Here is a 72,089-nt window from a genome sequence, read left to right on the forward strand (position 1 = left end):
TCACTATTGTTAACTCTGTCTTTACATTTCAAAAATATATATGTGCTGACTAACTGATATTCCCTACCTTAATTTCAATCCAATGCACACAGTGAATAAAAAAAGCAATGGTGCAATCTGTAATGAAATATAAAGCAAAATATGCGCAAATAAATTAACATTTTTCTTCCTTCTAAATTTGTTGGCTCTCAATTTAATCTTTTTAAATGCTTTCAATTCATAGAGAATAAAATTAGATGTATAAAAGAGCTGTAGATCATGGATTAATCTTGAGAAAAAAGTATGGATAATGAAATATGTTCATATTTTGGTATGACTTTATCCCAAATGTTATAATATTTTAAAAACTGTGATGAGAAAATACAGGACTTGGTAGTGACAGTAGCAAGGCGTTTCAAAAGTAATTAGTTGATTAGAAAATAATGCATATTTATTTAAAATTTTAAAAAATGATGCCCCAAAGCTACACAACTGGGTACATACATATATACTAATTCAGAAGTCAAACAACAAAAATCAGCGTTATATTCACAAAATTTTCACAGGACTAGTTTCGATGGTTTTACCGAACCATCATCTTCAGCTGCAAGACCGCAAATGAACAAGATAGGAAATAATGATTAGATAAGATAAGAAAGCCTGGACAAGAATAAGCAAGTGGCGCCATCTGTTGGCGAAACCAGAACTAAAACATAATTTCTCTAAAAGCCGAAGGCAAATTTGGATTGGAATTAGAATCGTTAACTAGAACAGAAAGATTTTTATGAATGTGAAATGCCTCTAGAAAATCCAGTTCTCCAATGGAAGATGTTTTTTGAATAATTTTGGCAGCAGAAAAATTGAAAGTGTGATTTTCGGACCAACAATGTTGAGCAACAGAAGACTTCTGTGTTTCCTTTTTTCTAACATATGCCTCATGTTCTTTGACGCGAAATTTTAAGGCTCTCTTAGTTTGACCAATGTAAATTAAACCACACTGGCAAGGAATCCTATAAATACCCCAGGAATTCATATCCGGAATGGGGTCCTTGAGTATAGAAGTTGGAATTTTATTGATGGGAGAATAAACAACCCGAAAGTTAAATTTCTGCAAAATATGTGCAACTTTATAGCTAATTGATGGAAAGAAGGGAATGACAACAGAATTTTTATAATCTCCTAAAATAAGAGTGTGGCTTTTAGTGTGTTGAGATGACAATTTTTTAACTGCTTGATTAATAATGTTGGGTGAAAAGCCCCTGTCAATAGCTATTGCTTTTAAATAATTTAGTTCTTCATCAAGGGCTAGTTTGGAGGAGCAAACTTGAAGAGCACGGAAAACATAGGAATAAAATGAAGCTAACTTTTGTTTAGTCGGATGACATGATTTAAAGTGTGGTGGAAGGCAAACCGATGAAGGTTTACGGTAAACTGTAGTACTGAAGTTGGATGTGTTACGTGTCACCAGAATATCGAGAAACGGAAGAGAATTGCAAGTCTCAAGTTCAAAAGTGAACTGAATAGCAGGATCAATAGAATTCATTCTTGAAAGAACTTTATTTAAATCATCTTTATTACCTTCAAACAGGGTAAAAGTATCGTCTACGTAGCGGAACCATGCCGGGAAGTTTAAAGTTTCAAACAATTTTGATTCATAATAATGCATGTAGATATCAGCCAGGATGGGACTGAGGGGGCTTCCCATGGCTAATCCCTCAGTTTGCTTGTAATATTTATTTTGGAAAACAAAATGTGTTTGTTTCAAACAGAGTTGAGTGAGAGAAATTAGCTCATCAATTTCGATGCAAGAGAAATGAAATTCGCGAAGTCTGGTTTCTAGACATCTTAATGCACCCTCCACTGGGACATTGGTGAATAATGATTTTACATCAAAAGAAACCATGAGTAAATTACTAGGAGAAATGTTTTTAACATTTTTTACAAACTCTATTGAACTTTTTATGGTGTAAATGTTATTGTCTAATAGAGTGGAAAATCTAGAAACTAAATATTTAGCTAATGGATACGAGGCAGTACCTAAATTTGATACAATAGGGCGGAAAGGAATACCACTTTTATGAATTTTGGGAAGAGCATATAATCTGGCACAATTCGCAACAGATGGGATAAGCGAATGTTTTAAGTTGCTTGAAATGATTTGCGAAGATTTGATCGCAGTTTTTATTTTGGATAAGTCCGAAGGTGAAGGATCTTTAGGGATCGGATTATATGGTCCTTCGTTTAAGAGTTTAGTGACACCATCGATGTAAGTGTTCTTATCCATGACGACTATCTGGCCACCTTTGTCGGCCTTTGAAATGATAATATCCGGGTTAGAATGAATTTCGCGCATTGTAGCTCTTTCTCTCGCAGTTAGATTTGGTTTCAACTTCAGTACTACAGTTTACCGTAAACCTTCATCGGTTTGCCTTCCACCACACTTTAAATCATGTCATCCGACTAAACAAAAGTTAGCTTCATTTTATTCCTATGTTTTCCGTGCTCTTCAAGTTTGCTCCTCCAAACTAGCCCTTGATGAAGAACTAAATTATTTAAAAGCAATAGCTATTGACAGGGGCTTTTCACCCAACATTATTAATCAAGCAGTTAAAAAATTGTCATCTCAACACACTAAAAGCCACACTCTTATTTTAGGAGATTATAAAAATTCTGTTGTCATTCCCTTCTTTCCATCAATTAGCTATAAAGTTGCACATATTTTGCAGAAATTTAACTTTCGGGTTGTTTATTCTCCCATCAATAAAATTCCAACTTCTATACTCAAGGACCCCATTCCGGATATGAATTCCTGGGGTATTTATAGGATTCCTTGCCAGTGTGGTTTAATTTACATTGGTCAAACTAAGAGAGCCTTAAAATTTCGCGTCAAAGAACATGAGGCATATGTTAGAAAAAAGGAAACACAGAAGTCTTCTGTTGCTCAACATTGTTGGTCCGAAAATCACACTTTCAATTTTTCTGCTGCCAAAATTATTCAAAAAACATCTTCCATTGGAGAACTGGATTTTCTAGAGGCATTTCACATTCATAAAAATCTTTCTGTTCTAGTTAACGATCCTAATTCCAATCCAAATTTGCCTTCGGCTTTTAGAGAAATTATGTTTTAGTTCTGGTTTCGCCAACAGATGGCGCCACTTGCTTATTCTTGTCCAGGCTTTCTTATCTTATCTAATCATTATTTCCTATCTTGTTCATTTGCGGTTTTGCAGCTGAAGATGATGGTTCGGTAAAACCATCGAAACTAGTCCTGTGAAAATTTTGTGAATATAACGCTGATTTTTGTTGTTTGACTTCTGAATTAGTATTTATTCGGCGTGTTATTGTGTCTTAATTAACATACATATATGTATCACTGCAAAAGCAAATTAAGAAAAAAAGTGTTGCCTTAAATAGACAACAATAAAATGTTTAGAAAGAAAAACTTAGAACATATTTTATACTGCAATATTCCCAGTTATTGGTTCTTGCTTTGAAATTCACTTCTATAAATAAATATTAAGAATAACATAATAAACAATATAACACATGCAATACACATTTCACAAACAGAAATTTTCCAAGCTTTAGAACTAACATATCAATTCATAATTTCAAACGTTCTTCAGCCATTGTTAATTCATGTACAATGAGATATAAATCTAGTTGAAAGGTTTCAAGATTTTAGTTATTTGAAGTCCAAATTTTATTTTCATTAAACTTGAACTATTTAAACTTTTATTTATCCTATTTTAATTTTTTAAAAATGCTTTCATTAAAAGCGAATATAAATAATGCACCAAAAATGGCACAAATTAATTTACAATGTGACATAATTTTTTTCTGCAAGATTTGAAGATACAGATTTTATTAACTTTTATTCACAGTTGTCAAAAAAATAAATAAGCTTTTACAAATTTTTGCACTAAGAATAATCTCTTTGTTTAGGAATATATATTACATATAAATGTTTCTTTTTCCACAAATTAATAAGAAATTAATAAGAAAGGGTACAAACTCCTCCATATCAAAACACTATCAAATGTTAAAAAAGTTGATGGTTATTTAAAAAAAATTATGCGTCAAAGAAAAATTTAATAAGATAATATGCTGTTATCAGTTATCCTCAAGTTTCATCCCATTTGGTAAATTTTCTCTAAAAACTTGAAAAGTTTTCCTTATTTGCTTATTTTTAGTTTAAACTAAATTATTCAATGACTAATTAAATACATTAGAATCATTTGAAAGAAATACAAGTGTAAGAATTTAATGTTTACCTTACACAATGTAACCAATAAAAATATCTTATTTTATTTTAACTTTAATTTTAGATTTCAGAGAGAAAATAAATATAAATTTGAATATTTTTCTTTTTGCGATATTATTATAACTAATATATATTTTAATAAGAATTTAGTAAATGAAATTTAAAATTTATTTAAGATATTTTACTTTTGCTTATAAAATTCTTCATTTTGTTTAAAAGAAAAATATTTTGGTCTATCAGTTCTTTCAGATTGTGCATTTGGCCGGGAAATGAGCTTGAGACCACTGGCCTATGTTATCCAAGTATGTAACTTTACATGATGCACATTTTTTTTTATATGTTTAGATCAGTATCTTTTTGATATTCCACTAGCAATTTATTCATCTCCGCTTTAATCACTATGTAAGATTTGTTCATAAATGCCCAACAAATATTAAATTTTAAATTCTTACCTTTTGCAGTGCTAAATAGTATTTCTGTAGCATCTAGTATAATATCTATGTATTATTAAACACTTTACAATGGAATACCTTTTGGTTCTCAGTTCTAAAAAGAATCATAGCTACTTGATTTGCCTGAAAGTTTTTATTTTCTTTGTCATTTTTATGCATTTGATGCAAATTCTGGAATTATGTCCTAATTTTTAGAATCAGTTAATGTTTGCTAATTATCAAATCTCAGGAATTTATTTTTTGTATGAGTAAGACCACACAGACTATGGAATGTTATATCAATAGTAGCTTGGCAATGTTGCAGTAGTGCACTTGTATAAGAGTTATATATAGTATCATGTTGTAAGAGTCTGCAATTAATATTAGTCAACATTATTTAATCAGTATCAAAATACATTTGAATGCATCCATATAAAGCTGTTTTTTTCTTCACATGTTTTCCAAGTCAAATTTAAACGTAATCTTGATCTATTATCTCTATCTATTATTCTAGGAATATTTTGTACAAATGTCGCACTCCTGCAGACAAGTACTCAGAAATTTAAATGATTTTCTTTAATACTTCCCATTGTTATGGGCTGTTACTATGTGAGTTAAATAATTTTTGTAAAATTATCCAAAAGATTTAGTAATCCCTTCTGAGCAGCATTCAGTTACATGTATTGTAAACAAGTTTAACCTGTGGACTGCAGACGCGAAGAATAATGATTCTGGATTTTTGTAAATCTGTGATCGCACTCTTTTATATATTTCACTCGTATGATAAGCAATATCAAAATTTTGCCCTCTTTTCATTTGAACTGAAATTTAAACAAGAGAAAGCATATTCTATTTCGAGCTGGTAGATTGACTAATGAAAGCGTAACAAGCAACTTGAATGAGCTAATTCATTTAGGTGGAGTTCTGTGCATTGCTTAGCTTCATTCAGATCATTGGGTTTTGAGAGCAAACAAGTTTACTAATGTGTTTGTTGCGAGCATATATAAAGATAATAAAATAATCCTTCGAGGACAAATAGGCAAAGCTGTATACAAAACGGATAAGGGAAAGTCTAATTTTTTATTTTTTGAGGGTATATAAGTAATTATTCCTCACATATTTTCTTTCTTTAGTACAAGGGATAGATTACAACTATCCTTCCCACTAAAGATTTCCAACTAAGCTATGACAATCAAGACAGCTAGTAGATTATAGCAACAGAAGCACCACAGCAGCAGAATCCTGTTTTGCCTTGAACTTTTGGTGTTTTCACTGCATGACTGTAGTATAACCTATTCCAAAACGATCAGAAATAATCTTTAGACCTGAATATTTTGTGCTTCTGACTCGTTAAATATAACAAACAAGCAGTTTGATTTGAAAGACCCTGAAGAGCTTTTTATAATATAAAAAACATTACATTTAAATGAAAGTAAATATTAACCATTTACTGATAATTAAATAAAAGCAATAATTATCAGTATCTTAAGATAAAATTATTAACAATTATTCTATTTAATTTTTAAAGAGATAATTACTTACTGAATAAATGCAATAGGCTACATATGTAACAAATACTGCACTCTGGGTACTTATTGAAGAAAAAAAGTTCATATTCAAATAAAATATAATAAAAACGTAAATAAATCAGATTCAAACAAAACTATCTGAATATTTCATCAAATTCTGACCCTTGTGCATATTTGTAGAGAAACTAATAAAAATTTAGCAATATGCAAGGGTAAAAATCCTTACAAGAAATGTAGAATACATCAAAAATTTAAATATTTAAATAACAATGACAAATAAATGAATAAATATATTTGCACAAAGATATTTTCAGTAAAATTTGAAAACTAAATTTTCACTCAGATACATCTTTTAATCTCACTTTTTTTATGACTTACTCAATCTCACTTTCTTTTATCACTTACTTAATCACCTTTTTTCCATCACTTACTTAATCTCACTTATTTTATCACACACATAATTTCACTTTTCTAAATCACTCATTATTTTTTTATCACATACTTAATCTCACTTTTATAACTAAGCTGAGCTGTAGAAAAATTAATTCTATGTCTCTTGACATGTGGTTTATTAAGTATATGTGATTACGATAATTTGAAATTATAATGACATAAAATCCATTCTTCATCAGTTTCTGGTGGTAACTTCTCATTTCGACTGCGTTCAAAATAATCAACATTTTTGGATCCATCAACTAAGATCACAGTATGACATCTAAAAGAAAAATAAATAATTTTAAAAGGACATTTTTTATAAAAGTGAATCACGAAGCAACAGACTTCAAAATATACTTACCTACTACCATAATTTGATTCAGGAATGTTGACAAATATAGCACTAAGTTTGTCCAGAAACATAGATGTTTTACTTTTCCCTTGCTTTTTCATATTTTCATCAAGGCTGTAGCTAATAAATATAAGACCCATTAGATAAATACTGCATATTACAGTACATGGATAGTAATTAAATGTAAATATAAAAAACTATTATACAATAATGAATAAGATAAATTTAACATCTTGCAACTATGTAATAAAGGCCCAGCTACATCAATCTTCTAAATATAAACATAAATACAAAAGCACTTTGAAAAAGGTACATTAAACAATATTATAAAAATTGGGCAAAATTCAATTCATGTTGTTCATTTCATTCATGTTGATTTTACAGAAAATCTCCATCAGTTTCAAGGCAGAAATAGCGGAGACACTTTTCAAGGAGCAAAAATATATTTTCCTGTCTCCGCCAAAATCGACAGCTCTTCTATAAAATCAATATCAATCTAAATATGACTTTTTTTTACTTAAAAAATTGACACTGGCATACTATCTTTCATATAAAACCGAAGTATGTTAATGTAGTATATCTAACCTTCCACTTGCCAATACTTTCTAATTTTAGCAAGATTTCTAGCAAATTAAGTTTTATTAAAGAATTCATATTTATTGGTACATTTTATCTTGTGAGATATTAATTTAATAAAAAGACATTTATTCGTATTTTATACTAATTTAATAAGTTTAAATTGGAATATTATAGTCAATTAATTAAAAAGGTGACAATAGGCCTGTAATGCCTGTCATGTAAACAAACATCTTATAAAAAAATATAAAAAAGAAAGAAAAGCATGGATTAGCTTATAACTGCTAAATAACTAATTTCATGCTACGCCTTAACCTCTACTTGCAAATACAAGTATGAAACAGCGCTGCTTTATGATGTAGGATAAATTTCAAGCACCTTCATAGACCAGGAAATCTGCAATAATAAGGCCACAAATTTCAAACAGAATTACAAGCTAATATTACCATATCCACAGCAAAAGAAAGAACTCTTACAGGTTTTACAGTAACCCAGAACAAAATAATAGAAGATGTCATTTTTGTAGTGCAATATGCATATTTCGTAAATATCACATTATTAGTGTTACTGGCTCAAGACAAAACACACCCAAAACATACAAATTTGATATGCCTCTATATACTGCGCGATACTTTTTGATAGTTTTACATCACATACACGCAGAATGCATTTAAATACAGAAAGTTTCATAACATTTATTTGCTATGCAACATCTATTTTCTATTCCGAGTTTTACATTGGAAACAAAACGACATATCTAGCACAAAACAATATGATTTAGGCTAATTTATTGAAAGGTGCCAGAATTAAAATAGCCAAAATTCTTTGAATAGTTGGCATACTTGGCCAACACTTGGCAATAGTTTACATTACAGGCCTTACATTGAAATATAATGGCAACCTATATAACAAGCAAACAAATGTCCAGTTCATTTGTTTCATCTATTTAGGTTACCAATAGTTAAAGTATACCATAATTCAAACTATTTGAGTTCCATAAACTTATTGAGCATTAGAAATGTAACTTATATTACCTAAAATAATTTATACTGAAACAAAAATATGATTTCATGAGGCAAAGAGAATTTAGTAAGAGAAATAATAGAAAGATATATGACATTTGATTGTCATAAGTAAGAATATGATGAGAATTACATTAATTTAAAAAAAAAGAGTAAACATTAAATAGGCATAAAAAATAAATTAATACACATAAACCATCACATTACACCGAGTTCCTCTTTATTGTTTGCTATATTCTTGTATAAAGTACTACTTAAATAAGAAAAAAAAAAAGACACATGCTTTCACACTTTACACTGATTTGCTACTGTTAAATCAGGGACGTATTAAGATAAAAAGCTAAAATAATGATTATTAAAAATTAATAAAGCTAATTTATATCTAGTATAACCAAATTTATATCTAACTAATAAGATAGTTTATATCTTCCTCAATCATTAAAATTTACAGCTAATTGTATGGCAAAATAAAAATGCCTGTAAACTAACTCAATTGCAAATAAAATTAGCTATAATTTTGTGAAATGATTAATTTTTAACTTGTCTTAAAACTTTTGCATTGCCTTTTAAATTATTCAGAAGTTTTATAAAAAGACCTGAAAAATTATGTTAAAAGGATTATTTCATTAACATCAAAGAGCAATCACATTTCTTTTTTCATTAAATACACTCATGTCAAGCATTTTAAATCAAAGCAAGAAGAACAGTAGAAATTATATACTTACCATGAGCGATCGCGAAGCAAAGCAAATACTTCGTCTACTAGAACATCCTTAGTTGCAACAGACGGATTTTTCTTTACAACTTCTGTGAACTTTTCTTTTGCTTTAGTCACTTTAGGCCAAGGTGTTTCAGGAGTAATACTGTTACCAAATGCATGAATTCCTTTAATACACAAACACAAAATTTTATTCTTTATATTCAATCACACATTAGTATATACACAGTTGAACTTTGGTTTCATGACAATGAAGATACAACTAAAATTTATCATTAAGTTAGGATTACTGGTTCAGAAATCATTTTAATTTAGTTTTAAACTTGTTATATGTTATGCTATAAATCTGGAGTTCTCAATCAGGGAAGAATTCCCCCCCCCCAAGGAGAATTTCATATAGTTTCAGAGGGAAATGTGGTGTCAGCCTTTACATGCTAATATTAAGTTTTAGTTTCCAAATAAAAAAACTACTTTTCCCAGGTTTTGATATTTACCAACATATTTTATACTTTTGCCTGTTTAATTTATGAAACACTAAAAATGATTTAAAAATAATTTAAAATAAAAAAAAGTATACATATTTTTCAAGTTCTCGAAAGAATGGCGGGGGAATGATCGCCTAGGAATGGTGAAAAGGGTACATGGGACAAGAAATATTAAGAATCCCTGCTATAAATATTTTGTTTGAACTCACCGACCTATATTTGAAGCATATAACATGCAATAAAAATATAATTATAAAAATTAATAAAGCCTTTTTCATTGCAAATTTCATGGTAGTGCTGGTCATTGATTTATAAGCATTAATGAAAGCATTATAAATAGTTCCCCTATGTCAAACATCATCAAGTATTTTTTATACATTGCAAGTCTTCATCTGCTTAACCAGAAGTGAATTTCACATCTAATCCTCCAATTTATCTTTCCTTTTGAAAGTTCTGAATCTGCTTCCAGCTCATCATAAATTTCTGCAACACTTTAAATTTGACAATTTAAACTTTTAAATTGTAATTTACAATTCTATAAACATATAATTGATAATAAATAAATGATTATGATTCTGGATAAATATGATTAATGTATGATTTATAATTAAAAGTTCAAAATAATAAAAATGGAGAACAGCATGTATTTTAGCAAGTTTTGAAAGATTTCTATGGTTTTGGAAATCATTAACTTTTATAAAATGTTACAATTAAATAAAAGAAATCCACTCTGATAAAACCAATGAAAATAAGAATTAAACTAAACATAATTAAAGTAGGTTTGGTCTGAACTCATACATATACAGAATCATCCGAAAAGTTCTGAAGTTTTTGATGATAAATACAAATGAAGCTGTACAAAAACATAACATACTTTCCTTGAATATACATATGCCCATTTTATTCCATTACATTTTGCCATCTCTCAAGCAGCTCAAAAATTCCTTTTTTAAAAACATCATTAGTTTATTCATAAAGAAGTTATTAACGTGCTGTTTGGCAGTTTCCATAGAGTAATTTTAAGTCATTTGAAGAATATTGAAGCGACCTGAAGAGATGGAAGTACGAGAGGGCAAAGTTACTATAAGAAGGGGTGATACAAGGTATATGAGCTATACTTAATAAGTTATGGGTTACACTTGATTTGGTAGAGCTATTTTAGTCCTATAACCTTAACAGAAGTGAAGCGAATTATCGCTGTGTCTCAGAACAATGACACAAACTTGTGAAGGTTGAAATAGCCTTCTGTTTAATAAAATTCTGTTTAAATCAAAATTTAAACAGAATTCGGAACATAAGTGCACACTCTTGTCTATAATGACCATAATTTGTGGTGATGCAAAATAAATGGAAAGGTTCAATTTAACTTAAACATTGAACAGTAGCCAAAGACTACACAATTAATTATTACACTATATGCTAGTTCACTAAACTCTTTCAGAGTATCAGAATTATAATATCAGCAGCGAGAGGGTGCAATGTCAGATAATTTCAACTATTAGGCCTGGAAGGAATCTAACCATGTAATGCACATACAATGCCAGAAACACTTTCCATTTCAAATCTAAAAAAACCTCAGCTTAAATGCTCACTACTAATTTGCATTCTGGCAAGGAATATGAAAAGAAGAAGTTATAGTAAAGGCTGGAATCAAAATAACTGGTTAATTAACATAAGATTCCCTACAAAGCTTTTGTCTGATGTTCATCAAAATATGGAGCCGAGCACTCTCATGATAGAAAACAACAGCGCAAAGATTGTTCAGTTCAGGGTGCTTAGCTTCAATTTCTGCATTTAAAACACTGCCATGTGGAAACATTATTTTTCCAAATTTATTGTCTGATTTGAGATTCTTTTGGCTTACATCATACTCTTTTTTTTTTTGTAACATTATTGTCTAGTATCCACTTCTAATTTTTTTCAGCACAGAATCATATACCAAAACATGAACAAGTATATCAATGATCTGTTAAAGTAAGGGGTATCCATACAACGTAGCAGCTCGCATAAACAATCTTCTTCAAGTTTGAACATGTACTACACTGTTTGGAATATTTATTCTGTCTTGTAGTTCCTGAACTGCATAACTTGGATTTTCAGTGAAAGCTTCTTATAATATATCCTTATTTACAGAGAATGGTTGTCCAAAGCAAGCATCATTGAGGCTGACATTTCCATGCTTAAACTTTTTAAACTACCTAAACTGCCTCATTAGAAGCAACATTTTTGTTGTTTCTATCCCCAAAGTGGTCCAAAATTTTTAGACCAATTCCACAAGTCCAAATACAACATTTGTTCCATATATATAGCACAAATTTTACAGAACATAATATGACAAAAATCAACTTTTGGATTCTCCATTCTTAGCACTCCACTGAAACAAAATTTCAGCCATTTACTGGCTTTTTTCTGGCTGGTATTGACTTTTTACTGTCATATGCTTGAATTATACAATGGGATAGAAAAAACAGTATTTAAACAACCACTTCAATAAAGGTCACTCTGTATCAGCAGTAACAAATAATTATACGAAAATGCGCTTTGATTTAAAAAAAAATACAGAACTTCTCTAATGACACACACACATACACAGTGAACCCTCTGAAATTCAGCAATATTTCTGAAAACACATATAAACATTAGTATTAAATATCACTTCTCTAAGATGATTATCTCCACAGATAAACATACTTTGGAAACACTGGTAAACAACTTACAGAGAATTCAATGTATTATAATGACAAAAGAAATGAATGTATTGGAACTGAAAAGAAACAATTTGCAGCAAAAAATATCCAAAATTAAAAGTTAAGGATAAATATAAACATGAAAATTATCTACAAGCACGATGACAGATACAAATGCAATCAAAGGTCATCAGCCAAAGAATAAATACCAGAAATATTACTATATCATTCATTAAAATAGAATGCAAGTAATAAATGAGAAAAAGGCAAATTCTAGACTTTTCATTCTAGACTTTTCATTAAGTCAAAGTTAGTCAAGCTAAATTAAATACCTAATCTAGTTACAAAAGTAGCTAAATTACTAGAAGAAAGGAGTTAGTGATAGAAATAGCCAACTAAGTTTTATTCACTAAAAGAGAAGATTTACTCTTGATTATAAAAATAGGCATATCATTATTAAAATTTTTCTTAAGCAACAAAAATACATTTTTTTTTATTCATGCCACTTAATTGAAAAAAAAAGTCACGAAGCCTGAAGAATTTGATTATAATTAGGTTTTTTTAAATACTTTTACATTGTTTGTTGCACTATCATCTAGCAAAAAAAATATATATATAACTATCATAAAAATTTCTTAATATATGTTTTGGGGTACTTCTTTATTAAAGATGCTTCTGCAGCTAATTGTAAAATTAGCAAATTTATTTACTATATTTGCAATATGCAACTTTTGAATATCATGAAATGCTTAAGTAGTGGCTGCTTATATAAGGAAGAAAAATTTTTTTGTTATGTTCACATTTGGGAGCCTTTGCATCCAGCTGACACACATTTAATGACTAATAATTTTTTCCTATCGTACAATCATAAGTATGATTGATAGAAAATTTAAATTTTTACTAAATAACTATTTTGAATTTTTAATTGATTACCTTAATTAATTATGTGTGTAAAGATCGTGACTTGTAAAGATCATGACTTGTGAAGATCGTGACTTAAAGAGAACGTGAAATATAAATAATAGGACAAGAACTTGCATTTTACGGTGTCGCAACAAGAAGAGGATTCGAAAGATTTTTATATATATTTTGTTTTAGAGAGTTTAAGATTGGGAGTTTTTTTTAATAGTTGTAAGAGTTTTAACTGCAGTAGTTAAGAGTTTAAAATTTTGAGAGTTTAGAGCTGCAATATTTATTTTTTTTGGTTCTGTTTTGAAATTTAAATAAAAATATTTTGTTTATTCTGAAAATTAGCTTTATTCTTCCTACAAGATTCAATATTCATTATATTGAAATAAGGAAAGGATCTTTACTGGCGCAGCCGGTAGGATAGGAGTTTCCCCGCATATAATTACGAACCAAAATAACTCAGGTGAGAGATCAATTTACCTTGGAAACGTAAAATAGTTAATTAAGATTATGAAAAGTTAATTATTGTTTCCGTCATGGAATCTTAGTTTATTTACTTATCAAAGTAATGAATACGCCAGTGTTCAAATGTAATTTTCAAAGTAATGAATACGCCAGTGTTCAAATGTAATTTTCAAAGTAATGAATACGCCAGTGTTCAAATGTAATTTTCAAAGTAATGAATACGCCAGTGTTCAAATGTAAATTTTCAAAGTAATGAATACGCCAGTGTTCAAATGTAATTTCGTTTGACTCGCCAGAGTAAGTGAACAACACATTAAGTATTGATTCCACTGATTGATTTTCGTGCCGAATAAAATTAAATTCATTGTGAATTATATTTAAATAGAAAAAGAAAAGAGAAAAAAAATTTTTTTTTTATAAAACTAAGAGTCTATTGGCTGAATAAAATCGAGACATGGCTTTTATGGGACGTGGGAAAAAAGAGGATTTGCTGGCTTTAGCTGCTGAATTAGAAATTCAAGTAGATCCAAGTATGAAAATCGTGGCGATAAAAAATGAAATAATTCAAAGTGATACATATGATGAAGCATTTGCTAAAGAAGTGTTTTTAACGATTATTGAAGAGAGGAAAAGAAAAGAAGAGGAACAGCGAAGAAAGGAGAAAGAAGAGCTTGAGGAAAGGCGAAGGAAAGAAGAGATTGAGGAACAGCGAAGAAAGGAGAAAGAAGAGCTTGAGGAAAGACGAAGGAAAGAAGAATTAGAAGCACAGCAGAAAAGAGAGCAAATGGAATTTGAATTGAGGAAACTCGAAATTGAATCTCGTGTTCGACTAACACAAACTCCACCAACAAATGAAAATGGACATCATAATTTTGATTTAATTAAGCTTATTCCCAAATTCAATTTAAGACACGATGATATTGTGATTTATTTATCCTTATTTGAAAGACAAGCTAAAAGGACAAAGATTGATCCTAAAGATTGGGTTTCATGTTTATTGACTTTAATGCCATCTGAAATCATTCAATTAATTGGTAGGGAATCTGAAGAAAATTTTGAAGATTATGAGTACATTAAGGCCATTTTATTGAAGAGATTTAAATTAAATCCTGAAAGCTTTAGAAAAAAATTTGTGATGCACCAAAAGAGCGCTGAAAAATCATGGAGAGATTTTTGCTACGAAATTACAAGTTATTTTGAAGAATGGATCAATGGTCTTGAAATCACAAATTTTGCCGCGTTAAAAGACTTGATTATTACTGACCAAATTAAGAAAAGAGTACCCTATGAAGTAAGAGACCATCTTCTTGACGACTGGGCGAAATTCGTTTCTCCAACCAAATTAGCTGATAAACTTGACGAATATGACAGTGTTCGTAATATCTCAAAACAGAATGGTGGTAATCCATCAGCAGACAGAACTAATAAAAAATGGCAACCTCGTTCTCCACTTCCAGAAAGAGCTTTCAGAAATAAATCGCTGTACGCTGAAAACACGCCAAGAGTGTACCCATCCCGTAAGAGTGACGAACCACAAAAGACTAATTTCAAATTAACTTGCTATAATTGTGGAAAAGAAGGTCATACATCTAAGTTATGTACCAAAAATCGGATACCAAGAAGTGCTTCTGCAACAGCACAAAACAACTTAATACAAACACAAGCACCCCTAGCAGAAAAAGAAAAACCAGAAGTGCTAACTGCCAAGATCTCTATTCCTGTCTCAAAATCAGTGGACGTATCTAGAAACATAGATGAATTAAAACTGGTCAAAGTTAAATGTGGAGATATTATTCTAAATGGAATCGTAGACACGGGAGCACAAATTTCAGTAGTCCGTGAGAAATTGGTTGACAACATACCTTGCGAAGGAGAAAGGTAAAATAGAGATATCTTCTGCTTTTGGTGAAAACGAAATTACTCCACTAAAGATTTTCCAGATGAAAATTGACGATGATTTTCACGGTAGAGTGTCCATTACGTGTGCTGTTTCAAAAAAGCTAGTTACCGACTTGCTATTGAGTTCTTCAGCTTATGAAACACTCTGTGGAAATATCGAACTGTGGAACCGTGATCGTCATTGGGATGCATCCCCCTTAGAGTACAAAGAGACAGATGATAAACCCTCACCAGTTGAAGACATTACTACAAATTTGGCTGTTGTTAATCAGATTTCCCAAGAAAACATAGAGTCTCTGAAAACAACGAACAAGGTAAGACTAGAATTCAAGACACATCAAGAACAAGACGAAACTCTGAAAAAATGCTTTGAATGGGCAAATAAAAATCAAAATTCATATACTTTCGATGATGGCATATTACTTCATTCCGAATATATCTGTGGTGAAAACATTAAGCAAGTTGTATTACCTTTAGAAAAAAGAAGGGAAGTCCTAAGAATGGCACATGAAATCCCTCTTGCCGGCCACCTCGGTGAGAAAAAGACAATTCAACGAATCAAGTACTCATTCTTTTGGCCTACTATTAAGCAAGATGTTAAAAAATTCTGTGAAAGTTGTAAAGAATGCCAACTGAGGAGAACAGTTACGTACAAAGATCGAATCCCAATTCAACCTATTGTTAGGCCGGAAACACCCTTTGAAGTATGGAGCGTGGATTGTATCGGGCCATTAGAACCTCCATCCAGGAGAGGTCATCGGTTTGTGATATGTGCTGTTGACCTATGCACCAGATGGGCAGAAGCCACCCCCGTCAAAGACATAAGTGCGAAAACAACATGCAACGTTTTGATGAGGTTTTTTACTCAAACTGGATTTCCAAAAGTGATTTGTTCCGACCAGGGAACTAATTTCACAGCCAAACTCACCCGAGCCTTTGAGAACTTACTTGGTGTGTCTCCACGATTCTCCACTCCAGGACACCCCGAGAGTATGGGTGCTGTCGAGCGTTGGAATAGAACCTTAAAAGAGATGATGAACAAAAATATCCAAGAACATGGCAGAAACTGGGATTTGAATCTTCCCTATCTCCTGTTTGCCTACAGAGAAGTGCCACATAGCACCACTGGTTTGTCTCCCTTCCAGATGGTATATGGAAGAATACCACCAGGACCATTATCTTTGCTGAAAGAAATATGGACAGGTGAACGTAGCATTCCAGTTACAGCTTCCCGTTCAATTGAAAATTATCTACAAGACCTTTTAGAAAAATTAAGAAAAGCTCATGACATTGCATCAGCAAATTCCAAAATATCTCAAGAAGAGTACACTTCAAGATACAATTTACGTTCTCAAGAAAAGACTTTCAATGTTGGGGACAAAGTCCTCATGTTAATGCCATCATCATCACATAAATTGCTCAACACGTGGCAAGGACCAGCTACCGTGATCAAACTTACCAGGCCACACTCTGCCAAAATCGAAATGGAAAACGGAAGTATTAGGGAACTTCATATAAATAAGTTAAGGCCATATATTGCTCGTGTAGATCACGTTGGTATCATTTTTGACCAAGATGAAGAGTTTGGAGATATCCACTATGCATCAGCAGATCTTATGAATAAATCTGCTGATGATATCTGGACCCATTTACAAAATTTGAAAGGTGACTTAAAATATTACCAACGGGAAGGACTATTTAAAGTACTAAAATCTTATGTAGATGTTTTCAGTAGCAAACCTGGTCAAGCCAATGTTGGTGGTCATGACATCAAGGTTACAGAAGGATGTAATCCGAAAAGATTGAGGCCCTACCGTGTTCCTGTTTCACTTCAAGAGGAAGTCGATCGTCAAGTTAAAGAACTGTTAGAATGGGATCTTATAGAACCCAGTGACAGTAACTGGGCACATCCTATAGTATGTGTTGCAAAAAAGAATGGCGGCGTTAGACTGTGCATAGACTTCAGGCTTTTAAATAGCTTCACAATTCCGGACGCCTATCCGATGAAAATTGCTAAAGATTTACTATTCGAAATAGGGAAAGCCAAATTCATAACAGTTCTCGATTTAACCAAGGGATATTGGCAAATTCCTATGAAAGAAGAAGCTAAACCCTACACAGCATTTATCACTCATTCCGGCCATTACCAATGGAAAGTTCTCCCTTTCGGTTTGAAAAATGCTGGAAGTACCTTCCAAAAATCGATGGATAAGGTGCTTGCAAACCATAAGAACTACTGCCGTTCATATATTGATGATGTGGCAATATTTTCTGAAACTTGGGATGGCCACCTCTATCACATCGACCAAGTGTTTCAGACACTGAGAAACGCAGGTCTAACCGCAAATCTAGAAAAGTGTGATTTCGGAAAGAGCCACGTGAAGTTTCTAGGACATGTAATAGGTTCTGGCACTCACTCTCCAGATCCTGAGAAAGTAGAAGTCATCAGAAATCTGTCTAAGCCTACCACTAAAAAAGAAGTCAGGAGTCTTTTAGGGCTAGCAAGCTACTATAGGGATTATATCCCAAATTTTTCTGAGATTGTTTTACCTCTAACAAACCTTACAAAGAAGAGTGTTCCAAATAATATTCCATGGGACTCTGAAAAAGAAGCAGCTTTTAACAAACTTAAAGAAGAGTTGATTAAAATGCCATCTCTGCATACTCCGGACATCAGCAAGCCCTTTCAACTCTATACGGATGCATCTGCTTTCGCAATTGGAGCGTGTTTAGCTCAAAACGACGAACATGGCAAAGAAATGCCCATAGCATTTTTCAGCAAGAAATTAACGCCCTGTCAACAACGATGGTCAACCATCGAACGAGAAGCATTTTGTGTCATCGAAGCCTTGAAAAAATTTGACACATGGATTTTCGGTGCCAAAGTGCAGATTGTGTCTGATCACAATCCCCTCACCTACTTGACCCAAAGCGCCCCTCATGGTGCTAAACTGTCTCGTTGGGCCTTAGCGTTACAACGGTATAACATGACTGTGACATACCGCAAAGGAAGTTTACATGGGAATGCTGATTCTTTGTCAAGGTTAGCTGTTAACTCTTTCTCTCTCAATGAACTCTGAGCAACATTGTCTCTACGGTGACGAATGTGCTTCTTGTGGGGAGACTTGTAAAGATCGTGACTTGTAAAGATCATGACTTAAAGAGAACGTGAAATATAAATAATAGGACAAGAACTTGCATTTTACGGTGTGGCAACAAGAAGAGGATTCGAAAGATTTTTATATATATTTTGTTTTAGAGAGTTTAAGATTGGGAGTTTTTTTTAATAGTTGTAAGAGTTTTAACTGCAGTAGTTAAGAGTTTAAAATTTTGAGAGTTTAGAGCTGCAATATTTATTTTTTTTGGTTCTGTTTTGAAATTTAAATAAAAGTATTTTGTTTATTCTGAAAATTAGCTTTATTCTTCCTACAAGATTCAATATTCATTATATTGAAATAAGGAAAGGATCTTTACTATGTGGTTTCAAAATAAAAAATAAAGGAAATAAAAACATCAATAACTATCTATTTACACTTAATAATAATATGTTATATTTCCTTCTATTCACACAGACAATAATTAAAAAAAAATAAATGAGTTTTAAATACGAAGAATAATTAATTTAGATATTTTTTTCTCGTTTCCGATTGGAAATATTAGCTGGTAAAGAATTAAATGGCTAAAAATAAAATAAAAAATAATAGAAACAAAAGCAGTTAATGAACTTGCAGTCAATAAGTGTTGAATAAAAAGCTCATTAATACATTTTTGACACTTCACAAGTTCACAAAGTTGAGTTCTCTCAGTCTAATAGGTGTTTTCAGGCAATCTTTCAAAACTTCCTAACATAAGCTCCATTCAATATATTAATTTCATTTCTCATAAAAGAAATCTGGTTAACTGAATACAGTGCTAGCAGACAGAACAATCTTAAGTAATCAAGTTAATAACAGAAATCATTTATAAATTATATATATATATGCACAATCATAGATACCTGGTCCGATAGTAACAGGTGGTTGTGACGATGCATTGGTAAAATATGCTATTTGTGGAGTTTTGAAACAACTATAAAAATAAATAGCAAATCAAAATTTTGTCAAATGACTTATACAAATAATAAAAAGTTTCTTTTTTAATTTACCTAAGATCCATTAAGACTAATAAAAATCCATTATAGTTTTCTTTCTCCAAACTTATATCATGTAAGTAACTAAAACATTCTTTCTGACCAACTACATAATCAACAGCTAAAAAACCTACAAAGTAAATTTCAAATTAAATTACAGATTTCATTTTAACAAAAAGAATTGTTTATAAGGACAAAAGCATACCATTATAATAAAATAAATGTACTTTAAAATATTTAAGTATTCTACTTTAATAACTTCTTAAAAGTGAAATAATAATAATAAAAAGGTTAATATCCTATGCTGCTATGTGACTGCAAAATATACATTTTAAATAAATTACAAAACAGTTCATGTTAAGAAATATGGAAGTCTGTAACAGCATATTTTTGAAAGTGTAGCAATTTAATTCATCACAGATACCTTTAGCTATCCCCCCCCCCAAGAAAAAAAAAAAAAAAAAAAAAAAAAAAAAAAGAAACTGCTATGCAAATCTATGCTATGATAACTAAATCCTCCTTCATTCAACAACACTTTATTGAAATGGTGATGAAAACTGTCTAAAAGTCACTATGCTAACCAAATCCTGCTTCTTCAAACATCACTTAATTGAAATGGTGATGACAAACTGAATCTAAAAATCACTAATCTCTAACTTTTTCAAGCCAGTTTTTTTAGTGTCTTATTATTTAGAAGAAAACGCTTATTTTATTATAAAAGACAAGTAACCTCATTATTTTAAATGTAGAAACAATGAATTATGAAATAAAACTATGCAGGAGAATACTTTAAATATCTTCATTCATCAAAGGATTATAAAAAGCAAAATGTTTTACCTTGAAGTTATTAAACTACTAACAATGAAACAGTGAAAATTATAATAAATAATTTAAAAAAATCCTCTAGTACAATATGGAATGAAGTTAAGCATTTAATGCTAATTTATCGCTTGAGAAAATCTTTATATTGTAAAGAAACAGAATTAAAATGTAAGCTCAGTTTTTAAAGTAACAGTTTTAGGCCTCATCAAAATTTTTGCTGTTGTTCAAGGTTTGAAAGCTCAAGTGAAGAAAATTTAAATGTATAGGTGGAAAAAGACAAGAACAATGAAGGCCATTTGATTTTACCAGGCAAAGACATTCTTGAAGAAATAACTAAAAAGAAGCCAGTAAAAGAGTCCAAAAAGAAAAATGAAGGTGAATATTAAACAGAAAGGATGGTCACTATGAAATGCATGAGCTTATAGATTGTATGGGTGCAGAACTTAAAAGAGAATCTGGCACGGGTATGGGTGAGTCTAGGTTACTTGAATACAGAAAACCACACAATGATAAAGCCTTCAAGACTTACCTCACATAACTGTTTCGTGATTATAATGGTTAAATGTATCCAATTTTTTTTCATAAATGATTAATTTTGAACTAATAATTAATTGCAACAACACTTAAATATGCATAAACCGAGTTAATCATTTACCAATTTTTAAGAACGGTAAAACAAATGTGGTTGCAGAAAACCTTTGTTTAACATGAATTTGGTATGTTATATAAGATAGCACAACTGAGAAACTATACTACCTCTTGCTTTCAGTTCAAAATTATCCTACATACTATTAAAATCATATTATCCTGATGCTAGTGGAATTTAGAAGAAACTAAGATGAGCAACATTTTGAAATAAATCATATTAAATAGTTTTTTTGCACAGTAACTTGATAAATTTTACACCGTACATGTTATTACTTCCTTTAATATTCATCACACAATGTATTGCTTTGTTATTATATAACTTTTATTAAATGCAATGTGCATCAAAATGACTTTATTTTTCTGGAAGAAGAACATAAAACTATGCACTGATTTCAATTAGCTGTAATTACATCTATCTTTTAGAACTAAATTTGTGTTAAAATCATATTTTTATTTAGCAGGTACATTTTTAAAACATAATCTTCAGCAGTTAAATTTTATCCATAATTTCAAATTGTCAACCTAGAAGGAGCAAAATTTATGCAACCCGCAATTTCCACAGAGCTGCATTTTTCTAATCTATTTAACTGTTCAACCCGCTGCTTTCCTATTCGCGGTTTCATTTCGGCTTTTCTGTGATATTTAATTATTTATTCAAGTCTGGGTTAACAGATGGCATTAATTGTCCATATTTCTGCAAAATACACAAGCATGTTTGAACCATTTTGCGAGCTCTTTTCAAAGATAAAAGACACATGTAATTCAACTCTCAATCCCATGACACTACCTGCTTAATATTTTGCTAGTTATATATACCCCCAAATCTCGTCAAGAACCTTGTAGACAGTGTACTGTTTGTTGCCTCAAGCCTTCATTTGAGGTTTATCATACTAAACTTCATTCCTAATAAATGTTTTGTAAGTATTTTGCATATTTTCATTAGTATATAAATTTTACCTTTGTATTTCATAAAATAAACCATAATTTAACCAAGATTAATTTCCAAAATTTTGTTTTTATATGATTATTCCTCAATTTGAAGGTTGTCGAAAAAATTTATTTATTTATGGTCTAACTCTATATCGAAAAAAGAAAACTCTTATAGAAGAAAATTTCATATATTTTAACTCTAAAATATATTCAGATTTGAAATATGCAATTAAAAATACACAGTTTTTGAACCAATTTTAATAAAAAAATTATGCAGAGGGTTATCTCTCATTGCCATACCAAATAAATCCAAATTCCAAATAACTCTCGTCATGTTTATGAAAAGTATTTTTTCCTCTGAACAGCTAAATATTTAGTTAATCACACAAATATCACTAAAATATTAGCTAAATATTTAGTTAATATCACAAAGAAATATTAATATCATAATCATACAAAGGTTACGAGCTATTAGCACTGCCTAAATGAAGGGTATCTTTATGTTCCTTTAAGATCCAATCCAGTTTGATTGAATTCAATTTGAAGCCAGCTTTACATTATGAACATTGGGTACTGTGTTACAGAGACTATTAATGCCTATCACATAGGAAGGATTTCAAACTCTTATGCATCTATTGGACTAACAGACAGATAATGAATTAACTATGCATATAATTTCTTATGAGTTAACGATGATTGGTTGCAAAACATTTGATGTTAAATATAAAATGAAAGGATGGTGAGAATCAACAGGGGCTTGATAATCGATAATTTCATAAACCATTACTCTTGAGAGAAAAAGTGAAAGGTGTTAATTTAGAAGACAAACAACAAAAATCAGAGTTATATTTGCAAATTTTCACAGGACTAGTTTCAATGGTTTTACTGAACCAACATCCTCAGCTGCCAAAGTGCAAATGAAAGAGACAAAATAAAAATAGCTGGACAGGAGGTAAGCTACTGGCAACATCTATTGATGAAACAATAAAACTAACACATAATTTCCTTCAAGGCTGAAGGTAAAGATGGATTGGAATTAAGAGTCGTTAACTAGAACAGAAAGTTATTTTTTTTATGTGAATGCCTCTAGAAGATCTAATTCACCAATGGAAGATGTTTTTTGAATAATTCAGGCTGCAGAAAAATGGAAAGTGTGATTTTTGGACCAACAATGCTGGCCAACAGAGGACTTCTGCGTTTTTTTTTTTTTTTTTTTCCTGACACATATCTCATGTCCCTGTCCATGTGAAATTTTAAGGCTCTCTTAGTTTGACCAAGTTAATTAAACCACACTGACAAGGAATCCTGTAAATACCCCAGGAATTCCTATCCGGAATGGGGTCCTTAAGTATGGAACTTGGGAATTTCTTAATAGGAGATTAAACGACATTAAAGTTTAATTTCTGTAAAATGCATGCAATTTTATACGAGGGCTATCCAGAAAGTAGATTACGTTTTGGAATAAAAAAATAAACAAAGTATAGGAAACAAATTTTATTATATACAGATGAAAGCCACACTCAAATACTACTTTTCTACATAGTCACCATACAAATTAAGGCATTTATCGTAGCGATGTACGAGCTTGGAAATTCCTTCGTCGAAAAATTCGGCCGCCTGCGCCTTCAACCACTTCGTTACCTCTTCTTGCAGCTGTGCGTCGTCATCAAAATGCTGCATAGCCAGCCACTTCTTCATTGCTGGGAATAGGTGGAAGTCGCTCGGTGCCAGGTCGGGACTGTACGGCGGGTGAGGAAACAACTCCCACTTAAAAGATTCAAGAACTTTACGAGTGACATTTGCCGTGTGGGGCCGGGCGTTGTCGTGAATCAACAAGATCTTAGAGCTCAACATTCCTCTGCGCTTGTTTTGAATTGCTCTTCTGAGTTTTTGGAGAGTTTGGCAATACCTTTGAGAGTTTATTGTAGTGCCGCTTTCCAGGAAGTCCACCAAAATTACACCTTTTCTGTCCCAAAAAACAGTCGCCATCATCTTCCTTGCCGACATTGTTTGCATGCATTTCTTGGGTTTTTGGGGAGAACTTGTGTGCCCCCACTGCATTGATTGCAATTTCGTTTCACAGTTCACATGTTTCATCCACGTTTCGTCACCAGTAACGATGCGATCGAGTAAAGAGTCACCATCCTTATGGTAAGCGTCCAAAAAGTTCAACGTTGCAGCCGTTCGCTGATTTTTGTGGTCCTCTGTCAAGATTTTTGGAATCCATCTTGCACAAAACTTGTGGTAACCAAGCTTTTCGCTGATGATTTCGTGCAACAAACTTCGCGAAATTTGTGGAAAACTCAAAGAAAGTTCCGTTATTGTGAAATTTCGATTTTCACGGACTTTAGCATCGACTTTTTCGAGAAGTTCGGCGGTCACTATGCTGGGTCTCCCACTTCGATCTTCGTCGTGAACATTGGTTCGGCCATTTTGAAATCTTATGACCCACTGACGCACTCCACCTTCAGTGATAATGTTGTCCCCATACACTTCACGAAGCTGCCGATAGATTTCTATCGGTTTACAGTTTTTTGCAGTCAGAAACCTTATTACTGAGCGCACCTCGCAGCTCGCGGGATTTTCAATTAACGCAGACATTTCAAACTGTCACAGTATCTGAACGGAGCACAGCACGAACCTCTCACTAGCACGGCTAGATGCAGACTGAGCTGCCCAACGCTCTGACCCCAAGATGGCCGCACTAGCCCCGCCCCTAGCGGACACAGACGGAAACGTAATCTACTTCCTGGATGGCCCTCGTGGCTAACTTATGCAAAGAAAGGAGTGACAAGAGAATTCTTAAAATCTCCTAAAACAAGAGTGTGCCTTTTGGTGTGTTGAGATGAGACTCTTTTGTTGTTTGACTTCTAAATTAATATTTGTTCGGCATGTTATTTTACCTTACTTATGTGATAGGTGATTGCCATGTCTAATTTCCAAACCATGAGATTTTCAGTTATAGTGTAGTATATGAAGTTAATTTAAATTTTTGTTTTTTAACTCTTTGAAAATCTACAAGGACACAAGGGCAGACTTCAACAAGCACTTGTGGCCCACAGACTGCCAGATCGAGATATGCTGGAATTCGGAATCTCGCTCTGTAGCAGAATGTGTGACAGTTCTTATAACACAAGTCAAACATTTAGCACAAGGGCTCCCAACAGAGTCATTATGGACCCTCTAGGGGTCAAAGATGACCAACGGGTTGACTGGGGGTCCACAGCCAAATGTGCATAGACAATTCATTGGCAAAATAAATATTCCATTGATTACAAAAAATAATTAATATTGTAAAATTGATAATTAATTGCTTCCAGATATGAAGCTATACCATGTAGTAAAGAAGAAATCATATAAAATATATATATAAGGGATAAAAAGTGCAAAAATTATTTATTTTTTAATTCAATAATACTCTCATCTAAATAATTATATTTTTATGTAAAAAATGCTGCATTAAAAATAAAACACAAGAATACAAAACTTCTTCACCAGTTGTCCTCAGAAGGTATATAGTAAATCCTTGCCGAATGTGAGGATTATGTCATTAACATATTTCATGTATGGCATAATCGTGTTCCGTGTGCAAGTTAAATTTTCTATGGAAAAAAAATGTGTTAAACCCTAATTCAGATTAAGAAAATATGCATAATGTTTGCATTTAAAAGAAAAAAATAAAACATACGTTTATTGAAAGGACTTTTTTTGGGGGGCGGGGGCGGGGAGTGATTAAAGCATCTCTCAAAGTTTCATGGTAACAGAAAGTTATCTAATGCTCAAATGCTTTTCATTTATGCAGATGATGATTGCAAAATTGGACAATTTTTTTTTTTTTTTTTAAACAATTAATCTAACTTTTTTAAGTCTGAGAGGCACTTTATTTTCTTTATTATCACTGCTTTCATTTTTGGCTAGTTTATGAGATCATCAAATTCTTCATCTTAAAATTCCTTCACTGCTAACTGCATTTGAAATTCATATGTTTCTTGGCTTTACTTTCAATCGATGAAAATCCTTTAAAATTGTTCATAACTTCTCGCAAGAGCTCATACCAGCAAGCATTCAGTGTTGATGAAGGAATGCTAATTTGCATATGAATGAAGTCTACCAAGTTCTAGTTAAATAGAAACAATTAAGATTATGCATATAAGTGAAATTGCTTTCCACAAATCCACATTCAGCAAAGGTTTACTGTAATATGTATAAAGTTGCTTGAAAAATTAAAAAATTTTAATGCTGGCTTCCAAGACATTGAAAATTTGGATGTGCCAGCATGTCTAGAACTGCTAACTGCATTATATTTGATCTTGAAATTATGATGTATAAAGACCTGATTACATTGAAGGAAGATGTCCTATTCAAAACATATGTGTATGCTAATTTTTGGAATTCAGTCATCTAGAAGAAATATCCCAAAATATAAGTTATTACCAAAGAACATTACTGATGTTCCCCTCTTCTTTCCTAGTAGAAGTCAATAATTTACTACAGAAGACAAGAAACAGGTTGAATACTTTTTGAACAAAGAGATTTAAGAATTAAGTCGAGTAGTTTTATGCTGAATATTAAAAGAATTGTATCAACATGTCAAGTACAGCCATCACAATGATTAAAATTGAACTTTTCCTCAATTACAATTTTCAATTTCGTTTCTGAAAACCTGTTCTAATTTGTAAATTAAAAACATTAATAATGTAAAAAGTAATTAAATATAAAGTTAATAAACCATTTTTATCAAAACGTTTCTTCATATTCTTAATCTAATTGTTATCTCCAAGTTATTACATGCAGTTATTTGTATCACAATGACACTGTATGCTGTATACTACAGAGAAAAATGTAAGGTGGTCGATGAAGAAAAACATTCCTTTAAAAGGCAGTGGTGGTGGGGGGGAAAGGATTTTGGAATTCCTTGATTCAAGGCTCAGTAACACATTACATATAGTGAGTGGATAATTGAATATTTCAGATTGATTGTCCGATTATTTCAGATTGATTAAAATTGAACTTTTGCTCAATTACAATTTTCAGTTTCGTTTCTGAAAACCTGCTCTAATTTGTAAATTAAAAACATTAATAATGTAAAAAGTAATTAAATATAAAGTTAATAAACCATTTTTATCAAAACGTTTCTTCATATTCTTAATCTAATTGTTATCTCAAAGTTATTACATGCAGTTATTTGTATCACAATGACACTGTATGCTGTTTACTACAGAGAAAAATGTAAGGTGGTCGATGAAGAAAAACATTCCCTGAAAGACAGTGGTGGAAAAAAAAAAAAAAAAAAAAAAAAAAAAAAAACCCACAATATTTTGGGATTTCTTGATTCAAGGCTCAGTAACACATTACATAGTGAGTGGATAATTGAATATTTCAGATTGATTGTCTGCTGTATGTCATAAATTGATATAAAAACTCAACCTTACAATTATTTATTGAGTAACCGGTTATTCAATAAATTTCATAAACATACAATATATATAACAGCACTGAATTAAATCAAGTAAAAGATATAGGAAGAGAATAAAACAGAGTTATAATACAGTGCAGCACAGTATGCATCTGTCAGTGGCAGAGGCTTTGGGCACCTTATAGGTGACAGTCAACTTTTGCCAAAGTTTTATCCCAATTTTCAAGGAGAATCTGAGAGATGGATCCAAGGATCCTCCCATCCCTTACCACCAAACTCTAGAGGACTTTCATTTGCCATGTATTTTAAATGCCTCCATACTGCAAAGAAACTACACACTTACAAACATTCAGTCTTCTAGAACATAGGCCCTAAGATAAGATAGCAAACATTGCTAGCCATTCATACTGTGCAAAAATTTCATTCAATAAGAAACAAAAATAACAAAGGCATCCCATAAACATTTATTAAAATAAAGAGACGCACTCTTCGCCAGTTGTCACTCTCAGCCCATGTGGCTTCAGCAGAAATGTTTCAGAAATTTAGAGACACACAAGTGAACCCCATGATCATCAATGAAGTCCTTCTAATGCCAGTTCAGATTTAGAGACTAATTTACAAGATGACTCATTTTACTTTTTATAACTTTAGTTTTAAATATTGTTGTATCATAAATTATAATACGATGTTTAGCTTAAGAGAGCTTCTCCTGACGCATGCGCCGTTCGTGTTTATCTGCGCGGTGAATGATGACGTAACTGTTTATTACGTATGTATGTATATCATTCTTACTTCTTCGCCTTTTTTCTCTGCTGTACGCAACTATGTTTAAGTTAATTTCTGTCATTAAAAATGTTCATTGATATTACAATCTATTTAGGCTTATTTATTTCTTCAATGGCTATGGGCCCAGGAATGTTTCAACTGTGCCTAATTAGCAAAATACTTATTTTAAAATGAACATTTTGAAGTTTTCAAGCATTGAACTCTTAAGCCTAATTCAGTGCAAGAACTGTTACGTCTAATCAACGGTAAGAACTGATCAGCGTTCAGTTAAGCCTATTTTTATAGCGCTCAATCTTGTTTTTTTGGCTGTGAGAGACTGTATTACATTATGTCGCATTTGACTACTATAGAAAAGCTCGGAAAAGATAATTTTGACAGTTGGAAATTACAAATAGAAGCAGTATTGATTAAAAACGACCACTGGGATTATGTAACCGGTAAAGTGCTAAAACCTGCTGAAGGAACCGAAGACGAAAAGAAATGGCTCCAAGCTGATCAAAAAGCTCGCGCAGATATAATTCTTGCAATTAATCCTAGTGAACTGTGTCATATAAAGCATTGTGTGACATCAAATGCTGTGTGGAATAAACTCAAAGCCGTATATGAATCGAAAGGACCTACAAAGAAGGCTACATTATTAAAACAGCTTTTATTTAGAAAAATGGTGGAAAGCGAAACGATGTCTGAACATTTGAATAATTTCTTCGAAATAGTTGATAAGCTTAAACAAATGGAAATTGACATAGCTGATGATTTATTATCGATTCTTCTGCTCTATAGTATTCCAGAAAATTTTGAAAATTTTAGATGCGCCATCGAATCAAGAGATCAGTTACCTAGTCTCGAATCTTTGAAAATCAAAATGTTAGAAGAATGGGAAGCAAGAAAAGGGAAAACGTCTCAAGATTCATAGAATGCATACTATACTGATTATAAAAGAAGAAATCAAGAACAGAAGAAAAATGAAAAATGGAAGGTAAATTCAAACAAAAATTTTCCAGCTGAAAGAAATTTTCGAAATTTGAAGTGTAATTACTGCTCGAAAATTGGGCACAAGGCATCTGAATGCAGAAAGAAAATAGCTGATAGAAAATATGCGCAATCAAATAAGGGAAATCAAGGTTCTCTGATGGCTTCTAATTATGAAGAGCAGATTAGTTTAGCAGTAAACAATGCTTATCAGAAGACCTCCTCATGGTGCTTAGATAGTGGCTGTACATCTCACATGTGCAATGACAGAAGGTTATTTTCAGAATTTCACCCTCGAACGAATTCAACCATAAAGTTAGCAGTTGACAAAACAGCAAAAATTACAGGAATTGGAACTGTCCTTGTAACATTACCTAACGGAAATAAGACAATTAAACTTGCGCTCAAAAATGTGTATATGTTCCGGAATTAAAATGTAATTTGCTGTCAACATCTAAAGCTACCGCAAATAATCGTTCAGTGATTTTTACAGAACGACATGCTAGAATAATAGAACCAAATGGATCTATACTAGTGCAGGCTATTCGTCATGGTGATCTTTATTATATACATCCAAGCACTGAAACTGCTGCAATAGCACAGGTAAGTGATTTTGTAAAGTGGCATCTTAAATTAGGTCATTTAAATGAGTCTGATTTGAAAAGACTTAAGTCTGATAACATGGTTAGAAATTTAAATTTTAATAACACTGAATCTCTAAAAGACTGCAAAGTCTGTATCAGAGGTAAACAAACTGTGCAACCTTTTCAAAAAGAATCAAAATTTCAAAGTGATGAATTACTGTACTTGATTCACTCAGATTTGTGTGGATCTATGAGAGTCCCATCCCATGCTGGTTCGCGTTATTTTGTTACTTTCATAGACGACAAATCGAGTTATGTCGAAGTCAGTTTTCTTAAAACTAAAGATGAAGTGAAAAATGCATTCATTAAATACAAAGCTGCGGTCGAAAATCGTCTAGGAAAGAAAATAAAAATCCTTCGGACTGACAACGGTCTCGAATATCGCGGAGAATTTAATAAATATATTCAAGAATGCGGGATTAAGCGAGAATTCTCTCCACCAATGACTCCTCAACAGAATTCGAGAGCTGAACGCATGAACCGCTCTTTAACTGAAATGGCCAGATGTTTGTTACTACAAAGTAATCTTCCCCAATCCTTTTGGGCTGAAGCCTTGAACTGTGCTGTTTATATTCGTAATCGTTGCCCAAATCGAAGCCTGGGAATAAACAAAACACCTTATGAGTTATTTTTTGGCATCAAGCCAACTGTATCTCACTTCAAAGTACTCGGACAGAAATGTTTTGTACTTAATAAAAGGTCTAAAGGGAAATTCGATCCTCCATCAGAAGAACATATATTTGTAGGATACTCAAATGAATCGAAAGCATACAGGCTGTGGAATAAAAATTCCAGAAAAATCGTTATAAGCCGAGATGTTAGATTCATTGATGAATTTGAAAACTGTACTAATTATGATAAAGATTTAGAAGTTTTATTTCTCGAAAATATTCCTGATAAAAAGAAGGAAAAACCTCTGAATGTAAATCAAATATCGGCTGATGAAATAACAGAAGACCCCTCAAATATGGCAGAAGCATCTGCTGAATCATCTGATAATGAAGATTCTGATTCCGAAGCACTACCTGAAATGCAGATTAAAAGGGGGGCAGGTCGTCCAAAGAAAGTCAAGACTGAGAAGCCAGGAAGACCAAAAAAGGAGTACCACAATATAAACATAGAAAAGGAAGAAGCACAAATTGCTGAAGAAGATACAAATCCGACATTAGAAGAAGCATTAAATGGAAGTTATGCTGAAGAATGGCATAAGGCTATGCAAAGTGAGTATGAAGCACTTGTTAAAAATGGTGCATGGAAATTAGTAAAGCGACCACACAACAAAAAGGTAATAGGATGTCGCTGGGTTCTTAGAACGAAATATAATGCAAATGGAACAGTTCAAAAGAGAAAAGCTCGATTGGTTGCTAGAGGATTTGCACAGGAACCTGGAATTGATTTTAATGAAACCTTTGCTCCAGTAGCCAAAGCAAGTTCTATAAGAACTGTTATTGCATACAGTGCTGAACAAGACCTTATGTTATATCAACTAGATTTTGTTATGGCTTATGTTAACGGAGATTTAAAAGAAGAAATTTTCATGGAACAAGCTAAAGGTTTTGAAGACCAAAATAATCCTGATTATGTTTATGCTTTGCAAAAGTCTCTTTATGGTTTGAAACAAAGTGGACGACAGTGATATGAAAAATGAGACAAAGAACTCAAAAACTTTGGATTACAACCATTACGATCAGATAAGTGTGTATACAGGATGAAAACATCTCAAGGTGAGTTAGTTCTAATTTTATATGTTGATGACTTAATAATAGCAACAAATAGCTGTGATTTATATGCTGAACTTAAAGGTTATCTTTCTAAAGAATTTCATGTTAAAGATTTAGGCAAACTTCATTATTGTCTTGGAATAGAATTTAATCAAGATGTAAATAATAATTCTATTAGTTTATCTCAGCAGAAATATGTTGATAATATTCTACGAAGGTTTAATATGCAAGATGCAAAACCAGTAGCAACTCCTTTAGATCCTACTGTAAAATTAAGTAAAGAAATGTGTCCTTCTGAAACTGAAAAGGAAGAAATGAACAATGCACCTTGTTCGCCGTCTAATTGGTTCGCTTATGTATCTTTCTGTGTTTACTAGGCCGGATATTACATATGCCATCAGTCACCTGAGCCAATTTAATAACAATCCTGGAAAATTACACTGGTTGGCTGCAAAGCGCATTCTTCGATACTTAAAAGGAACTAAAAATTATTGTTTAAAATTTCGAAAGACTGGAAAAGCACTTATTGGATATACCGATGCCGACTGGGCGTCTGATGTTAATACTAGAAAATCGTATACAGGTTACCTATTCAAGTTAGCTGGAAATCCGATAACATGGGAATCACGAAAGCAACAAACTGTTGCATTATCAAGTACTGAAGCAGAGTACATCAGTCTTTCAGAAAGTGCCAAAGAAGCAGTTTATTTACGTCATTTTCTTAAAGAATTAAATTTTACTGCTGATTATCCAACCATTATATATTGTGATAATCAAGGTGCACAGAAGCTTATGAAAAATGCTGTTTATCACTCACGCACTAAACACATAGATATTAGACATCATTTCATTCGTGAAATTTATGAAAGAAATGAAATAGACGTTAAATATGTGCCAACAGAGAAAATGCCTGCTGATGTACTGACAAAAACATTGACTGCTTCGAAACATTCTAAGTGCTGTAAATTAATTGGAATAACTATAAATGATTAATGTTTATTTTTTTTTCAGCCGCCAAACGTCGAAAGGGGGATTGTTGTATCATAAATTATAATACGACGTTTAGCTTAAGAGAGCTTCTCCTGACGCATGCGCCGTTCGCGTTTATCCGCGCAGTGAATGATGACGTAACTGTTTATTACGTATGTATGTATATGTATATCATTCTTACTTCTTCGCCTTTTTTCTCTGCTGTACGCAACTATGTTTAAGTTAATTTCTGTCATTAAAAATGTTCATTGATATTACAATCTATTTAGGCTTATTTATTTCTTCAAATATTCATTTACTTTGACATTTTACTAAGAAATACATTCAATAAACTGAAATATGAAGAATGTTACTAAATTTTAGATAGTCTAAACTACTGAGGAAAAAATATTGTACTTTCACACATTCACTTGCAATGCACATTTCCTTAGTTTCAATTACATAAGTATTTGTTTTCTCTAATAACTAAAAACTTACAGCAGGAATCATAATTGATTATTATGGTATTAAGGAATACAATAGTTATGATGAAATAAACAAATTAATACACTGTAATTTTCTCTCCTTTGATATTTCAAGAAATGAGAATTCAGAACAAATATTTTGATTTTACCTCTGCCTTTCTTATCAGGGAGTATTTCATTATCAGGCTGCAGGATATTCAATAATGCACCAATCTTTCCATTTTTCTTCATAGCAAGCCATGTACCACCTTCTTTTCCAGGTTCTACATCCATACCTATAATACATCAAGGGAAAAATTCTAAAAAACTTCGTTTCATGCATCATTTGTTTAAAATAAACAAAAGGAAACAGAATCAAAAAGATATAGATAAGGGAACTGAGGAATAATGCAAAAATAAATATAAACATCAAACATATTCAGAAAGGCATTTATATGCATATTCATATTTGTGCGAGTATACACACATACACTGACTACCAATAAGTATTTGGACACCTGTGATAGAAAAGAAAAACTAACTTTATTCAAAATCAATAGTTGGTAGAGCCTCCACGAGAGGTAATTACAGCATGGACCCTCAGGGGCATACTTTATACAAGTCTTTGTATGACAGCTAGTGGTATTTTCTTCCACTCGGCTTGGAGAAGACAGAGAAGTTCCTTCACCGATTTTGCACGGGTAGTGCACCCCAGAATTTGGTGATGCAACGCGTTCCAGAGGTTCTCGATAGGGTTCAGGTTTGGACTCTGGGCAGACCAGTCCATTCGATGAACTCCATTGGCTCCATACCAAGCCTTGGTTAACGTCGAAACATGACAACTGGCATTGTCGTCCTGAAAGTAAAAGGGGTCCAACCCGTAAAACTGCCACAACGTAGGAAGCACATTGTCATCCAAAATAGTGCAGTAGGCATCGGAGTTGAGCTTACCATGAATGGGGACCAAGGGTCCTAGCCCATACCAGGAGAAACACCTCCAGACCATAATTCCACCTCCGCCGAACTTGATTGTTGGCACAATGCATTCGGGCAGGAGACGTTCTCCAGCTAGATGCCAGACCCAGATCCTGCCATTTGAACGGTAAAGGGTGAACCTTGATTCGTCACTCCAAAGAACCCGTTTCCACTGATCTACTGTCCAATTTCGATGTGCTTTGCACCACATTAAACGAGCAGCGTGTCGGACTTTGTGATCAAAGGCTTATGGGCAGCAACACGACCATGAAAACCAAGGAGATGTGCTTCTTTACAGATGGTATTCATTGAAAAACAATACTCCCGGATGCCTGTTGAAGCTTCTCGCAGATGGGGGCCATCGGTTAGGTGCGGTTCTTCCGAATTTCTCTGGACAGCACTCGTCGGTCTCTATCTCCCACTTTCGTTGGTCTGCCGACTCGGGGCACATTCCGACAATCACCGCTCCCTTTCCACTTCTTAATCACATAGGCCACTGTCGATTTTGAGTACTTCAGATCGCTAGATATGTCCCTTAAGGATCGGCCACATTTGTGATACCCGATAATTATACCTTTCTCGAAATCAGAGAGCACCGAACTGCGAGGCATTTCAGTGCTCTCTAAAGCCGATGCTGTTTCCTACACGATATATACCGGCGTAGTCCCTGACGTACCTTAGGACCGCAGATATCGTCATTTTCATAGGTGTCCATATACTTATTGGCAGTCAGTGTATACATGTACACTGCGCAAAAAAAAATGGGACATTTCTATATCTCCCGTTCTACTGGGCCGATTCACAAAATTCAAATTGCGTTTTCCATGACTCGGAAGCGCAACTTAGGATATATATTAGATTTATATATGGCACTATTCTAACATAGGTATTTTGACACAAAATCCAACTTTTTCTGAAATAACATACCAATTTTTTTACATATTTCGGTTCTATGACTCAAATTATGTCTAAATATTAAATTTTGTAAAACTTGGTGAGAAATTTATGGATAGATTCAAAACTTTATATTGGTGCTTTTTTTCAGTTTGCACCAAGATTAGTTGACTTGGCGAACTTTTTAATATATGGCAACATATTTTCCTTTTCCTTTTTACATTGTGCGTGAGAGGAAAAATAGTTACAACGTTCTTTCTTTCAAATAATGTTCTTTATGTTGTATTTTTATGTTATTATTTTAAATATATTTTTTTGTTTTTTGAATTTCATTTTAATTGTTTAAGTTGCATGGTTTCTTTCCAATAACTGTTTTCAAAATTTTTATTTACCCATTCAAACTGCATAGTTTAAATAAAAGGTGCATTTATTTTTGGTACAACTCCGATATACGCCCTAATTTCACCAAATGTGGTGATATGTCTTCTGCGCTGGTTTTTGGCGCGATTGCGTGTTGCATGGCAACCCTGTCGGCGTTAAAAAATTTTTCGCTGGAGCTCGTTGGTTTGTGTCATGCTCTGTGTCTGAGAAGATAGGGGGAAAAGATAAAATGTTGGAAGTTGTTTAATTGAAGTTTGGCAAAAGGAAATATCATCGTGGTCATCCTGTTGAGGGACAGTGGGTATTTGGAGGTGTGGAAAGAGGGTCTGGTAGATTATTTTCAGTGGCTGTGCATGATAGAAATAGGGTAATAGTATGAATTTTCTGGATAGTGTGTCTGGCTGTCATATAAATACGTGATTACGTGGCAGTATGTTAAAGGCGTTATGAAATTGGTATTTCTGCTGTTCGAAAAAGCATTAATTCATGGTAAGTGCATTTTATTTTATTCTTGTTCTTATTTTGTAGAATGTTACGTTCATTGTTTATTTAGTAGGAATTTCTGTCATTATTGTTGTTTTTTAAAATTATTTGAAATTTATTTTAGTTTATTTTGTTGATTAGTGCGTAGTGTCTAGATTGTGCAATTGGTAGATGTTTTTTAAAGTTGAAACAGAATGCTGTGTACATGGTATTCTTTGCAATTTATTGTTGTTATGTTAATTTATTAAAGCGAGGTGTGTGTAGTTTGTAGATTCGTTTGTTGCCTAGATTTTGCAATTTGTAGCTGTTTTTTGAAGTTAAAACATATCGCTGTGTACATGGTATTTTTGGAAATTTATTGTTGTTATGTTAATTTATTAAAGCGAGGTGTGTGTAGTTCGTAGGTTCGTTTGTTGCCTAGATTGTGCCATTCGTAGATGTTTTTTGAAGTTAAAACATATTGCTGTGTACATGAATTCTAGTCAAATGTTTTGGGTTAGAAACTTTACGTTTTTGCTATCTAAATTTTTTGTTTTTGTTTCGGACTTGTAGCTTAAATTGTGTGTTCAAAACGTGGTTTTTGCATGCGCGAAAACGGCATTTTTGGAAACATTTTAGGCTTAAGGTTCGAAATGTAGACAAAAAATTTAGATAATAATAATGGCAGCATGGAGTTGGTGAGAAATTTGGCGACTTGAGGACGCATATCAGAGTACTTCCTTATTTATTTTTCAAATAGTTTTCTTTATAATTTTTTTTGGTCATACGAGGGCAATCCCAAAAAAAAGGTCTCCTATATTTTTAGATATACAAAGAACCGTTTAATTTCTATAATTGCTACATCACTTTAAAGATTGAAGAATGCTTTATTTTTCAACATAATCGCCATTTCGGTCGATGCATTTTTGTAGACGCTGTGGCAGTTTTATAATGCCCATGTCATACCAGCTTGCCGCCATGCCCTTCAGGAAGCGTTGAACCTTCTTCTGGAAACCTCAGGAACCAAAATGCAGAGAACATCTTTACGCATGAGTTCCTCAACTTTTGCGACTGTCTCGTCGGCAATTGATGGCCTCCCGCTCCTTTCTTCGTCATGAATTTCAGTACGACCGGCTGTAAACTCTCTACACTACTTGTGAACGTTTTTGACATCCATGCATGACTGTCCATACACTTCCGTCAATAGGCGGTGAATTTCATCCGGTTTAATGCCTTTTGCGTTCAAAAATTGAATAACTGCGTGCTTTTCGCACTTGGCGGTAACGTTTATCGGGAGCTCCATTTCGAATGGCTGCCAAGCCAAGACTGAGCATCCGAGCGAAGCGCCTGCGTGCTTATGTGGTAGCGGAGAAGGCACCACTCACAATAGTGTTGCCAACAACCGTATTAAAACTTTCTCTACGCCCCGAAAAAATAGGAGACCTTTTTTTTTGGGATTGCCCTTGTAATTGTTATTTTAGGTAATTTTTAAATTTTTAGACTATTTTTATTTGTTTGTGTTGAAGTGTCTTTTCAGATAATTATTTAAAAATTTTCTATTTATTCATTCGAAATGAGTATTTTAAATATATTTATTAATATAAATTTTCTAGAATTTTATTTTATTTATTTGAATTGCGTTTCTTTCGAAAGAATACTTTGTGACTCAGACTACGATGCGTTTGAAAACTGCATATATTAAAAGAGAAAATACCATAAAGCACAGTTAACACACCTTTCAATGTCCTTTTCAGAAAAGATATATAAATAAGAGAGATATATATCTGACATTTTAATTTAGAATGACTGTATACATTGCTTTGAACAGTTTGATAAGTTTGCCCATTCTTTTACACAATTTTATCATCCTATATTTAATTTCTTAAAATGTTATTGGTATTTTAGTCAAATATTTTATTTTGCTCTTTTTTTTTTTCAGGCACTCTGCAAGTATATTAAAAAGCATCCAACTTTTCAAAACATCTTGGTATTTCTAACATTAATTTGAAATAAATGTATCACCTTCCATTTCAAAAGGCCCCACATTTGGCCGAGTGGTGAATACTGTAGTTCGCTCCGGGGTTCGGATCCCGGAGAACGGGCTGGTTGCATGGGCGTTTTCATGGTTTTCTCATGTGTAACGTGTATACAAGCTGGTTTCGCTTAGAAAGTTCTTCACAAATGCATCCCTCCTTTAAAGTAGATAGCCCGACTTTGACGTAACTTAATAATCCTAATCAATCCATTTCATCAGTATTTAGTCAGAGCCTTTATAAGTCTTTACAGGCTAAGCATTTTGAAGGCATCAGATGAAAGGAAAGACTGGTTTCATCAGGAAAACGTCTTTAGCTGATATCTATATATGTCACTGGATAAATTCCTTTAAATAATTCAACTGAGAAATCATGTGATGTGTGATGTTCTGTTTATGACACAATATTACGTTCTACGAAGTAATTTAAATTTAAACAACCATATAGTTGAAAACCAGTTGCTCTTCACTTTAATCTGCAATGATATCATATTTGTCTTTTTCGTTAGCACAAACTTAGTTGCTGCTATTTGGTGGTGTACATGTCCAAGTGTTTTCTCTTTAACACACAACTTCCCTGAAGTAGATTCCCCTTTAAATTTTTGCTTCTCCCTAATTTCCTTCTACATTTGTTTTCAGCGCTGACACAAGAAAATTAAGATTTTTAGATAGTTACACTTCCATAAAGTTTGCATTCTTGTCAATTTTTTAAAAAATATCAGTAGCATTAAATGAGTTTCAGCTGAAGACAGCTTCTAGACATTTTAACTATAAGTAAAGCAAAGTTCAAAGGATAAATATTTGAATTAAAAGGTTTTTGTTAAATAAATAAATAAAAAAAAAAAAAAAAAAAAAAAAAAAAAAAAACACTCCAGCACTTATCCTATATTACCGCGTAACCCGATTCTTATATCGGGTGCAAAAAATCTTAATCATATTAAAGCCTAAAAATTTCTATATCAAAGAAGATGCTTTTTATATAATCTACAACACGAGAGAAAATTACTACTTAAAACATTCTTTCTAAGAGGATTAATGCAAAAATTTATGTTTATATATATGTTTTTTTTTTTTTTTTTAAAGCTAGGACATGAATCAAAGTGTCAACGTCTTGTTTGCTTGTGAAAATAGACACAACCTTGTGAAAATAGACATCAAACAAACTTTTGTCAGTTTTAGACAATTCAATTTAAATGAAGTGAAGTGGCAGACGATAACACGACGAAGGTGAAAATTTACTGTTACAAATATTTAAAAAAAGAGGAAAAAAGAAAGAAATTTTAAAAAAGCTAAAAATTTTAATAATACCACCTGTAATTTAAAAAACAGTTTTTCATATAGTATTAATAAATATTTATTATGCATCATAAATTTAAAAAGGTTAAAAAATTCATATAATTAATTCTGTCTAAAAATTTATTTGAAATTTAAGGTTAAATATAGCTGTGGCAATTCACTATAACAAAATCCATAACCCACATTTGCTGTTATTATCGCTCAAAAAAAGATGCCAAATTTGAAACCGCACAAATATGTAAATTCGTGTATATCTTAGAAAATTTTGAATAAAAAGTCTAATTTTTTGCAGGTATGCTTAAAAGTACAACTACTTTAAGATGATGATAAAAATTTTGGTAAAAGTATAGTTTAGGGTACCCCTTGGCAAAATTTGGCAGTACATAGATACCGATTTTGTGCAATTCTTTGACTAGTTATTTTGGCTTTGCGATGCGACGATTTTTGGCACAAAGCCAAAATTACATGACAAACAATTGCACAAACTCAGTATCCATGTAACACATCGACTTATTTTCACTTAAAAAAAAATTCCTGAATTGCACAAAAATGGCATTGCGCACTCCTTTGACTTTATCCATGTACACGTCAACCTATTTTCACTTAAAAAAAAAAATCCCAGAATTGCACAAACTTGCATTGTGCACTCCCTTTACTTTGTCCATGTACACATCGATATATTTTCACTTAAAAAGTCTAAGAAGCACAAAATTCTACAATATAGGCAAACAAAAAATACATAATCTCAATAAAATAAATTTTAAATGACTTTTTTCAAACCAGGTACTCTTTCTGATCTAATGCTTCGCATAGTGACCATCTGAACCTTTCTTCCTACAAACCCATTCAAATCCTTCTAAACGGTTTTTACGTTCGACTAAACGCATATCCTTCCTACATACAGGACACTTATAATGGCTACTAAGTAAACCTTCATTTACACACCAGTCAATTAAAGCTCTTTTTCCCTTTCGCTCCAAATCATACACAAACTTCAAATTAATCTTACTATATTCAGCCATTCTACCGTCTAAAGAATCAAACCAACACACACCACAAAAACGCTTACAAAACATTCCATGATTGAAAATTTCCTAGAATCATGCACCCGATTACTTCCCAATAGGGTTTTCATAACATTCAACTACTCAGGGTAACATAAATTAAACAACAACTTGGCGATAAATCAAACAACAACTTCGCCATAATACAAGAGGTACCTTAAAGTCTACTCTACCCAAAATTTTATAGGTTATAATTCAAAAATATATAAAAAATATTTAAAAATACAAATTTTAAAATTAAATCATAAAAAATGGGTGAATTTTATTTGGAATGAACCTAAATTTCGAAATGTGTATGGAAGAATAAAAAAAGTTTAATAAAAATGAGATATTAATAAATATATACCAAATTCGGTTAATCTTTGGAATATGGTAACAGGTAGTTTGGCGACATTTTGGTAAGGCGATAAAGGTTGCTAGCTAGGACTTTAGCAGTGTACATGGATATAGTCAAGAGTGTGCGCAATGACATTTTTGTGCAATTCTGGGATGTTTTTTTAAGTGAAAATAGGTCGATGTGTACATGGATGATACCGTGTATGTGCAATTCGTAAAAACGCGGCAAGCAGTGGGCGATTCTGCACTTTGTCTGAATTTCACACCTAATCTTCGTAATGATCAAGCACTTTTATTCCATAAAAGTTCTAGCATAAGCGTAATTTGGCTAGCAGATTGTTGGAAAAGTTGAGTTAAAAAAAAAAAAAAAAAAAAAAAAAAAGCCTTTACTTCGTGAAAACAAAATGGCGTCCAAACAAAAACTAGCAGGTTGCTGTAGCAGGATTGGTCGCCAAATTTTCGCCGAGTTACCATAATCCAAAGATTAACCCCAAATTAAATTAATATTGAGGAGCTAAAATTTTGAGAGCTAATTTTTTAAAAACTACTCATGCGAATTTTACAAAACTTGGTAGTCTGGCATAATTTGAGTAATAAAATCGAAATATGGAAAAAATGGCATCTTATTTAAAAAAACGTTCGATTTTGTATAAAAATACCTATGTTAGAATGATGCTATATATAAATCTAATATATACCCTAAGTCACGCTTTCGAGACATGAAGAACGCAATTTGAATTTCATCAATCGGCACAGCAGAACGGGACATATACAACTGTCCCATTTTTTTTCGCAGTGTACATATATATAATACAGGACGTCTATAATTAAAAAGCCCTATTTCAAGCTGCCTACAAATGAAACCAATGATCAGGAAATTGTGAAATTTTATGGTGGACATAACAAAGGGATAAAAACTTCTTTCAGCAAAAAAAAAAAAAAAAAAAAAAAAAAAAAAAAAAAAAAAATTAGTTACAAATAGCATCACCAAAGACCATTATATTAATAAATTACACATTTAGCCACATCTTTAATATAGTTTTATAATTTTACAAATTTTGTTACAAAAAACATGGTCTACATGACGGCTATCATTTTTTGCTACCATTTGAAATCACAAAATGGCATGTTACACGTTTGACCAAAGTGTGCGCTGGGAAATCTTCAGTACGTAGTGTCAAATACTGACTTTTAGATCAGGTAAAGTTCTTGGATTGTCACGATTTACTACATGTTTCAAATATCATCAAATATAAAAATTGCATGGATTCAGGTCTGGGGATCAGGGAGGCTACATACTATGAAAATACTGGCTAATGACACATTGTTCTGTAAAATGACATTTAAGAACATTTGTAACATACTGTGCAATGTATGGAGGAACTCCACGTTGCATAAAGATTATGTGTGCAAGTCATTGACGTGCTTACAGGGACAGAATACTTTCGTTCTCTAATAGCGATGCATATCGCTGCCCGATGATCGAGCATGTCACTGGGCCTGCAGAACTTAACTTCTCGAAGAAGTATGGGCTGAGAATAAATGACGTAGAAAATCCACACCATACTGTCACTTTTGTGAATACAAAACAAAAGCTTTAAGACAGGGCATGGATTTTCCGATTCCCAAATTTGGCAGTTGTGAGTATTTATTGCACCATCCAAATGAAAATGTGCTTTGTCTGTCCAGAGGATATTCAAAAGCCATTCTGAATGAACCTCAAAGCAAGCAAGAAACTGAAGTGAGAGCCAGAGTCGAGTGTCAAAATGACATGGAAGCAACCGCTGCATTAGTCAAGTTTATAAGGGTAATATCGGAGGATATTCCACAAGATTTTACAGACAGAATGTGATCTATCCAGCACCTTTGTTACATGCCAGACACTTGTGCTATACTGAAATTTTCAGGCTGTGTCCTCTATGGCCTGAAGCGCAACCTCTTGTACTGCTTCTGCAGAAGCAGGTTTTCTTCCTCACCCAGGACAAACAGAAAACAATCCTCTTTTTTCAAATTTCGTTATCATTTTCCTAAGGTTATTAACAATCAATAGAGTGCCCTTCAAGGTGTGAGATTTCAGTAGAGCAACTATTGTGAAATTACTGTTTTGCTAAAACAATTTCACTAACAAAGCCCGATCTGAGGCGGAACTGAGCTAAATCACACTGTCACCTGGATGGTGCTCAAGGCTATTGCCAACAGTAGGTGTATTCTGGTGCTCATTGCCATGACGAATTTTGTGGGCTTGGGCTGACTACATCAGACAAGTGAGCACAGGCAACAACAACAAAAATCTTAATATTCAGCAGCTTTTGCTCAGGCATGTGGCTCGGTGCAGAATTGTGGCCCTTGACGAAGGTAGATGAATGTTTATAGTAATTCTCACTGGAATTTCTACAATGGGAAATTAAAAATAAGAAAAGTAGGAAAAAATATTAACTCTGTGTGCTAGCAAGAAAAAGTTTTTCAAAGAAATTCCATTTCTTTATCACAGTGACTTTCAAAATGTGAAAATTCATCAAGACAAAGCAACATCTCTTATTTCATAACACACCACTGTATTCCTTGAAAAAAATCAAAACACGTTCATGTATTGCATTTATTCCTTTTCAATGTATTCCTGCAAAGTCTCTGGTTTTTCATCTATGGACTATTGTCTATGGACTATTTTCATCTATGGACTATTTTCATCTATCTTCAAAAGAGCTCTTCCTAAGTGCAAACCTACCAGAATTGATGGACTCCAGAAACTCATTATAACTTATCATACAGAATAATCTTCATATTTATCAGATAAAGTATAGTCAGCAAGTTTTAAAAAATTAATAAACTCTCATCTCCTATTTGGTTAAGTTTTAAAATTACAAATATTAAGAATTAACATGTAAACAAACTATCTTACTTGATGTGTAAGCAATTTTGAGTGATACAATTAACGCGTATTTTATCCCTATACATACCACCTATGACATCTGGATATGCAGTCCAAAATTCAGCAAGTTTTGTAGGGCGATTGTATGTTTCATCTCGCACATTAACCAATATTAAATAAAATTCATCATCTTTAGCATCAGGGTTAATGGAAAAGAGCAGCAAACACATCTGCAAAACAATATTTCGAATAAAGAAGTGATTTCGACAAAAATGTAAGATTCAATGTAACTTCAAGATTCAATAAAAACTTGTGTAATGATAAAACATAACATCATGTATAATATTCAATAAGTATATTAGTAATATCAAAACCCAAACTATTAACACATGAAAAAAATCGACACTTCACATTTCCTTTTTGATGAAACGAAAGCACACATCAAACTGCAATCTCTGTAGCAATCTTCTTTTGAGCAAGAAGAAAGGAGGTGAGAACTGCAATCTCGTCTGCTTTTAAATCAGGTTCAAGATCGGTTGCCATTTCGGAATCAAATAATGCAAGAAATAACCGCACACATCTCAAGGTTTCTAAAATATCCTAAAAATTTACTGATCTTAAATATACCAACTTCGAATCTACACCAACTCTACTGGTGTTAACACATCAATTAAACGGCCCTCTACCTTCACATAGCAAACATAAAAAACTTCAAAAAGACCTGGGTGAAGAAAATCATTCTTGCGGCAAATGAAAGCTCACCTGAGTAGAAAATTTTGGTGTAGGTGCAACAGATCTCGAGAGACGTTCGATCAAAGTTAACATGGATTTTACACGAGGAGAGGTTTCTCAGATGCATATAACACAGGATGAAGAGATTTTTATGGAATCATAGTGCTCCTCAAGCCAAATATTTCATATATTTTCGATTTTTAATAAGTATCATAGTTGATAGGTAATTTGGGTCAAAGATCGAGGGGGGAAAAAAAAAAAATAAAAAAAATAAAAAATAAAAAAATAATTAAAAAAAAAAAATAAAGACACCTCCTGACCATAATTTCAGCAACTCAATAATATTTCTAGATGAAACTGATCCGAAAACACCTTTGATCAAAGTTGGCATACGTTTAACATTATGAGCGAGAGCACACGTGCAAATAAATGGAACATGACCGTTTTTTAAAATGATAGTGGATTTTACGTGAAACTTGACGTTGCAAACCGTTTTTTGAGAAGCATCCTAGGTCTCAAAAGGTGCAGAGAAACGCTCAATATTGCTTGGGATACCCAAACGCAACTTCGGTTCTAATTTAGGTGGGAACAATTTTTTTTTTTTTCAAATAGCAGAGCGTCTCAAGCAAAATATTTTGTATATTTCGTTTTTTTTAATAAGTACCACAGTTTCGATTAACAATCGATGAAAGATCGAGAAAAACGCTTAAAAATCGCAACGCCCGTTCTGTTGTAGGAGTCTAGTCTGAACACCGGTCGAGATCGATGTCGGAAAACCAGTCGGGATTCTCTTTCCACTCGACAGCAGACGGGAGAACTGTGCTGCTTGAAGAGCTGTGCATTTATTCCGTATACGGTGTAATAACAAACCTCGGAATGGCCTTCAAAAATAATAAATGAAAGGCCAACCTTGTTCATTTTGCCATTGTAAAGATAACCATATGAGGAAGAGCTAGATGAGGAAGATCAGGGAAGGGGGACAATTCCATTTATGCAATCGGTTGCCAGTGTCTCGAAAATATTATACTTATATTCAATTTCAAAATCAATAGGCGGAACTCCTGCAAGAACAAAAGTAGCCTCATAGCTTAAGGTTCTATAACCACTAATAATACGAAGAATTCTGCGTTGAATCTTTCTCACACACAGATCGTATTTTATTCTCGAGTGTCAAGATGCAGAAACATCTTTTTACTCGACTTCTGATAAAGAACGGGAAATTTCTTATGTTAACCTTCTTTGTAAGAACATGTCCCTAAGCAAGACAGCCGTACGAAATGAAAGGTACAATACACTGCTTATACATCAGTTTCTTAACATCGTAGCTTACTCCAAAAGTAGTTTTGGCGATTCGGTGAAAGTCATTAATAATTTTTTCACATTTAGCAGAAATTAATTAAGGTTCCTTTTTCGATGTTAATTTTGGGTCAAGAAAAACACCAAGATACTTAACATTTTCTATAAATTTCAAAGAAGACTCATTGAATATCAAAGGAGTAATATTTTGTTCATTAAACTTTCTGGGAACAATCATAGCTTTGCTTTTTGAAGGATTGGAAGTGAGTTTATGAGAAATCGCTCAAAGCGAGACAAAATATAGCACTTCTTGTACTCTCAAAAGAATGTTATTCAAAATCTTTCAGTAGAAAATTAAGAATAAGTTATCTGAAAAAGCAATTTTTAAACAACCGTTGAGATGACTTAAACGATCATTTATTATTATGTTCCAAGGAATAGGTCTGGACACAGAACCTTGAGGACAGCCTGTTTCTAGAAAATAAACCTTAGCTTCTGTCCCAAGCTGAAGCTCAGCGGTCCTCCCATTCAAGAAGCTTTTAAGCAGGTTATAGATATTATGTGGTATACCAGCAGCTTTTAGAATTTTTAAGATAGATGGCCACCAAGCATTATCAAAAGCCCCTTTGAAATCCAGAAAAATAAAAACTGTTGTAAACTTCATTTTCTTTCCATACTGCAAGATAGAAATCAAAACAACCCGAGCCCTCTTCCATTGGGGAGGAAAAATTCCTAATTGTAAACAAAGGTTGAAAAGGCTGTGCAAAAAAGTGCTATCCACTGCAATTTCATTGAAAAGAGAGTCTAGCCCAGGTGATTTGTTCTTTTTGAAATTTTTTAATAACATGTTAACTTCTGAAGTAGAGAACTGACAGTCCGTTTGACAGGTATTTTGACATTAAACCGGAATTTTTTTCCTGAAATGGAACACTATTTTTTTTCATATTTCAATTCTACGACTAAAATTATGTCTAAACATTAAATTTCATATAATTTGGTGAGAAACTTTGCGATAATTTAAAAACTTACCTCGGCGCACTTTTTTCAGTTCGTGGTACGAATAATTCACTTGGCAAAATTTTTAATTTATGGTAACCTATTTTCCTTCCCCTTTTCTCATTCTGCCTGAGCGGGGAAAAAAAGCTCTATCGTTTAATCTTTCAAATAATTTTAACAAAGTAAGTAAACGACAATTGCCGTTATTCCCGCTTATACGTATGCCGAATTTCGAAACGTATCCATATATAAATTCATGTATATTTTGGGAAATTATGAATAAAAAATCTGATGTATACACCACATGACTTCCTTGTACGGAAAATTAAATTATACCCATTTTTTCTTGCATTTCATTTAAACTTGTTAGGTTGAATTAAACCTACTTCGCCGACAGCGCATAAACCACAATAGAATAAATGCATTTTTTAAAATTCACTTTGTTTACCATAGGGACACTCTGGCGCTAGGTTTACTTAACAGTATTATATTTCGTTCATATTATAACTCAGAATGCACAAAATTTATATCATCTAAAGAATTATCTAATCCTTGCCACATGTTCTATTCAAATACTATAGTAAAGCTAGAACTATGTATAAAAGAAATTAAGCAAACAAAACAAAAAAGAAACAGTTTTTCACAGACGATTGAGTATTTCTCATTCAATTAATTCAGTTTTCACTTCGCGACAAGGCAAAAATACATAAAAACTCAAAATATCTGTATTAAAAATTACGAAGTAAATCTTAAACGCTTATTTCCTCGAAAAAATTCCAGAAAGGATTAAGCATGATTTAAATAATAAATGAAGGCGTTATCTTTGTTGTTGCGAAGCTAAGTTTCTCTAGATTGGCAACAAATCCGCTACTCAGCTGTTTCAAATGTAAACAAGAGCAATGGCCGCCATCAAATTAGGCTTAGCGGCACTTAAACAATTTTAAAATTGTTGATAATTCTAAAATTATTGCATACAGATTTACTAAAGGCATAAAATCCTTAACCGGAAGATAAAAACAACATAATTCAATCATTTTTAAAACAAAAAATGTACAATTTACAAACATATAAGAGTAAAGAAACTGAGATTACTGAGCCGGTTAACAGAGTGGATATATTTATAAATATATTTATATACGTTTGGCGCGGCCGCTTGAAACCAAAATACGAGGTGCGCATCTACATGTTATAGTATTCTTATATACAAAATTTCAACGTTCTGAGGCTACTCGTTTTTGAGTTATGCGAGATACGTAAGTACGCACGCACGTACGTACGTACGTACATACGTCCGTACAGACGCCACGAAAAATTCTCTTCAGAATTCATTTTAAAGCAGTTTTTTAGTTTTTTTGGAGGAAAAGAGTCTTTTAATCTGTGTTTACGTACAGATATTACGCAAAAACATCGTTAAATTGCATTCGAAAGCGGTCAAAGTGGATATTTTCGTTGAAATATGCTGCCTGAAGCTTTTCGCGATTACAATACTTCCTTTCTACTTCGTACAAGGAAGTAAAAATCTAATTTTTTATAGCTATGCCTAGAAATATATGTGCTTTAAGGTGATGGTAAACTTTTATAGGTCATAATTCAAAAAGGTTTTTGAAAAATTTATTAAAATGACTGAAAATATAAATTTTGAAAATAAATAAAAAATATCTACAAATGGTTTTGGATTGGAACTAAATTTCATATTGTGAAAGAAGGAATCAAATAAGTTTAATAAGAAAAGAGATATTAATAAATAAATACCAATTTCAATTAACACTGAGGAGCTAAAATTTCGAGAGCCTAATTTTTTTAAAACTACTCATACGACTTTTACAAAACTTGGCCCTTTGGCATAACTTGAATCATAGAATCAAAATATAGAAAAAAGTCGATATGTTATTTCAGAAAAAGTCCGATTTATATCAAAATACCTGTTAGAACAACTTTATACATAAATTTAATATACCATATATTCCGGCACCTAACGCGCACTTTTAATACAAAAAGTGAGATCAAAATTTAAATAAAAATGATAGATTTAAAAATAAGGAAAAGATGAGCATACAAAAATTAGATTTCCGCATGTACCTAAATGCTGTTTCTGGCGATTTTGCCGAGTTTCTAGGACCAAGTCCGCAATATTCTTTTTTCTAGAATAGACCATTTCACTATTCCTTTGCGCATTTATTCTTTAGCGTATTAATTAACTTTATTTGATTTCTCTTCTACGCAGGCATGGAACTTTCACCAACCCCTAACATCCTTGTTGCCGCACGATTTCCATTTTCTTTCCCAAACTGAATGACTCTGAATTTGATACCAGCACTACGTTTGTTTCGTTTGGCAGGAGCCATATTTACTAGTAAAAGGAACACTAAATTAATCGTATTTCCGCTAAAACAAATACTCTTTACTAAAGCCTTCGATGTTCACTTCAAAATCATGGCTTCAAATGAATACAGTAAGAGAAAAAAATCTGGTTCTTAATTCCCTTAATTCATTCGGAAGTATACATTCGTATCCCAGATTATGTAACACCTTTCTTGAAATCCTAGAATAACTTATTTACTTCCTTAACCTTTTCGCGACGGCGCAACTTTGTTTAAAACGCTCGTGCGGGACGGAAGAGAATCGAAGGCAGTCACCGTCCAAGACGGAGGTTTTGCATCGCTAAGCCTAATTTTATAACAAAAATCAGAAAACAAAAGTTTCGCTTCTAGCATCGTAATTTTTGGTATCATTTTAGATTATTACTTGAGCTCTTATACACGTTAAAATTAGCCCTTAAAACATTTTTTTCTTTATTTTACATGAAAATATACTTAAAAAATTGCTTATCTTCTAAAATAATTTTCGGAAGCGCTATTCATATTATTCCAAAGTTTTAATTGATAAAATCCATTAATAAAGTTTAAAATTAATAAAAAGAACACAATAAAGACTATTTACAGTAAGAAGTAACAAAATTTAAAATGAAAACGAGTGTGGTAAATCTCGAAGCACAGAGAAGTATCACTTTGTAACTCTTTAGAAAATGAATCAGTATTCTCATTTGCGTTAGTAAATGGTTCACTAACCATACTAGGGTATTCTTCCTCTGATAAATAGCGCCTTCCCGCCATAATAGACTAGAGGTGAGGCTTTCCTAAATAAAAAAAGAAGGGACGGAAATATATCTGAACGCAATGCAAAACGTAAAAAAACTTTTAGGGCACAGTAACCCTAAAACACCGTACATAGCAGAGGAAAAAATAGAATAAAAAAAGGAATTGGATATAAAATCAGATACGAGAATGTTTTCATTAGCACGCAGCGATTTAAAGAGCCCACCTCTGTTTACGCTTTCCCTCCACCCCTCCACCCTCGAACAGCTGATGAGTAAAATACCAAAGGCAAGCAGAATATATCAAACTCAAGGTCAGGAACCTAAAACTGTGTTCATTTCAAAAGATGACACAGGATGCCATCTAGTGGCCTTCAGAAAAACGTTCCACCTTAAAATGCGTATACGCATCACCCGTCCTCTGAATGCGATCTTTACTGATGCGTGGATGGCACGCCCGGCTGTAAGAGACGTTCTTAGGGAATGCGTATATGGGACGCTCGTCCTGAAAGAGTTAAGCATTCCCCATATCACTTATCATTTCGGTATACCATTTTTCGAAAGCCTGGGAAAAATCTTCTAATGAATGACTTTAAAAGATAAGAATACTGCACAATGTCATCTTTCAGGTTTCTTTGGTAAGAAAAGGGGGGGGGCGTGATACGGCGAATATGCTTAAAAATTAAAAAGTGTAGTTTTATATTATAAGTGCACATTATACGCCGGAATATACCGTATACCGTAAGTCGCGCTTTCGAGACATGAAAAACGCCAGTTTCGTTAATCGGATAGGTAGAATTGAAATTACAGAACTATCCCATATTTTTGGTGACGTGTATACATATTCCGTTTCATTATATAAGTACAATATTTACCTATAGTTGTTAGCAAAATTTCAATTTCTTTCATTGAAATTATGGTAGACCTATAGTATAGTGACAATTTAGTGTCTAGTATAAAGAGCAGCAGGATCAATAACTTAAGTGAGTCCCTATAGTCGAATGCGCATGCGACTTAAAAAAATATAAATCCTGTTATATCTATATTATTATTTTAACAATTATTGTACGAAGCTGAATTTTCTTAAGGTTGAGGAAAAAAGAGAGAGAGAGAAGTGAAAAACTTCACATTCAAACTTTTATTTAAAAGTTAACTATGGTACTTTGTCGTTCATTCGATGACCAAAAGGATGAGACTGTTTTTTCAGCAATTTTTACTTGTTTGTATGAAGTAAAGGAGGTATTGTAATCGCGAAAATTTTCTGGTATCATATTCCAACGAAAATATACATTTTGACCGCTATCGAACGCAATTTAAAGGTGTTTTTGCGTGCCATGTGTACGTAAGGACAGAATAAAGGACATTTTTTTCTCAAAACTAATTATAAAATTGGTTTAAAATGGATTCAAAAGAGACTTTTTCGTATGTATCTGTATGTACGTATGTATCTCGCATAACTCAAAAAGGAGTAGCTCTAGAACGTTGATATTTTGTATATAGGGACTGCTATAACAAGTTGTTGTGCACATCCCTTTTTGATTGCAATCTACCACAAATATATATATATATATGTAAGATAAAAATATATGAATCAGAATTATAATATAATTATAAACATTAATTCCTCCTCTCTATTCTAAAATCGTAATAACGTATCTGCATTGCGTCATTCAAATTAATACCAGATGCCTCTTGATGACCAATCACCGAGTTGTAAACCAAAACTTTTCTCTTCGCGTGCTTCCATCTTTCATAACTACGCACTTCAGCTTTTGCTCTCTACTGTGCTAAGATGTAATTTCGAAGGCTTGCTTTCTATCTCAACAATATCAAAAATGTAAATCTTCTGTGGAAAGGCACGACTAGAGTGCCAAGTGATTGTGGCCACAAATGTCAGTTGCAAATAAAAATGGAATTAAAACTGCCTCGACTGCCAAGTTCTTTAGATATTACCAAGTTAGCATTACTAGCATACTACGCAATCAAATTCTTCTTCAGTATGGGTCTAATCACGCATCTACAGTGTTCTGCTCTGGCTTTTCCTTGTTTTGCTCTTATTATGACATATATATGTGTGTAAGATAAAAAATATGAAAGCAAACTTCTATATTTAATTCACTATAACCTCATTTATTTTTTATTTCATTTGGAAACTTCATCGCTCTATCCTAAAAATAGCGCTGTAAGTCTAAATTGCGTCATTCAAATTAACCATGTGATCTTACGTAGCCGTTAATGCAGATGCCTGTTGACCAATCACTTAATTGTAAACCAAAACTAAAAAATTGAAACTTTTGACTCCCTCCCTTCTTTCTATGAACTGATGCGTCACTTTTGCTTGTGCTGTCCTCTTAGCCAAACGTCTTTCTGCAATCATGTGTGTGCTGCTATATTCGCTTCTACGGAAATATCAAAACTGTAAATGTTCTCTAATAGGCACGAGTAGAGTGCAAAGTGAATTGTGGCCACAAAATAGGAATTTAAATAAATTAAAAAAAAAAAAAAAAAGGAATTTAATCCGGCTCGACTGCTTCTTCTTCAAAAACTGATGGACGCTCTAGGCATCAAGTATCTACGCAATTAAGTATTTCTACGCATCTTACGTCTCAGCGTTCGTATTTCAATGCCTCCAAAATTGTTCTGTCATTCCATTCTTCTTCTAAGTTCTAATTATGAAAAATTCTACATGAGTTTGTTAAGCTATGTTCACAGTGAATCAAGGGAAAAGTTATGTTTCATCGGAAATTTTAATGCAAGTTTGTACCGCATTCATGATCAAATCATTCATGTCGTGTCATCCAACCACAGTTTCATTACATATACAGTGGTGGCCAAAATTGTGGACACTTTTGGAAATTTTTATGTTTTTGAACTTTGTATGCTTATAAAAAATGTTACGTTTCGCAAAATGCAAATTTGTATATATCATTTTAAAGAGAATTTATTACTGAATTCAATACAAAACACAAAATTCAATTATTTGCAATACAAAAAATGATATGTACTTTAATATAAATAAGAAACACAGTTATGAAGTGGTTTGTAATGTCTAGCTTTCCTGGCCAATCACTGTTCTTGTTCTGAGAACCAATCAAATGTTAGTAACTGCCAGTAGAAGCTGACATCATGTTTACACTTGAAAGAATTCATTATTTTGCTTTGTTCTGTAGAAGGAGGATCTGTTTCTTATACACTGCAATTACAAGTAGGAATTTTTGTAAAAATTTTTAATATTTAGTCAAGAAGCAATGACATCAAATAAAAGAGTAGATTGGACACCTAGAAAGAGATGTAATATTATTGTGTTACGAGAAAGTGGTCTTTCCTATGCTGAAATTGCAAGACAGGTGGGTGGTTCAGTGACTACATCTGGAGTCCGAAAGTTTTGTTTACGATATCAGAGACAAATTCAATAAAAAACAAAGAAGGAAAACGCCGGGAAAGGTGCACCACATCTATTGATGACAGAAGAATAAAAAGACTATGTCTCAAAGATGGAAAAATGTCATCAGCGGCCATCAGAAGTGATCTGAATGATGCTGGCGTTTCTGTCAGTTCAAGAACAATCAGGAGAAGATTAACAGATGTTGGACTGAGAGGTAGAATTCCACGAAAAAAGCCTTATCTTAATTTTCAGCAACGAAAAAAAAAAAAAAAAAAAAAAAAAAAAAAAAAAAAAGGGACTACAGTGGGCAAAAGAACACATTAATTGGACTGATGAAATAAAATGCACAATTTACGAACATTTAAAAATAAAAAACTGAAGTGACGGAAACGAGTAACAGATTCGGTATATATATATATATATATATATATATATATATACAGTGGTAGCCAAAATTGTGGACACTTTTAGAAATTTTTATGTTTTTGAACTTTGTATGCTTATGGAAAACATTACGTTTTACAAAATGCAAACTTGTATATATCATTTTAAAGACATGCGCAGTGCTCTAAAGTTATATGGAGTGATGAAACTAAGATATCGTTATTCGGTAGTGATGGGCGAAAATATATAAGACGTAGAATAGGAGAAGAGCTACATCCTGACTGCATTCATGCAGCTGTGAAGAACCCAGTTAGTGTTATAATTTGGTCATGCATGTCAGCAGATGGTATTGGTCGCCTTCATGTCATCGATAGGACACTGAATGCCAGAAAATACATTGACACTATTCTAGAACCAAAACTTCTACCTTCCATCAGAGATCTCTTTCCCAACAATGCTTCGCTTATTTTTCAGCAGGATTCTGCTTCTTGCCACACGGCCAAAATATCGAAAGAGTGGTTTCGTACAAAGAGCATTAAATTGTGGTCATGGCCAGGAAACAGTCCTGACCTCAATCCTATCGAAAATTTGTGGCACCGTTTGAAAACTCTTGTCTGAATGAGGCGACTATCAAATAAAAAGGAACTAATTGAGGCTATAATTGTTTCCTGGCATCATGTAATAACGAAAGAAGAGCTTAAAACTCTTGTCAGCTCAATGAAACGTCGATGTGAAGCTGTAATCAAAAATAAAGGGTACCCTACTAAGTACTGATAACTCACTGCAATCATCACTATCTAATTTATATCGATAACTATTATCGTTTAAATTTTTTTTGTATTTCAAATAATTGAAATTTGTGTTTTGTATTGAATTCAGTAATAAATTCTCTTTAAAATGATATATACAAGTTTGCATTTTATAAAACGTAACGTTTTCCATAAGCATACAAAGTTCAAAAACATAAAAATTTCTAAAAGTGTCCACACTTTTGGCTACCACTGTATATATATATATATACCGACTCTGTTACTCGTTTCCGTCACTTCAGTTTTTATTTTTAAATGTTCGTAAATTGTGCATTTTTTGCTTTAAACGAAGCGTAGCAAAAAAATTGTATAATTTAACAGGTTGCGCAAGAGGTCATGTGTTGTCCACAAGCTCTGTTTTAAATAGTATGTGGAAAACAGAATATTATTCAACTAGCTGAATAAACGAATTAATTTTAAAACTTATTACGGAATGTAGTTATTTATAAATCCACGTATTTGAGTTTTCAATAATTTGTGTGAAATATTTTTAAAACAATATTGCAAAGAATAACATTTTCAGCCTTTCTAGTTCAAGTTTACTTCAATATTCAGTATTCAGACAGCATCAAATCTTTATAAATTGTAATGCATGCTGAGTCATTCCGTTTAAAATATGACGAAACGGGGAAAAGTCATTCAGTAGGCTCTGTAGAAGCCAATGCTGTTAATGAATATGCTGTGATAAAGTCGCATAAATCTACTACGAATGATTTCAAATTGCAAATTCAGAGTGCAATATACGTAATGAAATCACGGGACTAAAATAATTATTTAATTGTTACTAAAATAATATTAAGTTGTAAAAAAATAGTTGTTATTAAAATAATATAATTGCTGGCAATGTTAAAATCGCAGGCTCAAGAGCCACGTATGGCTCTCTCACGATTGATGTATAGAATTTGTGGTGCTACTTTGGTAGACGGTTGCACGGATTTTGGCGAGTAATACAACTTATGGTAAACCCATTGCTAGATAAGTTACTTATGGTAACCGATACTTTGTTGTCATTTTATTAAAAAAATAATGCGTTTTATTATGCATAACTACCGTGTTTTAAATATTATTTATGGCTTCTAAATACGAGACTTCGGTTAGAGTCAGGCCTTACCGAATGTCGGCGAGACAAACCTACATCCTAAAAGGTTGCTTGAGCTAGGAGTCATAGAAGTCGGGCAATCTGATTATGCTTCGCCTATGATCTTATTAGAGGTCCCAGGTAAAGATCCTCGTCCTTGTATGGACTACAGAAAATTAAATTCAAAAACTATGACCGAATTTTTCCCTCTTCCCAATATTGAAGAAGTGGTAGAAAAAGTCTGCGCAGCTCCATTTATCACAATCATGGATCTAACCAAAGGATACTTCCAGATACCAGTCACAGAGCATGCACGAAGGTATGCCGCATTTGTGACACCTTTTGGATCTTTCATCCCGAAGAAAATGATGTTTGGGGTTTTAAATGCGCCTTTCTATTTTTGTAAATTGATCGCTCAAGTTTTAGGAGGGCTGGACAATTTTGTTTTACCGTATATTGACGACATCGCAGTCTTTTCGCCGACTTGAGACAGGCATGTGAAGGATTTGGATGTGGTTTTAGGTCGCCTTCAGGAGACTAAATTGACTGTTAAGCCCTCGAAATGCAAATTCGCACAAGACCATGTGAAATTCCTGGGTCATGAAGTAGGGTCTGGGAAAAGGTCGCCTAGTGAGGCCAAGATTCAAGCAATCAGAGATTTTCCGATCCCCACTACTAAAACACAGATACGTAGCTACCTTGGTACCTGTGGGCTACTATGCAAGGTACATAAAAGACTACGCCAGTATTGCGGCACCTTTGACAGACGCTTTGAAGGGGAAAAACAAAAAAGAAAAAGTGATTTGGACAAAAGAGTGCGACGAGGCTTTCAATAAACTGAAGACCAAACTAGAAAAAAGTCCGGTTTTATTTGTACCAGATTATTCTAAAGAATTTATTGTGCAGACAGATGCCAGCTTATATGGTGCGGGTATTGTGTTGTCTCAAATTCAGGATGGGGAGGAACACCCTATACTGTATATTAGCAAAAAGTTTACTAAAGCGGAGCGAAGAACTAGCGGCCATTATTTATGGACTGAAAAAAACTAAGTCATTACTTAGACGGACAAAAATTCAAGATCCAGACGGATCATAATCCGTTGACTTTTTTAAACAAAATGATGGGATCAAATTCTCGTTTGACTCGCTGGGCATTGTGTCTCCAACAGTACAACTTTGAAATTGTTCATAGGCCAGGCAAATTACACGGTAATGCAGATGGCTTGAGTCGTGCCCTAGTCTAGTGATTGAATATCACTAGTGGATACAAAGTAAGGTAAAAAGTAATGAAAATGGGTGAAAATGATTTTTGTAGAGTTTTGGAATTATATTTGTGTAGATTTAAAATTGTTTGCATTGTGTGTTTCATTTTCAAAAAAATTGTTAGAATTAAATGTTTTATCTTAAGTATTAGCATTGTGTAAAATTTGAGGCATATGCTTTATATAAGGCACACATTAGGAGTAGTTTTAATTATTTTTGTTGTATTTGTGCGGTTATGTTATCTAGAAATAAGTGCAGGGTAATATAACTGGTTTCTCTATTATCACTTAAATGGTTACCACTTGTGTTTTGAAAGCAGTGAAAAGTATTTAGAATTTTTCCTTCCATAGTCAAGAAAAATTCTTTTATGAGGGGAGGAGTTGTGATAAGGTCGCATAAATCTACGACGAATGATTTCAAATTGCAAATTCAGAGTGCAATATACGTGATGAAATCACAGGACTAAAAATAACTATTTAATTGTTATTAAAATAATATTAAGTTGTAAAAAAATAGTTGTTATTAAAATAATATAATTGCTGGCAGTGTTAAAAACGCAGGCTCGAGAGCCACGTATGGCTCTCGCACGATTGATGTATAGAATTTTTTTTTTTTGAAAAAGATAAGCTTTTCTCTGGTCGATTTGAATGTCGCTTTTTTTTTTTTTTTTTTTTTTTGCGTTCAATAAAAGTTTTATGCTGTTTTTTGTTTTCAACCTGATGTCACAACCTAGGGTTTGCATAGCGGTTTCGGCCACTACACCACAATGCTAAACTTTACAAAAGGTCTCCAGATAAATTAAAAAAAAAAAAAAAAAAAAAAAAAAAAGCGGTCTTAACAAGTTAAGGTACGAATAAATCGGGAAAAGTCGCGACGTTTTGTTTAATGAGAAACGTTCATTTACTTGTCTCTACTTCATTTCCTTTTCTATGTTGGAGAAGAATTTTTTGCTCAACTGCACTAATTCTTATTTTGGTTAATCTTCGCCAGCTGAAAAGACGCCAAACCGAGCAAAATGCCTAAAACCAAAATAATGATTCTGTAACCTTGTAGAGACATTGACATTGAAAAATTAGCAACCGCCTTCGCGAGAATCGAACCTCTGGAATACCGGCCCAGTGTGCTGACCACTACACCCCGAAGGCACGCTAGGAGAGTGGAAGAAATACCTTATAACCTAAGAACCTCTTTATGTGAAGAGAGTAGTGTCGAAGTAATGTATCCAATAGTTTAAAAAAGAAATTTCGATAAAAGCAAACCTCGAAAATGTTTCACGAACAGAAGAGTTTAATTCCACTTTGAAATGCAGTGACAAAACCAATGTTGAAAATTTCACAAACGCTTTTCAAAAATGATTTTATAGAACATGAAGATGTGTCCGAAGCACTTGTATAAGTGAAGGATTGTATGCGTACAAAATATTTATAATGTGATTCTGTTTTATGGTTACATAAAAATGTACATGACTTTTAAGTATTGCACTTTCTCTTTTGTTTGCTATATATTTTGTATAAATGTGCATAAAAATTGGTTTTGATGTTAAAACTATCTTTAGAGAGTTTATAAAATGTTTGGGCTTTTGGGAGCATTACATTGTTTTACCCTATTAAGCATTTAATATTGCAAGATCTGCAAAGCCTGCAATTACATGAAACTTAACAACGAAACGTATTTTATTTTTCTTCCAATTTATTCGCAATCTAAAAATGCAGCAGTACTGTTAAATATAAGATCTTTAATTTATCCATGTGCAGATAAAAAGGCCCCCCCGTAGAGTGTTGCCTTTGCTCGCGTTTAAATCGTTGAGTTTGTTACCCAAAAATTCATTAAAGTTTTACAAAATATGGAATCGATAATAAAACAAATTCGAAATTTCGAATTTGGGATTTCAGATGCCCATATTCGCAGTAGGATAATGTCATTCAAAATTGGATGGCTCTAGATACCGTTGTTTTATCACAATTCGAGAAATATACATACATTTATGCAAAATTTTTCGTTATTTAATTTCTTCAAATATAATGCAGCACTCTAACATTTTGTGGCAACAGTTTGAAAAGTGAACCGACATTTATAGGAGTCCGACGCAAAATGCCAAAACGAAAATAATAGTCCTTCGGGACTCAAATCCCTTTGGACTAAAAAAATACAAAAAACATATTTCATAATTTTTTTTCATTGTGTAAATATTCATTATTTTTCACTGGGAATTCAATTACGGTATAACGCGAATTTAATTTTGAGCTCACTTTCCGCCTCGTAATGAGAGAGGTGTTCCTATGTGCTCGATTCAAATCAGCATTTCTGTTAACATAACGAAAGTTCCGAAGGAAACTGCCGACGACTTAAAATGCAATTCTGCTTTAAGTTGGTTTCAAACTGTTGTGAACAAACAATCTGCTTCTCTGACACTATTTTCTTCCAAACTCTTCTAATGAGCAGGAAATTTGGGCAAAGGGCGAAAACAGGCATAGAAACGAATTTCTCGTTTGCGTCTGCAGTGAGAAAGATTGTCGCTTTGGCCTTCTAATGTGCATGCTGTGTAATTAAGCTTTATTTGCTAATGAGGCATGTTAACGGAGACGCTTATCCCGACCCAACCACAGCAAACATCCGGTGAGGATGCACGGCTAATTTCCAATTATTTTGCCTCATTAGAACCATTAAAATGTGCTTCTAAAAGCACACTCGTAATTCAGTACTCATTAACTGACGTTTAGAAAACATTTTTCTCTGTGTGAGGAATTATCGTTTGTTGAATGGACTGTATTCGAATTCGAGTGTATTCGCCCGTGCCAACTACGGTAAATGACAATATTCGATGCGAAGTGAATTATGTTCTTTCATATTTTTGGGGTTTTATTTTTATTTGGGCTTAGATTTCATTTTCCCTAGTCTCCTCTCACATTTATTGTCGAAAGTTCGCTAAATCGAAAATCCATTTACAATAACAAAACACAGTAAATAGTGAAATTAACTGAAATACCCCTGGAAATTGTAATTAATTATTATGTAATGCAATTTTAGTCCACTTACAGTAAGCAAAAATAATTAAGCAAAAGATCGCTGAATTGCATCTTGCTACCATAACATTCATCTCTAACAGTCACTTCTCCGTACGTTTTAGTTTCACCAATCCGTTTGCCCACCTCTGGCCCTTATGCAAGCAGTTATTCGGCTTGGCATCGATTGATAGAGGTTGCGGATGTCCTCCTGAGGGATATCGTGCCAAATTCTGTCCAACTGGCGCGTTGAATCGTCAACATCCCGAGCTGGTTGGAGGGCCCTGCCCATAATGCTCCAAACGTGCTGAATAGGAGAGAGATCCGGCGACTTTGCCGGCCAAGATAATGTTCCTTCCGCAAGCTCTAAGGCAAGCAGTAGAAACATGTGCACTGTGGAGGCGGGCATTATCTTGCTGAAATGTAAGCCCAGGATGGCGTAACATAAAAGGCAACACAACGGGCCTTAGAACTTCGTCTACGTACCGTTGTCCTGTAAGGTTGCGACGGATGACAACCAAAGGGGACCTACTATGAAATGAAATGGCACCCCAGACCATCATTCCTGGTTGTCGGCCTGTCTGCCGAAAGACAGTCAGGTTGGTATCACACTGCTGACCGGGGCGTCTCCAGACTTGCCTTCGCTGGTCATCGGGGTTCAGTTCAAAGCGAGACTCATCACTGAGAACTATTCTACTCCAGTCAGTGACATTCCAGTGCGAATGAGCCCGACATCACTGAAAACGGGCTTGCCATTTTACAGAGGTCAATGGTAGTCGGCGCATGGGGCGCCCTGACCTTAGCCTCCTTTCTGTGAGCCGTCTATGAATGGTCCTTGCGGTCACTGAAACACTAGTTGCACGTACAATCGATGATAATGATGCATCTGGGGCTGTGAGTGCCGCTCTGACGATTGCTCGGTCTTCACGTTCTGTCGTTTCTCTAGGCCTATCGCTTCCTTCTTGACGCTGTGTGCGGCCATGGTTCACTCATTCCTGCCAACATCATCTAACAGTGGTACCACTCCTGCTCAAATGTCGAGCTATTCGCCGGTAAGACCAACCGGCTTCTTTGAGCTCAACTACACGACTTCTCTCAAATTCTGACATCTGCGCATATTGTTCACGCACCTGTATGCGTACGAGGCATACTTACTGTCTACCAGCGTACACGGAATGAACTTCGTGAAGAATTTATGACCTGGAATCTTAATTTCTCCTCTTAAATATCTTAGCAGTTGAGCAGATCAGATGCGCTGTAGCGACAACCGTTTATTCACTGGCAGCCAAAATGTAAAATTTTGCATTTCCCGTCGAATCCTGCATGCATATCAATTTGTGTCCAATTTGCTTAATATCACGGTGGGTCGTGGTGCGTCCCCCCCTTTTTTTTTTGTCTAAGAGTGTAATTTTTAATTTAATAAAAGTGTTAAATATAATACGAAATATGATGCTCTGACATAGGATGTCTGCTAAATTTAACCGACAGGTCCTAGATAAAAGTATCCTGCTAGAAAAATAATTCCAAATACATAATTTTAACTACGTTACAGTAAAACATCGACTACACGGCACGTTCGAATCTTCGGAAAAGCGGAATTATTAGATGTGCAATGTTACCATACTTATCAAAGTAATACATGCAAAAGAATTCCAAAAATTTTAATTTAATATATTAGAAAAATGCGAATCACGAAACATAGAACTGCTTGTAACCAATACATCTCGGGAATGAAAACATACGCAGCCCTGTATTTTTGCGCTTGTGGGTGTGTTCTGAATAGCATTTAAACTAAATGAACCGAAGTTCTTTGTAAATATGTCGTCAAGTTATTATATTTCAGAAAACTTCATTCAGGTAATATTTTGGTGGCTCTTTAAATGTGTCTCCTTTAAACAAAAATAAAATATTCTTTCAGGGATTATATCAATGTTCCCGTCACGAGTAACTAACGAAGATTCGAAAAATAGATTCAGGTTTTTCTTTTATTCGCAAAGAAAACAAATTTGGATAAACATTCGGAAAAAAATTAAACATTTCCTGACATATAGCAAAATTATCCAAATTTAGTGCAAAACTTAGACGCTCTTCCTCGCATTTTTACTGAGTCCTCAGTTGTTACACATCAAACAGGAAGAACGAGAATGCTCCTTAGTCGAAATAGCAAATTATTTATAATCGAATTTAGAGCTTTTATATGCCACGATTGGGACAAATTTGGAAATATTTCGGAAATATTTAAAAGAACAAACAAATCCTGCCCTAATATCGATAGAACTCTAAAATATGAAATCGATACAAGCCCTAAACCAGTTTCTCGCATGCACTAGAAGGAATGAGAAGGCCTACCCGCCAAATTAAAGAAGTTTTTATTCCCGAATTCGAAACTTTTATTTAATAGTGTTGGAAAACATTTGGAAAAATTTCAGAAGAATTCGAAAGAACCACCAAATCTCGGCACAGAAACGTGAAATTCGAAATCGATAGAAACCCGAAGACACCTAACACTGCTAATAAATGACAAGAGCACAGGATTGTTGGTACTGTGTTTTAAATCCAATAGCTGTATTTGTTATTGTTATAATTATTGCTATAAGGCACGTCGTAAAAGTCTATAGCAACACAAAATATCTTAAACAAAGAAGACGGTTGCGAAGATCCAGGCTTCAACGACCAGACCCTGAAGATCCCATAAACTTCATAGACGAACATCGGGATGGCATTTTGAATTGTAAAATTAAAGGCAATGAATCAAATCGTGATGAGGAGGCTAAAAGCAATAGAACAGAACAAGCAACTAAAGATAATAAACCAGAGCTCGAAACTGAAATCAATAACAATAAATTAGAACATGAAACGAAAGACGATAAATTGAAACAGGAACTTGAAGACAATGGGAATGTATCAGAGCTTGAAAACAAAAACAATAAATTGGTAGCACAGGAACCTGAAGACAATAATAGCAATACGTCATTCAAACTCTATACAATAGCATAGAGTTTGAAATCGAAGATAATAAATTGGAACTGGAACCTGAAGACAGTAGCAGTGTACCAGCGCTTGAAACTGACAACCGTAAATCGAAACATAAAGACGGAGTACAAAATCAGAACAAGAAATAAATAAGAAAACAAAACCAAAGAAACGAACATTCGCAACTTTAGTAGCTATCAAATATTTCAATCCAGATGGCCCAGAATGTAATTTAATAGAAATTGTTCGCACGAATATTACAAGCGGGAAAGAGAAAAGGGATATAAATATTGAAAAGTCTGAACCAAAACAATAAAATAGTTATATCCTAGATCCTTCCTCAGCCGATTTCGAGTAAATATTACAAAGACAGAGGTTTTGGTTATAGCCCCATAGAAATTTTGAAAATGCCACAACATCAATATTCTGAAACTTGACATAAAATTAGAGAACTGAATACAGCTTAAGAAGAAATTTCTAAAAAAAGCACAGTACCAACGGTCAGGTAATTGCTAAATAAGAAATCTAATTTTCATTAATTTAGGAATTTTCATTTTTCATTAGTTTTAATACGGGCATTCGAGAGTAGGAAACTAATACCTTTCAATATAAGAGCGTTATCTACATTCGGATATTTAATAGCAAGAATTATTAAATTTGATAAAATTCTGAGAAACTGCAGGCATTTCATATTTAGATGTAGCAAAGATTTTTTCTAAATTGATTGAAGCACACGTTTAGTAGTTGCGATTAAGAGCTCAACAAGCTGCAGCAGTTAATGATTTCCAAAAATCATTTGTCTCTTAGAAAATTGTAAGTAATGTATTCTAACAATTATTCATTTGTTTTGAAAAGTTGTAAATCTTATACTTAGTACGAGCTTCAAGGCGAATATAAAGTTTCAGAAATACTCAAATTCTTAGAATATCGAAGTTTAAGTGATAAAAATGTGTTCAAACATTCACAAAATTGTGTTCATTTGATTGAATGAATAGTTATGTTAATAAGTTCCAGCTATATACAGAAGTATACACATAGGTTAGCGCATATCACCATATATATGGATCTTAATAAACTGGCCCCGAGTTAATCAATTTGCATCACTCCAGTGCTCCAAATTTCAATATTTTTACTCTTGTGAGCATATTCAGGATAGCCTTTGAACTAAATAAACCGATGTACTTTTCAAATATGTCACCAAGTTTTTGTATTTCAGAAACCTTCATGCAGGCAATGTTTTGGTGGCTCTTCGTATGTATGTATAAATGTGTCTTCTTTAAATAAAAATAAAATATTCGATCAAGGATTATATCAATTCTCGTCACGAAAGGCTAACGAAGATTCGACCAATGGATTCAGGGTTTTTCCTTTATTGGCAAAGAAAAGATATTTGGATAAATATTCAGAAAATATTAAAGCATATCCTGACGTATCCGGAAATTCTTCTAATTTAGTGCAAAACTTAGACGCTATTCCGCACCACTTTGCTGAGTATTCAGCTGCTACACCTGAAACAGAGATAACGAGAAAGCCTCTTATTCGGAATGAAAAATTATCTTTAATCGAATTTAGAACTTTTATATGCCACGTTTGGAAAAAATTTGGAAATATTTCAGAAATATTTGAAAAAACAAACAAACCCTGGCACAAAATCGAAAATAGATACAGACCTTAAATCAGTTTCGTACAGGAACTAGAAAGAATGAGAGAGACTGCCCCTTAATTTAAAGAAGTTTTTATTCTCAAATTTGAAGCTCTTATATACCAGTATTGGAAAACGTCTGAAAAAATTCCCAAAGCATTCGAAAGAACCACCAAATCTCAGCATAAAAACGTGAAATCTGAAATTGATAGAAGCCCGAAGACACCTAAGACTGCTAATAAATGACAAGAGCATAGGATTGTTGGTACTGTGTTTTAAATCCAATAGCCGTATTTGTTACTGTTATAATTATTGCTATAAGGCACGTCGCAAAAGTCTATAGAAAGACAAAATCTCTTAAACAAAGAAGACGGTTGCGAAGATCCAGGCTTCAACGACCAGACGCTGAAGATCCCAAAAACATCATAGACGAACATCGGGATGGCATTTTGAATTGTAAAATTAAAGGCAGTGAATCAAATCGTGATGAGGAGGCTAAAAGCAAAGGAACAGAACAAGCAACTAAAGATAATACACCCAAGCTCGAAACTGAAATCAATATCAATAAATTAGAACATGAAACGAAAGACGATAAATTGAAACAGACAATGGGAAAGTATCAGAGCTTGAAAACAAAAAAGAATAAATTGGCAGGACAGGAACCTGAAGACAATAGCAATACGTCATTCAAACTCTATACAATAGCATAGAGTCTGAAATGGAAGATAATAAATTGGAACTGGAACCTGAAGACAGTAGCAGTGTACCAGCGCTTGAAAATGACAACCGTAAATCGAAACATAAACACGGAGAACAAAATCAGAACAAGAAATAAATAAGAAAACAAAACTAAAGAAACGAACGTTCACACCTTTAGTAGCTATCAAATATTTCAATCCAGATGGACCAGAATGTAATTTAATAGAAATTATTCGCGCGAATATTACAAGCGGGAAAGAGAAAAGGGATATTAATATTGAAAAGTCTGAACCAAAACAATAAAATAGTTATATCCTAGATCCTTCCTCAGCCGATTTCGAGTAAATAGTACAAAGACAGAGGTTTTGGTTATATACCCATAGAAATTTTGAAAATGCCACAACACCAATATTCTGAAACTTGACATAAAATTAGAGTACTGAATACAGCTTAAGAAGAAATTTCTAAAAAAAGCACAGTAGCAACGGTCAGGTAATTGCTTAATAAGAAATCTAATTTTCATAAATTTAGGAATTTTCATTTTTCATGAGTTTTAGAACGGGCATTCGAGAGTAGGAAACTAATACCTTTCAATATAAGAGCATTATCTGCATTCGGATATTTAATAGAAAGAATTATTAAATTTGATAAAATTCTGAGAAACTACAGGCATTTGATATTTAGATGTAGCAAAGATTTTTTCTAAATTGATTGTGGCACACGTTTAGTAGTTGCGATTAAGACCTCAACAAGCTGCAGCAGTTAATGATTTCCAAAAATCATTTGTCTCTTAGAAAATTGTAAGTAATGTATTCTAACAATTATTCATTTGTTTTGAAAAGTTGTAAATCTTATACTTAGTACGAGCTTCAAGGCGAATATAAAGTTTCAGAAATACTCAAATTCTTAGAATATCGAAGTTTAAGTGATAAAAATGTGTTCAAACATTCACAAAATTGTGTTCATCTGATTGAATGGATACTTATGTTAATAAGTTCCAGCTATATACAGAATTATACACATAGGTTAGCGCATATCACCATATATATGGATCTTAATAAACTGACCCCGAGTTAATCAATTTGCATCACTCCAGTGCTCCAAATTTCAATATTTTTACTCTTGTGAGCATATTCAGGATAGCCTTTGAACTAAATAAACCGATGTACTTTTCAAATATGTCACCAAGTTTTTGTATTTCAGAAACCTTCTTGCAGGCAATGTTTTGGTGGCTCTTCGTATGTATGTATAAATGTGTCTTCTTTAAATAAAAATAAAATATTCGATCAAGGATTATATCAATTCTCGTCACGAAAGGCTAACGAAGATTCGACCAATGGATTCAGGTTTTTTCCTTTATTGGCAAAGAAAAGAGATTTGGATAAATATTCAGAAAATATTAAAACATATCCTGACGTATCCGGAAATTCTTCTAATTTAGTGCAAAACTTAGACGCTATTCCGCATCACTTTGCTGAGTATTCAGCTGCTACACCTGAAACAGAGATAACGAGAGCGCCTCTTATTCGAAATATAAAATTATCTATAATCGAATTTAGAACTTTTATATGCCACGTTTTGAACAAATTTGGAAATATTTCAGAAATATTTGAAACAACAAACACACCCTGGCACAAAATCGAAAGAACCCTAAAATCGGAAATACTTACAGAACTTAAATCAGTTTCATACAGGAACTAGAAAGAATGAGAAAGGCCTGCCGCTTAATTTAAAGAAGTTATAATTCTCAAATTTGAAGCTTTTATATACCAGTATTGGAAAACGTCTGAAAATATTCCCAAAGCATTCGAAAGAACCAATAAATCTCAGCATAAAAACGTGAAATCTGAAATCGATAGAAACCCGAAGACACCTAAAACTGCTAATAAATGACAAGAGCATAGGATTGTTCGTACTGTGTTTTAAATCCAATAGCCGTATTTGTTACTGTTATAATTATTGCTATAAGGCACGTCGTCTTTATAGCTATCTATATAGTCTATATAGTCTATATAGCTATAAGTCTATATAGCAACACAAAATCTGTTAAACGAAGAAGACGGTTGCGAAGATCCAGGTTTCGAAGACCAGACCCTGAAGATCCCATAAACTTCAGAGACGAACATCGGGATGACATTTTGAAATGTAAAATTAAAGGCAATAAATCATATCGTGATAAGGAGGCTAAAAGCAATAGAACAGAACAAGCAACTAAAGATAATAAACAGAGCTCGAAATTGAAATCAATAACAATAAATTAGAACATGAAACGAAAGACGATAAATTGAAACAGGAACCTGAAGACAATGGGAATGTATCAGAGCTTGAAAACAAAAACAATAAATTGGCAGCACAGGAACCTGAAGAGAATAGCAATACGTCATTCAAACTCTATACAATAGCACAGAGTCTGAAGTGGAAGATAATAAATTGGAACTGGAACCTGAAGACAGTAGCAGTGTTCCAGCGCTTGAAACTGACAACCGTAAATCGAAACATAAGGACGGAGTACAAAATCAGAACAAGAAATAAATAAGAAAACAAAACCAAAGAAACGAACATTCGCACCTTTAGTAGCTATCATATATTTCAATCCAGATGGACCAGAATGTAATTTAAAAGAAATTGTTCGCACGAATATTACAAGCGGGAAAGAGAAAAGGGATATAAATATTGAAAAGTCTGAAAACAATAAAATAGTTATATCCTATATCCTTCCTCAGCCGATTTCGAGTAAATATTACAAAGACAGAAGTTTTGGTTATATCCCCATAGAAATTTTGAAAATACCACAACATCAATATTCTGAAACTTGACATAAAATTAGAGTACTGAATACAGCTTAAGAAGAAATTTCTTAAAAAAGCACAGTACCAACGGTCAAGTAATTGCTTAATAAGAAATCTAATTTTCATAAATTTAGGAATTTTCATTTTTCATGAGTTTTAGAACGGGCATTCGAGAGTAGGAAACTAATACCTTTCAATATAAGAGCGTTTTCTACATTCGGATATTTAATAGCAAGAATTATTAAATTTGATAAAATTCTGAGAAACTGCAGGCATTTGATATTTAGATGTAGCAAAGATTTTTTCTAAATTGATTGTGGCACACGTTTAGTAGTTGCGATTAAGAGCTCAACAAGCTGCAGCAGTTAATGATTTCCAAAAATCATTTGTCTCTTAGAAAATTGTAAGTAATGTATTCTAACAATTATTCATTTGTTTTGAAAAGTTGTAAATCTTATACTTAGTACGAGCTTCAAGGCGAATATAAAGTTTCAGAAATACTCAAATTCTTAGAATATCGAAGTTTAAGTGATAAAAATGTGTTCAAACATTCACAAAATTGTGTTCATCTGATTGAATGAATACTTATGTTAATAAGTTCCAGCTATATACAGAAGTATACACATAGGTTAGCGCAAATCACCATATATATGGATCTTAATAAACTGGCCCCGAGTTAATCAATTTGCATCACTCCAGTGCTCCAAATTTCAATATTTTTACTGTTGTGAGCATATTGAGGATAGCCTTTGAACTAAATAAACCGATGTACTTTTCAAATATGTCACCAAGTTTTTGTATTTCAGAAACCTTCATGCAGGCAATGTTTTGGTGGCTCTTCGTATGTATGTATAAATGTGTCTTCTTTAAATAAAAATAAAATATTCGATCAAGGATTATATCAATTCTCGTCACGAAAGGCTAACGAAGATTCGACCAATGGATTCAGGGTTTTTCCTTTATTGGCAAAGAAAAGATATTTGGATAAATATTCAGAAAATATTAAAGCATATCCTGACGTATCCGGAAATTCTTCTAATTTAGTGCAAAACTCAGACGCTATTCCGCATCACTTTGCTAAGTATTTATCTGCTACACCTGAAACAGAGATAACGAGAGCGCCTCTTATTCGAAATATAAAATTAGGTATAATCGAATTTAGAACTTTTATATGCCACGTATTGAACAAATTTGGAAATATTTCAGAAATATTTGAAACAACAAACAAACCCTGCACACAAAATCGAAAGAACCCTAAAATCGGAAATACTTACAGAACTTAAATCAGTTTCATACAGGAACTAGAAAGAATGAGAAAGGCCTGCCGCTTAATTTAAAGAAGTTTTAATTCTCATATTTGAAGCTCTTATACACCAGTATTGGAAAACGTCTGAAAACATTTCCAAAGCATTCGAAAGAACCACCAAATCTCAGCATAAAAACGTGAAACGTGAAATCTGAAATCGATAGAAACCCGAAGACACCTAACACTGCTAATAAATGACAAGAGCATAGGATTGTTCGTACTGTGTTTTAAATCCAATAGCTGTATTTGTTACTGTTATAATTATTGCTATAAGGCACGTCGTCTTTATAGCTATCTATATAGTCTATATAGTCTATAAAGCTATAAGTCTATATAGCAACACAAAATCTGTTAAACGAAGAAGACGGTTGCGAAGATCCAGGTTTCGACGACCAGACCCTGAAGATCCCATAAACTTCAGAGACGAACATCGGGATGACATTTTGAAATGTAAAATTAAAGGCAATAAATCATATCGTGATAAGGAGGCTAAAAGCAATAGAACAGAACAAGCAACTAAAGATAATAAACCAGAGCTCGAAATTGAAATCAATAACAATAAATTAGAATATGAAACGAAAGACGATAAATTGAAACAGGAACCTGAAGACAATGGGAATGTATCAGATCTTGAAAACAAAAACAATAAATTGGCAGCAGAGGAACCTGAAGACAATAATAGCAATACGTCATTCAAACTCTATACAATAGCATAGAGTTTGAAATCGAAGATAATAAATTGGAACTGGAACCTGAAGACAGTAGCAGTGTACCAGCGCTTGAAACTGACAACCGTAAATCGAAACATAAAGACGGAGTACAAAATCAGAACAAGAAATAAATAAGAAAACAAAACCAAAGAAACGAACATTCGCAACTTTAGTAGCTATCAAATATTTCAATCCAGATGGCCCAGAATGTAATTTAATAGAAATTGTTCGCACGAATATTACAAGCGGGAAAGAGAAAAGGGATATAAATATTGAAAAGTCTGAACCAAAACAATAAAATAGTTATATCCTAGATCCTTCCTCAGCCGATTTCGAGTAAATATTACAAAGACAGAGGTTTTGGTTATAGCCCCATAGAAATTTTGAAAATGCCACAACATCAATATTCTGAAACTTGACATAAAATTAGAGAACTGAATACAGCTTAAGAAGAAATTTCTAAAAAAAGCACAGTACCAACGGTCAGGTAATTGCTAAATAAGAAATCTAATTTTCATTAATTTAGGAATTTTCATTTTTCATTAGTTTTAATACGGGCATTCGAGAGTAGGAAACTAATACCTTTCAATATAAGAGCGTTATCTACATTCGGATATTTAATAGCAAGAATTATTAAATTTGATAAAATTCTGAGAAACTGCAGGCATTTCATATTTAGATGTAGCAAAGATTTTTTCTAAATTGATTGAAGCACACGTTTAGTAGTTGCGATTAAGAGCTCAACAAGCTGCAGCAGTTAATGATTTCCAAAAATCATTTGTCTCTTAGAAAATTGTAAGTAATGTATTCTAACAATTATTCATTTGTTTTGAAAAGTTGTAAATCTTATACTTAGTACGAGCTTGAAGGAGAATATAAAGTTTCAGAAATACTCAAATTCTTAGAATATCGAAGTTTAAGTGATAAAAATGTGTTCAAACATTCACAAAATTGTGTTCATTTGATTGAATGAATAGTTATGTTAATAAGTTCCAGCTATATACAGAAGTATACACATAGGTTAGCGCATATCACCATATATATGGATCTTAATAAACTGGCCCCGAGTTAATCAATTTGCATCACTCCAGTGCTCCAAATTTCAATATTTTTACTCTTGTGAGCATATTGAGGATAGCCTTTGAACTAAATAAACCGATGTACTTTTCAAATATGTCACCAAGTTTTTGTATTTCAGAAACCTTCATGCAGGCAATGTTTTGGTGGCTCTTTGTATGTATGTATAAATGTGTCTTCTTTAAATAAAAATAAAATATTCGATCAAGGATTATATCAATTCTCGTCACGAAAGGCTAACGAAGATTCGACCAATGGATTCAGGGTTTTTCCTTTATTGGCAAAGAAAAGATATTTGGATAAATATTCAGAAAATATTAAAGCATATCCTGACGTATCCGGAAATTCTTCTAATTTAGTGCAAAACTTAGACGCTATTCCGCACCACTTTGCTGAGTATTCAGCTGCTACACCTGAAACAGAGATAACGAGAAAGCCTCTTATTCGGAATGAAAAATTATCTTTAATCGAATTTAGAACTTTTATATGCCACGTTTGGAAAAAATTTGGAAATATTTCAGAAATATTTGAAAAAACAAACAAACCCTGGCACAAAATCGAAAATAGATACAGACCTTAAATCAGTTTCGTACAGGAACTAGAAAGAATGAGAGAGACTGCCCCTTAATTTAAAGAAGTTTTTATTCTCAAATTTGAAGCTCTTATATACCAGTATTGGAAAACGTCTGAAAAAATTCCCAAAGCATTCGAAAGAACCACCAAATCTCAGCATAAAAACGTGAAATCTGAAATTGATAGAAGCCCGAAGACACCTAACACTGCTAATAAATGACAAGAGCATAGGATTGTTGGTACTGTGTTTTAAATCCAATAGCCGTATTTGTTACTGTTATAATTATTGCTATAAGGCACGTCGCAAAAGTCTATAGCAAGACAAAATCTCTTAAACAAAGAAGACGGTTGCGAAGATCCAGGCTTCAACGACCAGACGCTGAAGATCCCAAAAACATCATAGACGAACATCGGGATGGCATTTTGAATTGTAAAATTAAAGGCAGTGAATCAAATCGTGATGAGGAGGCTAAAAGCAAAGGAACAGAACAAGCAACTAAAGATAATACACCCAAGCTCGAAACTGAAATCAATATCAATAAATTAGAACATGAAACGAAAGACGATAAATTGAAACAGACAATGGGAAAGTATCAGAGCTTGAAAACAAAAAAGAATAAATTGGCAGGACAGGAACCTGAAGACAATAGCAATACGTCATTCAAACTCTATACAATAGCATAGAGTCTGAAATGGAAGATAATAAATTGGAACTGGAACCTG

General features: G+C 33.1%; 1 protein-coding gene across 1 annotated transcript; it reads right to left on the minus strand.

Annotated features, from left to right (window-relative positions):
- Window positions 1-6,478: 6,478 nt before the first annotated feature.
- Window positions 6,479-44,205, minus strand: LOC118204118 (transport and Golgi organization 2 homolog). Its single transcript, XM_085813422.1, has 8 exons — window positions 43,970-44,205; window positions 43,647-43,788; window positions 33,420-33,545; window positions 19,896-20,010; window positions 19,749-19,819; window positions 9,314-9,473; window positions 7,000-7,110; window positions 6,479-6,918 (listed from the first exon to the last, which is right to left on the minus strand). The coding sequence occupies exons 2-8, from the start codon at window positions 43,786-43,788 to the stop codon at window positions 6,789-6,791; spliced, it is 855 nt and encodes a 284-aa protein (XP_085669548.1). The 5' UTR covers window positions 43,970-44,205; the 3' UTR covers window positions 6,479-6,788.
- Window positions 44,206-72,089: the final 27,884 nt, after the last annotated feature.

The sequence above is a fragment of the Stegodyphus dumicola genome, chromosome 1 (genome assembly GCF_044657685.1).
Source record: "Stegodyphus dumicola isolate Sdum_Otavi_A_Nest chromosome 1, ASM4465768v1".
Taxonomy (NCBI): Eukaryota; Metazoa; Arthropoda; class Arachnida; order Araneae; family Eresidae; genus Stegodyphus; species Stegodyphus dumicola.

Bases quoted from the DNA above. Each gene is read 5' to 3' on its own strand.
- LOC118204118 (XM_085813422.1), bottom strand. From the start codon at position 43,788: ATGTGTTTGCTGCTCTTTTCCATTAACCCTGATGCTAAAGATGATGAA. The intron at 20,011-33,419 runs GTAAAATCAAAA...TTTACTTTGTAG, and splicing joins CCCTGATAAGAAAGGCAGAG to GTTTTTTAGCTGTTGATTAT. The intron at 7,111-9,313 runs GTAAGTATATAA...TATATTTATTAG, and splicing joins TTGCTTCGCGATCGCTCATG to CTACAGCCTTGATGAAAATA.